This window comes from Nicotiana sylvestris, chromosome 8 (genome assembly GCF_000393655.2).
Source record: "Nicotiana sylvestris chromosome 8, ASM39365v2, whole genome shotgun sequence".
Classification (NCBI taxonomy): domain Eukaryota; kingdom Viridiplantae; phylum Streptophyta; class Magnoliopsida; order Solanales; family Solanaceae; genus Nicotiana; species Nicotiana sylvestris.
Window position 1 is genome coordinate 116,837,885 of NC_091064.1, and position 72,089 is coordinate 116,909,973.

Below are 72,089 nucleotides of genomic sequence, written 5' to 3' on the forward strand. Positions count from 1 at the left end.
GACCCCTATAAATTGTCTAAGGGGGAGAAAGGTTAACCATAGGTCAATTGTAAGCTACCAGGAATACAGAGCTATAAAAGGCGAAAGACGAGTAGGACTTCAAACGTGAAACATTGAACTATTTCCCTAAGGGGGGACGAGGTGGTGAAAAACTAAGTCGAGAGCACATTTGTTTAACAATGAAAAGATGGGAGAATTGGGACAGAAAGGAGTATAAGGAACTTTGAAATAACGCACAGGTACAAATGATCTAGAAAAGAGATAATATTGGTTTATAAATAGACGACAAGCTTATTCAAACACTTTATACATGGGAATGTTAACCTAAAGATTGTGTTAAAGTTGGACGATATGGCTCCAAAGGAAATTACTAATATTGAAAGGAGAAGGAAGAACAATCATAAGGAGTTAGAAAGGGACCCAAGTACGATAACTCTTGCAATTAAAGTTAGATAATGGTAATATCTAAATGTTGCAACCGTGAGGGATAGTCGAGATGACGGCAAGAACAAGAGAGTTAGTACAATATTTCAAGGAAAACTCATGGTAGGCTTTAATTACATATTTGAGTCTCTTATTTCACTCTAATTCACTGCACTTTACTTGTGTTTGAGCTATAATCGCTTGTGTTTTGTACTTATTACGTGTTTTATGCCTTGTAAGATTGGTTACGAGTGATGTAGATATTATGAAGCTAATTAAGCTATTTCGAGCTTTGAAATCTGAGTAGAAGTCCATGGAATTAAGTTGGGATCGTGTTCGGAGGTTGAGGACCAAGTCTGGACGTCAAAAAGCAAGATTTAATACGTACTCTAAGAAATTTGAACTGATACGATGCACTATGCGATGCGTAGTGTGATGCAGCAGTGTATATTTGGCTGTCTGATAGAAGTGGAGCTCTCTGGATTTCCCTAGTAATTCCTCGCATGGCGCGTCGCCCCATGCATCGCGCCTATGCAAATTTTACAGAACCAATGTCCTATTTCGACTAGGAGAAGGTGGTTTTGCCTAGGCCCGACCCTAATTGGTATAAATGCATGAAAAACGTTATTTTCTGATATTTTGACATATTTTAGTCCAAAGGAGACTAAGGAGGAGTTGTAAGAACACGAGCACAAGATATCATCATTCCTTCCTCACTCAAGATCCGATTTTGGATTGAATTTATGTTTTCCAATACTTTAACTATATTTGTGATGAATTTCTCCATGTATATAGAGTAGTTCCCTTTAGGGTTTGATGGAATTGGTGTATTGATGATTGTTTGTGGATTATAACTCTAGTTTTATGTATTGAAGCATTTTGGATGATTTAACCGTTGCATCTATATTCACTTGTTCATGTAATTGTGAAAGGAATAACTTGTGATATCTTCGCATTATATTGTTGGTTGAGTTCATTAATTCTTCTTAGTAATCGAAAATAGCTAGTTGAATCATTGATTAAGCCTAGTTAGGATAATAATCGTAAGAGGTTTTCCTAAATACCAATCCACTACGCATTCTTGCATATCTTTACTTGCTTAAATTGGTTCATCTCGTGAGGTTAAAACTTAACCGAGAGAGGAGTTTTAGCTAAACGTTTGAACTAATAATTGAGTGAATTCGGAAGACTCACTTGATTATAAGTGAAATATCTAGAGTTAGATCCCAAACAATTATCTTGCACCTATCCTATCAACCCCTATTTTCTCCCACTAATAACTTCCTTGTTTATCTTTATTTCGATTGTCATTAGTCAATAGCTTTAGACTCTTAGTAAATTTTAGTTAGAAAACATATAGATCTCAATTGTTGATCATCTTGAATAGAAATCAAGCTAGAAACTACGAGAATACTATCTAAATCCAATCCCTGTGGATATGATATTATATTATACTATCTTTGACTATCGAGCAGAAGTTAAGTGTGTGTTTTGTGCTCATCAAATATTGGCGCCATTGTGGGGGATTGACAATCAATACCGTTTTAAGTTCATGAATTTTTTCTTTTTATTTTATTTTCCCTTTTTACGGTTGGTGTTCTTTGGTTGTGCGCAGGTTACATATTAAGATTGGTGCATGACTCGAGCTTCTGCGAAAGAAGTGCTACAATACAAGCCAGAGATAGCAAAACAACTGCGATGCTGAGGAAGAAAAGAAATCTCACCGAGACATTAGAAAAGGTTGGTCAATCCTCAACCAAAGAAACTATGGCTGGAGTCAATGATGATAATGTAGATTTGGCTTCAAGAGAGACATCCCAAAGACGAGAACAAGTTGCATGGGATGCTTAGGAAGTAACTATTAGAGATGCAGAGATAATCTATGAAGAAGAAAATGGCTCGGAGAATTGCTCAAAGTCAACCCTTAGCTGTAGAACAGTTTGGAATATACCTTTGGGCCTGGTAGATCACTGGGAGATTATGCTAGATCGTGTACAACCAAGGGTTATCAAGTGTGAGACCACCTTCAATTGCAACTAACAATTTCGAGTTGAAGCAAAAATTACTTCAAACCCTTCAAAACTATTGTGTCTTCAGAGGGAAGATGAACGAAGATCCAAATACACATCTGATGGACTTCGAGGAGATTATGAACATTTTTCAATACAATAGGGTGTCACAAGATGCAGTGTACTTAAGGGAATTCCCCTTTACACTCAAAGATGATGCAAAGTTGTGGCTTCGAAACTTGCCCACGGGATCGATTAGAACATGGGATGAGATGACCAAAAGATTTCTTGATAAATATTTCTCATCAGCTAAGACAGGCAAGTTTAGAAAAGAAATCCATAAGTTCTTCCAAAAAGAGACTAAAACTATTTTTGAAGCATGGTAGGTTTAAGGAGATTGTTCGAAAGTGTCAACATAGCGGAATTGAACTCTAGATGCAACTCCAGGACTTTTGGGATGGATTGACACCGGCCTCACATAGAACATTGAGCCATGCAGCTTGAGGCTCGTTGATGAAGAAAACTCCAGAGGAGATAGTAACAATTCTTAGTGAGTTATCTGAAAATGCAAATCAGTGGCCCTCTGAGAGTGCTGAAAGAAGAAGATCAACTGGTTTTCATCAAGTTGATGCTAATACACTTGTATAGGTACAACTTGATTATATGGCTAAAGAAATACTAAAGCTGACCTTGGCTACTATACAAAGTGAGCCTTATGCAGTTTGTGATATATGTGGAAGAGGACACCCTACTCATGAATGTCAAGCCTCAACAGAGGAAGTGAATGCTGTGGGAAATTAAAACTTTAATACAATGGGTCAGAAGCACCCCAGTTTTTCATGGAGTTCACCTGGGGGCACCGCAAATGCATGGTAACAAAACAACCCCAGATTTCAGGTAGAAGGAGCTCCTGGTTTTATGAATCAGCCGAGGCAGCATTTTCAGCTTCAATAGCCCAATCAGCCTGGACTTGAAGATCTCATGAAAGCCTTTATCGTGAAAACTGATGAAAGATTTGAAGTACAAGGGATAGCAATTCGAAATCTAGAGAAGAAAGTGGGACATATTGCAACAATATTATCTGAGAGGACTCCAAGAACTCTCCCGGCTGATACTGAGATAAATCCCAAAGAAATAGTGAATGTTGAACCTTGAGAAGTGGGAAAGTGTTGAAAGATCCTAACCAGACCCAAAAAGATGTGATACTTGAAAAAGAAAGTGAGGAGAAACTGAAAAGTGATGATGGTAAAAAGAAGAAAGGCAAGAAGGGAGTTGAGAAAAAGAAGAAGTGAGAAACTTCGAGAAGGGAGGAACCTGAGGTGAATGAGCATATGCTTGCTTTACCTTTCCCCCAAAAGCTATAGAGAGAAATGTTGGACATGCAGTTTGAGAATTTCTGGATATGCTGAAACAGGTTCATGTAAACTTACCTTCTACATAAGTGCTCTCACAAATGCCAGCTTATGCTAAATTCTTGAAGGAGATCCTGATAAAGAAGAGTAAGATAGAAGAGACCTCAGTGGTCAAGCTCATAGAGCATTGCAGTGCGATATTGCAGAATAATCTCCCACAAAAGTGTGGAGATCCAGGGAGTTTTACTATACCTTGCTCTTTAGGCTTTATTAATTTTGATAAGTCTTTATGTGATTTTGGTGCCTCAATTAATCTAATGCCTCTATCTATTTACAACAAACTAGAGAATGACATCGCATAGATAAGGTCTGCATCAATATTGTTGTAGTTTGTAGACCAAACGACTTTAATACCCGAGGGAATAGTTGTCACAATCCGAAATCCACTATAGGTCGTGATGGCGCCTAACACCGCCCTCAGGCAAGCCAACATTGATTGATCCACTTAATTACTCATTTTTATTACTTTGAAAAAATAATTTCCATTAATTAAATAATATGAACTACAATTTATAGGGTGACACAACGATATTTACGTGAACTATCATACTAAAAATCCTGTAGGAACTCCCAAAACCCGGTGTCACAAGTTCATGAGCATCAACTAGGAAATATGATAACATACAACACCTGTCTAGAATAAAATTTAAACACGAGAATGTATATAAATCTGATGGGGACTCTGTATGTTGCAGATTCGTACATAGAATGCAGCTCACCTTAAGTCCCTGCAATAGCTGCGCCTCTGCGCCCACAAGATCACTAGACACATATGTATCTACACAAAATGTGCGAGAAGTGTAGCATGAGTACGTAAATCAACGTGTACCCAGTAAGAATCTAGTCTAACCTCGAAGAAGTAGTGACGAGGGGTCGACTTCGACACTTATTATGGGCTAATAAAAAAGTACCGAAATTATAATTAAGTATGGATTATATAAATACAGCTGAAAACTCAATAACATGAAATACATAAAAAATTCTTTCACTATTGGTAAATCCCAAATTAATTTTCGTCATTTAACAAATTAATCTCTCAAGCCAATGAAACAATATCAATTATATTTGGGCTTCGAGATTTTTTTTTACGCACGAATTATGCCGAGGTTGTACGGCCCGATTCAACATACAAATATATAAACTATGCACTGCCGAGGATCAAACGACATGAACCATAGATTCATCTATTAACCTGCTGAGGCGAACAACCCTCTCCCATAAGAGTAGTGGAATTTACCTCGCTCGCGGAATATACTTAGTGAACACAGATTTCTCAAAGTTATCGTAATATTCCTCAATTCTTTCCAAAAATAAGAAATTCAAACAAAAAACTATAGATCTTGAAATCTTCAATCTCAGCTCATTCAAGACAAATAATAAGCATAATCAAATAACGGTGTCAACAAGGCATGGTGTAAACCCAAGACTACCCGAACATAAGAATAAGTAGTAGCTACGCACGAATTCTCATCACCTCGTGCGTACGTAGCCCCCACAATTAGTAACAAAAAATAATTTAAAACACCTATGGGGTAAATTCCCTCTTACGAAGTTAGACAAGAGACTTACCTCATCTTAAAGCCCACTTTCCGATCATAATTTTTCTCTAAAGCCCCAATTTGGTGCCGTTCAATCCGAAACTAGCCAAACAATGTGCAAATTAATCAAAAATATATTCCAATGCTTGAAATTGAATAATTTATAAAAATTCCCAACTCCGTTGGAAAAGTTGAAAGTGGGGACCACGTCTCGAAACCCTACGAAACTCACAAAATCCGCAACCAATTCAATTACGAGTTCAACCATACTAATTTCATTTAAATCCGACTCCGAATCGGTATTCAAAACTCAAAAAATTGTTTTGTAAAATTATAGATATTTCTTCCGATTTCTTCTTGAAAAATCAATAATCTAACGCCGAAAATGAAGATTAATCCATGAAATATAATCACAAGTGAGTCAAGACCCCAAGTTTTGTGGTGAAATTCCTCTCTAAAATCGCTAAATCCCGAGGTTCCCAACTGAAAATACGAAATAATGGCTCAATGGTCCGAAATATAGGTTTTATAACACTGGCCCGACTTCCTTCTTCGCGTTCGCGAGCCTCCCAATGCGTTCGTGATGAACAACATTCTCAAAAACCATTTCCAAACTTTTCTCAGACAACCTCTAGCATAATAGTCATAACCTTTTGTACAAACCTCCAAATGAAAAATGGTTTAACTTTCTGAAAACTAAACACCAAGATTTACAACTTTCATGCTTTGATCATCTCAAAATACTTCATAGATTTTGAGATATAATCTGCCAAATCCATCCCCGTGCAACACAAATTTCTTCTTCGCGATTTCCAAACATCTTCCCGGACAGGCTATAGTGTACCAACCACAACGTTTTGTACACAAATCCAAATTCAAAATGGTTTTATTTTCCGAAAACTAGACACAAGAGACTACGACTTTTATTTTTAGATCATCTCCAAATTCCTTATAGATTATGAGATATAAGCTTTCAAAGACGGACGACGGACAATACGAATTCCTTCTTCGCAAACGCGAGAAGGAACAAAGTCCCAGAAGCAAAATCCTTCTTCTCAAACAGGAAAGGCTCCACGCGAACGCGAAGAACAACACCAGACATCAGAAAACCAACATCTAAAGTAGCCCAAAATAATCTGATAACACTCAAAATATACCCGAAACACACCTGAGGCCTCCATGACCCCAACAAATATACCAACGCTAAAAACACGAATTGCACCCCAATTCAAGATTAATGAAACTAAGAAATTCCACCTTCTACATTCGATGCCGAAACTTATCAAATCAAGTTCGATTGACCTCAAAATTTGCACACAAGTCATAAATGACATAACAGACCTATTCCAATTTCTAGAATCGGATTTCGACCCTGATATCAAAAAGTCATCTCCCGGTCAAACATCTAAACCTTCCATTTTCATCTCTCGCCATTTCAATCCAAAATCAACTACGGACTTCCAAATAAATATCCGAACACACTCATAAATCCAGAATCACCATACAGATCCCAGTCTTGGAATCCCAAATGGACATCAATAACATTAGAATACACTTCAACCCAAATTCATTAAATTATTTTAAAAAGCTAACTTTTCCCAATAAGCGCCGTAACGATCCCGGGTCATCCAAAACCCGATCTGAGCAAACGCCCAAGTCCAAAATCATCATACGAAACTATTGGAACCTTCAAATCCCGATTCTAAGGTTCTTTACTCAAAAGTCAAAGCTTAGTCAACTCTTCCAACTTAAAGCTTCCGAAATGAGAATTTTCCATCTAAATCAACTTCGAACTTCACGAAATTCAATTCCGACCACACGTGCAAGTCATAATACCTAAAGTGAAGCTATTCAAGGCCTCAAACAACCGAATGACGCGCTAGAGCTCAAAACAACCGGTCAGGTCGTTTCATTCTCCCCCACTTAAACATATGTTTGTCGCCGAACGTGCTAGGAACTGCTCTGGACTTATCCAAAATTATTTTTCCACACCCTATGCACCTAACCATGCCACCATAACCCATTTGGGCATATTAGCTCGAGCCGTACTAAAGGTCTTCCCATTTTCCTAGCCAATAAGCCTTAGAATCAGATTCCGACTCGGGATTTCTTTACAAGAGCTAATTCCAACGTACGAACACCGTACAATTCTTCACACACTAAATCCACACATAATCATGCACCCATGTTGACATCATACAATGCACTGTATTACTCATTTGCCCAAGGCAACCTCCTCTAAGCACAACATCTGAAATTTCACTAACACGGTGCCCAATCATACCTCATAACATATATAAGCCCGATTTTCAATCCTTCAATACTGCCATGACGGATGAGATATGTAGAAACGTATAACCACCTGCCGAATCAACAAATCCTGGAATCTCCCCTCCTGATAGGAACCATTACCTTATTCTGAACCGAATCACGATATTTGTTCTTTAACATACCCTATATAATTTTTGATCGCACTGATCTCAGGTCCAATAATCCTCATCTCCCCTAGAACAAGTTGCTCGAGCAGTAAGATATCTCAAACACTAACCAAAATCTCATATGACGCCAATAATGCGCCAATAAGCTACAAACTTGAATGTGATATATAAGGAAAAACGAACTCTGGAAAAGAACCATCTAGCCCATGTAACTAATAAAACAACCTAAAAGGTGTTCTGAACCTTCCTCAGAGAATGACAAACAAATGCACAAGGATATATATAGGGAACTATACTCAATATCTCGTTGTTGCGGCGTGCAACCCGATCCACACATAATACCGTCGCAGCGTGCAATCCGGTCCAAATAGCATACCCCTAGCGGCGTGCCACCCGATCCGCATAACATACCCGTGGCGGCATGCCACCCGATTTGCACAATATACCCGTGGCGGCGGGCCACCCGATCTGCATATAACAGTTAAGGAGACAACACACATCAAGCTATAATGCTTATACTTGTGAAATAACAAATATCAACCACAAGCACGCCAAGTGCATAATACAAATCCTGGAGGAGATGGGTAGTGCCATACCCTACGAAACTCAAGCACCACTAAGGTGCAATATATGATCTGCGTCTCGAGAGCCATCCTGCTCACATAACACCACCGCTATGCAGGACCTCAAAAAAGGTGCGAATAATCAAGCCGTCTCATAACCCACATGGAAAAATAGAGTATTACATGAAATAGTTGACGACAAAAATAACATCAAATGCCCGAATACTCCTCCATAAGAAACGCTATGCTGAATGAACACACCCGGCCTGGTGTAGAGCACACATCCGCATTTAGACCCATCAATGGACCTGAAGCCAATTCTGATCGTACCGTACTGGGCTAATAATCTTTCAAAGATCCACAAGAACCCTTTTCCCTGACACATAAGAATATTTGTCAAATCTAGAACAAACTCACACGGTCCACAGCCCAAGGAATAGAATACCTTTCAGGCATAAACTCTCGCATTTGCGATATTACCATAACCTCCATACTTGGTTTCAATCTTTAACAATCAAGTGACAAACATGTCACACTTATACAAATCTCCCCATGGGGCATGCTTCCACGACCTTCCGCTCAGGTAGCAAAGTCCGCACATCCATACCACCAACCATTCTAATTCTCTAAAGCGAATCAAAAATCCGCAAGTCAATACACAAAGCCTCTTCCACAGAACACCGTTCTTAGGTGACATTAAAGAAAAATAACAGCTTACTCTGAACATCTGAATTCACCCTGCTCATCCGAGATCGGGATATCTATCAACACCGAACCGCGACCTTGACCTTCAACTTCCATTTCCCATGCTGCTCACCGCACCTATCATGCCGCTACGCGATAATACACATATTCACCATAACCCTTGAACCACTAATAGAATAAACACTTCATTGGTTAGAAACGTTTCACTTAGCTCATTTCATAAGAGCCAATGCAACATGCAGCTGATTTCTCAAACCGCATACAAACCTAAAGTTGTGATCTAAACCGCCATAGTTCTTCCGGAATCCATTTATACAGCAAATCCATTCGAATCAAATACCTCCCAAATCAACCAAGTTGTGGTGGCCTCAAGCCCAAGTGTACAACCACAAACTATATGTATAACTTCACACACCAAAGGAACTGATCATTGCCACCATCATGCTAATTTAACCATTACCAACCGACCCGGCTTCTTTCAGTTCACTATTGACTTTCCTTAGAGATAATAGTAGCTCCATTCAAGAATCATAACAAAACTCAACAACACTCCTCTCAAGTGACCCACTTTACGAGACCCTCTTGTCTCATTACCCACAAACCATCCTATGCCTTCCTCATGCTCCCAATGGCATCTCCAACTAGTACACCAATTCTGCAAGCCATTCCATGAATCTGAAGCTATTTATTCCTTTCCTCCAATACTGCACCGCATACCCGATGATAACATAGAATACTCTAAGTCCCTTTCATAACCTACTGCAAAAATTCGATCCTTAACCACACTACGAACCCAAAATCCTTAGGCATTACGTTTAAATTCTTGAACCCACTAGGACCATTGTTGAGAAGTTACACACTCTAACCCAGTCCCGAATATAACCAACTCTGATGCTCTACTAACACATGAACACCTTCTCAAAGAAGCAACCGGCTGAATTCTTTCCTTGTACATCACATCCACAAGAAGCATAAACTCTAAGTCTTCCTAAAACCTGCACATGAATCGATAAAGCCCAAATATAACACATATTCCTCAAATCTTATGCTCGAATTACCACTGATGTTTTATGTCCTTAGTCATAATAACCTACAAATACACTGATAACCTGAAATTGCACAAGTAGACAACTAAGCGATCCAATCATAGATGGTGGGGCTCCCCAACTTAGCTTGAAGCTACAATAACATAACCCTGGGACCCACCAAGATTCCTTCTTTCACATCGACATCAATTGAAAGTCCAACAATGCATTTCAAACTCGAAGTCATGTTGCATCCAAAAAAATCCGTGGACCTAGTCACTGTCCATCATGATTCCCAAATTGCTCTAAACTTTCCTCAAGGCGTGTGGCTATCCTACCACAGAACCCATATGCTACTCTGTCACTCTCCCACTTTGGCTAAACCTTCTCCCTTAAGCAACCTCTCGAACTCTGCTTTCCATACTTGACCTACTAGCAATTCAATCAACGCGAGACACCTTCAGCCATGTCTTTCCTCATCTTTCGCTACCCAAATACTGCCTCGAAGCAAAATCCATCGTTGTAGCACCTGATTTGATAAATTTCTACCAACTCTAAACCTCCTAGAGGATCATCTTTCTCGAGCCATCAATATTAGAAAAACCTATTTAATCACAAAACCGCTACACACTTCTATCTATGACAACCGCTTCTCAACCGCCATTTCACAATGCTCTGTCCCAAAGGCGAATCGAAGAAGACCATAACACCAGCAAACTTTAATGCATTCAACAAAGATAACGACACTATATCACAATTGAGAATTCCACCACGCGCAAAAATTCCAAGTATCATCACTTCGTCAACCAAACCTGGACATCTATAGTCCGTTTGCCTTACCTCTGCTGGGATTAAATGATAAACCTTTGAATCATGTACTGAGAAGAACCTCCTTTCAAGTCTTTCACTACGTCGGCACATAAACGAGCACCCCACCATCACATCAATGCTATGAGATAACAACTAATGAACATCATATCAACCTATGCATAGCCTCAAAACCATTAGAGATACAGCTACGGAGCTAAAACGACTAAACATCCTTCTGCAAGAAGACGATAATAACTTGCTCGAATGTATAGGGAGAACCATCCTGCCCCATGTCTGTAGTACCACTGCCCTATAGTACGATGAGGAATCAAGAAGGGAAATGCTCCTAACAGACCTATAGCCTCTCATAGATAAGTACAAACGTCTCCATACTGATCTGCAAGACTCTACTAGACTTGCTCATGACCTGTGAGACCTAAGTGAATGCTCTGATACCAAGCTGTCATGACCCAAAATCCACTATAGGTCGTGATGGTGCCTAACGCCGCCGTCAGGTAAGCCAACGTTGATTGATCCACTTAATTACTCATTTTTATTACTTTGAAATAATAATTTCCATTAATTAAATAATATTAAATAGAATTTACAAGGTGAAACAATGATAATTACGTGAACTACCATACTAAACATCCAGTAGGAACCCCCAAGACTTGGTGTCATAAGTGCATGAGTATCAACTAGGAAATATGATAACTTACAACACCTATCTAGAATACAAATTAGACAGGAGAATGTAGATAACTCTGATGGGGACTCTGTATGCTACAGATTTGTACATGGAATGCAGCTCACCGTATGTCCCCGCAATAGCCGCGCCTCTACGTCCACAAGATCACTAGACATATATGTACCTGCACAACATGTGCAGAAAATGTAGCATGAGTATGTAAATCAACGCGTACCCAGTAAGTATCCAGTCTAACCTCAAAGACGTAATGACAAGGGATCGACTTTGATACTTACTATGGGCTAACAATAAAGTATCAAAATTATAATTAAGTATGGATTATATAAATACAGCTGAAAACTTAATAAACAATTCATTCACAAATGGTAAATCCCAAATTAATTTCCAGTATTTAACAAATTAATGTCTCGAGCCAATGAAACAATATCAATTATAATTGGGCTTCGAGAATTTTTTTACGCATGAATTATGCCAAGGTGATACGGCCCGATCCAACATACAAATATATAAATTGTACACTGCCAAGGGTCAAACGACACGAACCATAGATGCATCTATTAACCTGCCAAGGCGAACGGTCCACTCCCATTAGTGTACTAGAATTTACCTCGCTCGCAGAATATACTTTCGACGCGAGTGAACATAGGTTTCTTAAAGTTATCATAATATTCCTAAATTCTTTCCAAAAATAAGAAACTCAAACTGAAAACGTTTAAATCTTGTTCCTCAATCTCAACTCTATTTAATGCAAATAATAAGCTTAATCAAATAACGGTGTCAACAAGGCATGGTGTAAACCTAAGACTACCCGGACATAAGCATAATTAGTAGATACGCACGGACTCTCATCACCTTGTACGTACGTAGCTCCCACAATTAGTAGCAAACAATAATTTAAATCACATATGGGGTAAATTCCCTTTTACAAGGTTAGTCAAGAGACTTACCTCGTATTAAAGCCTACTTTCCTATCACAATTTCTCTCTAAAGCCCCAACTTGGTGTCGTTAAATCCGAAACTAGCCAAATAACGTGCAAATTAATCAAAAATATATTCCAGCGCTTGAAATTTTACAATTGATAAAAATTCTCAACTCCGCTCAAAATGTTAGCACTATGGCCCGTATCTCGGAACCCGACGAAACTCAAAGAATCGGACAAACCATTCAATTATGAGTTCAACCATACTAATTTCATTCAAATCCGATTCCGAATCGGTATTGAAAACTTGATAATTGTTTTTGTGAAATTATAGAAATTTCTTCCAATTTCTTCTTGAAAAATCAGTAATCTAATGCCGAAAATGCAGATTAATCCATGAAATATAATCACAAGTGAGTCAAGAACTCTTGCCCCAAGTTTTATGGTGAAATTTCTCTCCAAAATCGCTAAATCTCGAGATTCCCAACTAAAACTATGAAATAATGGCTCAAAGGTCCAAAATAAAGGACTTATAACACTGCCCCGACTTCCTTCTTCGCGTTTGCAAGCCTCCCATTGCGTTTTAATGAACAAAATTCTCAAAAGCCATTTCCTAACTCTTCTCAGACAACTTCTAGTGTAATGGTCATAACATTATGTACAAAATTCCAAATGACAAATGGTTTAACTTTATGAAAACTAGACACCAAGATCTACAATTTTTATGTTTTTGTGATCTCCCAATTCCTTATGGATTTCGAGATATAAGTTGCCAAAGTTAGCCCTGTGCAGCACAAATTTCTTCTTCGCAATTTCCAAACATCTTCCCGGATAGCTTGTACTGTATCAACCATAACATTTTGTACGCAACTACAAATTCCAAATGGTTTAATTTTCTGAAAACTAGACACAAAGGGCTACAAATTTTATTTTGGATCATATCCAATTCCTTATAGATTGCGAGATATAAGTTTCCAAAGTCGAACGACGGACAACAGGAATTCTTTCCTCGCGAATGCGTGAATCTCTTTGCGATTGAAAAGAACAAAGTCCCAGCAGAAAAATCTTTCTTTGCGAACATGAAAGGCTCCTCGCGAATGCGAAGAACAACACCAAACATCAAAAAACCATCATCTAAAGTAACCCAAAATGATCGATAACACCTGAAACCTACCCGAGGCCCCCGGGACCCCAACCAAATAAGCTAACAAGTCCTAAAACATCATACAAACTTAGTCGAGGCCTCAAATCATATCAAACTATGCTAAAACACTAATTACACCCCAATTCAGGTCTAATGAAACTAAGAAATTCCAACTACTACATTCGATGTCGAAACCTATCAAATCTAGTCTGATTGACCTCAAAATTTCCACACGAGTCATAAATGACATAATGGATCTATTCCAATTTTCAGAATTAGATTTCAACCTCGATACCAAAAAGTCATCTCCCGGTCAAACATACAAACCTTCCATTTCCAACTTTCGCCATTTTAAGCCAAAATCAACTACGGACTTCCAAATAAATATCCGGACACACTCATAAGTCCAAAATTGCCATATGGAACTAATCCAAGGCTTGGAATACCAAACGGAAATCGATAACATTAAAATACACTTCAACCCAAATTCATGAAATTCTTCAAAAACCCAACTTTTCACAATAAGCGCTGTAACACTCTCGGGTGATCCAAAACCTGATCCAGGCATACGCCCAAGTCCACAATCATCAGACGAACCTATTGGAACCTTCAAATTCCGATTACGAGGTCGTTTACTCAAAAGTCAAATCTTCCAACTTAAAGCTTCCGACAAGAGAATTTTCCATCTAAATCACCTCTAAACTTCCTGAAATTCAATTCCGACCACAAGTGCAAGTCATTATACTTGAAGTGAAACTACTCAAGGCCTCAAACCACCGAATGATGCACCAGAGCTCAAAACGACTGGTCGGGTCTTTACAATAGTGGAAGATGTCTTAGTTCGAGTGGATAAGTTCGTATTTCCTGTAGATTTTATAGTGGTGAAGATGGAGGAGAATAAAGTGGCCCCCTTCAAACTAGGAAGACCATTCTTAGCAACGGGTAGAGATATATAAGATATACAAGAAAGAAAACTCATGCTTAGAGTGGGTGAGGCGACCGTGACTTTCATGATTGGTTCACAAAAGGAAAAATCAGCTGCTAATGTTGAGTGTAAAGTGAAGGGCGTGAAAGAGAAGGATGCAGTGAGTGAGAAAGATAAGTGTGGGGTGTACGCCAAAAAGGCTGAGAAGAAGATGTCTAAATGGATGTGTGCATTAGTTTGGGCGTGAGGAATGGCCCGACTTCTACTCAGACCCCGACTAGATATTCACTGAAGTTTCCTTTACCTTATACTTTTTAATTGTGCGTCATGGGAACATGCTACGACTTGAAGTGTGGAGTGGGGGATATATTTGTATGTATGTATGTATGTATATTAGTTTTAGTTTCGCTTTTTTGTAGTTACATTCAAAAAAAAAAAAATTAAAATTTTCTATTTTTCCCGACGATGGATATCATCGACAGGTTTCTTGAGGGATTAAAATCGAAAGAAAAAAAGACAAAAAGATTTTCTTATGAAGCTAGTGTAACAATTCCCCCTTGTTTTTTCTTTGTGTCGCGGTTCTTTTCCAAGGGTTTTGTTTGAACCGGGTGTAGTTAGTTTTTGTTTTTGTTAGTAGTAGGAAACCTTGTGCTATTATTTGAGTTGAAGGCACTATCTCTTGACTGTGTTATGCCTTGAGAATAGTTAAGTGCTTTGATTGTGATGCTTAGGCTCGGTTTTTTGACTGTTGTACAAGTACCTTAAATTTTATGAGCCCAATCTGAAGTGAGTTATGTTCCACGTGTGTGTGGGTTATGTGTTATTCTTCTCACGACCAAAAATCCACTAGTGGTCATAATGGCGCCTAACATCGCCGTCAGACAAGCCCACAGTGAATGTTTAACTTAATTACTCATTTTAGTACTTTTGAAATCATAACTTTCATCAATTAAATAGTAAGATATATAATTTATAGGGTTACTGAATTTTTTTATAAAATTACAATAAAGGACAACCCATAAGCACCCCCAAAACCCGGTGTCACAAGTGCATGTGCATTAACTAGGAAATAAAATAAAATACAACATCTGTCTGAGATACAAATTAGATAGGAGAATACAAATAACTCTGATGGAAACTCTGCAGGCTGCTGATCGTAAAATGAAATGCAGCTCACGGCAAGTCTCCGCAATAGTCACGCCTTTGCACCCAAAATATCACTAGACATATAAGTACCTACACAAAAAAATGTGAAGCAGGTGTAGCATGAGTACATAAATCAACGCGTACCCAGTAAGTATCTAGCCTAACCTTAGAGAAGTAGTGACGAGGGGTCGACATCGACACTTACTACTGGTCCAATAAGACAGATGCAGTAAGAAGTAAACAGATATGGGGCAGAGTAAATAAGTGAATTAAACAAGTGTAAATACATGATACGATCCTACTCACTACAATAGACTCAAGCTCTCAATTAGAAATTACCTCCTCAACCGAAGCGCATATATATATATATATATATATATATATATATATATATATATATATATATATATAATGGACCTCACCAGGTAGGTTGTCTTAATTCAAATCAGGAAAACTTATAGATAGACTGGCTTCTTGTCAGATATTATGCATGATTTATATGAGAGTATTTTATAGAAATGTCGAGGCGTACGGCTCGATCCCATCATAATTTGTGCACTCCAAGGGTCGAACGACACAAACCATAGATACATCTATTATACTGCTGAGGCGAAAGGCTGCTCCCATGAGAGTGTGGTACATAATCCTACCGAAACAAACGGCCTGATCCCATCATACTCTGTGCACTGCGAGGGTCGAACGATATGAACCACAGATATATCTATACTGCCAAGGCGAATGGCCCGTTCCTATTAGAATAAGAAGCTTTGACAGGTCCTTGACCCCGCGCACGAAGGAACATGTGAGTTATAACGAGCTTTGAGGAAACCTTTCGATGAGAACGCATAACGGGGGAGAAATTCATATGAGGAATACAATTATTCCGCGGCTAACCATGAAACTCGTCAAATCTCTACAATAGCAAGTCTATCACTCGACGTCCGTCTAGTCTCAAGTATTAATGCGAAGTAAAAGAATTTAATAAGCAAGAGATAACCCAAATAGTACAATTATAGCATGGCGTGAACATAAGTCTACCCAGACAATAACATGAATGTAGCTACGTACGGACTCTCGTCACCTCGTGCGTGAGTAGCCCCTGCAACAAGTAACACATATCAATTACAACACCTAGGGTGTAGTTTCCCCCTCACAGAGTTAGACAGGAGACTTACCTCGCTCCGAAGTTCCATAACCGGCTCTAACACTTCAAATTAGTGCATGTCGCTTCCAAACTAGTCAAGTAATGTGAAAACAATAAAAATATACTCTAATACTCATAATAAATCAATTTATAACAATTCCCAACTTCGCTCGAAAAGTCAATAAAGTCAACCCTCGGGCCCACTTACCCGGATTCCAAAACTTATTAAAAATAAATATTATCCAAAACTCATATGGTCTATATCCAGAAAATCATCCAATTTCATCCTTGAATCGATCCTCAAATCAATGATTTACCATTTTTCAACTTCAGGGCTCAAAATCTCAATTTCTATAATCCAAACACGGATAAAATTAATAACCAACGTGTTATACCCCATATTTTTGTACGTAAAAGTACGCCATAAATAAACTGATGAAAACTCAAAAATGAGATGTTACATCCCTCATTTTTGTGCGTTAAAGTTTCATCGCAAGTTAATCGACGTAAGCCCAGGGATGAGATTATTTTGTAATTATAAGTATTATACTATTTCAAACAAAGAATAAGTAAATTCGTGAAGGTGAGAGCTGCAAGCAAATCGAAGAAAATGAGTTTAGTTGAAGTTTGTCAATTTGGGATAAAATATGGTCCGAGCTATAATATTCGGTATTTAGGGACTAGTGCCATACAAGGTACCTCATGATCATGATAGTGAGGTGTACAAGGTGTGCTAAAAATAAGCAATATTTTATGTAATTTGAGATAATTCTTATTTATATGGATAATTGGATAATTATTGATTTTTAGAGGAAGATTAACTAAGTGATTAAACTAATTAAGTAATTTGGATATGCTTTACAAGCCAAAAACGCGGCAGCCAAGAACCTTGGATAAAATACGACTCTTAAGTCATAAAGAAATGCGGAAACTTTAGAGAATTAAGTGTCTTAGTCATCTTATTATGTGGGGCCACCTAAAAATTTAAGGATAACTTTTATAATGTCATAAGAAAGCATTTCAACCAAGCTTTCCATACATTAGTAACGTTGTTTCAAAGAACTTCAGCCAAGCTTCCTTACATGGTAATGTTAAATCATTTTCGAAAATTTCCTTGCATAGCAACGTTATTGCTAAGTTCTTAAGGAAAAGTTTTGGCCAAGATTTTCTTTGCATAGCAAGGTGATTGCTTCGACCTTTTCATACAACTTGTTTTGTATTTTTTCGCAATTAACGTGTGTTAGAGGATTGTAATGAGAATCGGTTCAGGTATGTTAAGGCTATCCCTTCTTTCTTTTTGGCATGATTTATACGACACGAACGAAACGAGAAAATGCACAACTTTCATAAATGACTCTATTCATAGAAATGCTAGAGATGCCTATGTTCTTGATTCTCCATACGTCCTATTATTTAATCATCTGTTCATGGGGCCCAGAAAAAATGTAAGTCAAGAAAAGTTTACTTCATGATATTAATTAGAGGCATAATGGTCTTATGACGTTCCGAGAGGTTTTATTAACGTACTTCTCATGCATTGCTTTCATTTACATGTACATTAACCCATGATCAGATGATGTTATATACGTATGTATTTGTATGTATATATATAAATATGGGATATGGAAAAAGGGTATGGCATTATATATGCACCACCACCCGATCAGCTAGTATACATTGATGATTTTGCACAAAGTGGCCGAGATGATGTGATGGGATGCCCTCAAAGGCTTGATCATATTATGAACATATGTACCTATGCACGATATGACATTTATACGCATATGCATGCCACTATAAGTATTTTATGATTTACAGAGTTATCCAAACTTACAGGTTGAGTCATTTACTCTATATTTATTCCATATTTTTTATGTACTTATTTATGTGCCTTACTACTCGGTACATTATTCATACTAATGTCCCTTTTGCCCGGGGATGCCGCGTTTCATGCCTGCACGTCCCGATAAACAGGTAGAGAGCCCTCCAAGTAGGCTATCAGCTCAGCGGAAGATGTTAGTGTTCTCTATTTGCTCCGGAGTTTCTTGTATGGTCAATATGATTTAGACGCGTATTGTTTGGTATGGGGGGCCTGCCCCAACCTTTATATTAGGTGTGTACTCTTAGAGGCTTGTAGACAGATGTCATGTATATGAATGCTTGTATAGCCTTGCCGGACTATGTTTTGAGTTTACAAATGATCATGTTGTCTTTATAGGCCCGTATATCACATGTATAAGTTTTTATATCAGGTTCGATCGTCCTATATTGAGTATTCCCCTATGTTTATTCTGCTTATCCCATGACGGTCCATTTGACCCATTTGCCATTGAAAGTACAATAAGAAAGATATGTTGTATTGGTACTCGGTTAAGTAAGGTATCGAGTGCTTGTTGCGGCCCATAGGCTTGGGTCGTGACAAAAGTGGTATCAGAGCAGTTCTGTCCTAGGGAGTCTACAAGTCGTGTCTAGTAAAATCTTGTTTATGGGTGTGTCATGCACCATACTTATAAGCAGGAGGCTACAGGACATTTAGGACTGTCACTCTTTATTCTTACTCTAGAATCGTGTGGTAATGCTCAATTGTAAGAACTCTATTTCCTAAACTCTATCTTATTTATAATATGACGATGCCTATATCTAGAAAGACGGTCGGTAAGAGATATAGTTGTGGAAGAGTTGAGTTAGAAGAACTCGATTTTTGCATCATGCTTATCATGAATAAATACGAGATGTTCAGCAGATCATATGTGTACTAAGATGTGTAAGTTTCTTGATAAGGATCCCTAAGGCAGGAATGTCTATCCACTTGTATGGTAAAAAAAGAATAAAAGATTCAGAATTTAAATAAAAGTTTCAAGAAGCAAGATGAAGAAGGGTGCGAGGCACCCAGTTAATGAAAGTTAATTGTATTTACAACTCAGGCATATGAATATAAGCCTTTTGAGTTACCTTCAACACTAATAGAGGTATGTATAATTGGTCACACCAATCTCAGTTATGCCCCATAGAGCTAATATATATGGTTTAAGAAAAGGACGGGATATCAGAATCTGGTTAGGATTAGAGTAACCCAAAATGGTGGATGGATTGGTTGTATTAGTTGACGTTTCTGAAGGATATTGCAAAGTACTAATAAATCTCCTTGTGAGACATCTAGATGGTGCACTCTAAAATAGTACAAATAGATATGAGTACTACAAAGATAGGCACTGGAAGACTTGAAAGGATAAATATTACCTAAGTGTGGCTCCCGTCCTAGTAGAGAAAGAATGTTAGGCAATTCGAAGAGCCAATGGATGGAGCAAGGGGAGCTAAAAGCAAAAGAATGTCTTGTTGGAGTTTCTAGAATAAAGTGATAGACAAAAATGTTAGTAGGGAAATAAGGAGAGAGTTAATAAAGCATTATGAGAAACATGTGATACATGGATGACAACGGTAGAAAAAAAGAGAGAGAAAGAAACAATATTATAGAGTCTATAGTTAAGGGAATGGAAAAGCGAGAAGTGACTGGCCTTGAGACAACAAAAGAATATAGGCCATAAAATCATATCCTCGTTTTAAAAAAATAAGCTCGCGACTCCAACGCGACTACGAGAAGGGAGAGTTAAACAATTAGCTTAATCACTTAGTTAATCTCCCACTAAACATCCATAATTACCGAATTATCCACATAATTAAGAATTATCTCAAATTACTTAAAATATTGCTCATTTTTAGCATACCTTGTACACCTCACTATCATGGTCATGAGGTACCTTGTATGACACTAGTCCATAAATATCGGGTATTATAGCTCGGACCGTATTTTATCCCAAATTGACAAACTTCGACGAAACTCATTTTCTTCGATTTGCTTGCCCTCTCACTTTCACGAATTTATTTATCCTTTGCTTGAAATAGCATAACACTTATAATTCCAAAATAATCTCACCCCGGAGCTTACGTCGATTAACTTACGACGAAACTTTAATGTACTAAAATGCGGGATGTAACATCTCATTTTCGAGTTTTCATCAGTTTATTTATGGCGTACTTTCACGTACGAAAATATGGGGTGTAATATTATTCCCCCTTTTTGGAACATTCGTCCTCGAATGTTGACTGATGCACTTATCGTTTTCATCACGTATGTCCTCCGAATATTTAGTACTCTCCTTGCTATCTAGGCAACCGTTATGTGAATAAATCCAAAGGCCAAGGATAATTGAAATCGGTATGGGCTGGTGAACAAGACAAATTAAACATGAATTAAAGATTGAGTGATTTGATAATAGTCATCATCATGAGAATTTCAGATTGTGTTCCGGCGATAATAGAATGGACAACAAAAGAAGATTCATGAGATATTTAGAGAATGGTCATTCAGGAAGACGCTTTCCTAAAGCAAGCAATGTGAGCAAAGTTAAGGTTAAGGAAATGTATGTGCCAGTTACACTAAGTGTCACCATCGCAAGTAAGGAATTTTTTTATCCTTGGTACAGAAGGATTACCGCAAGGTAAGTAAGGGTCATCACTGATATGAAAGGATGCCAAAGGTGAAGACGTAAAACATCTATAGGTAGGTCGTCGTAGATCCAACGCGCAGTACTCCCCTAAAGGGGGGAATATGGAGTGATGTGGCATTAAGTTAGAATTAGTATTCAGAGAATGGTCATTCAGAGAATGGTTATTCAGGAATGGTCATTCAGCAATATTCAGAGAATGGTCATTCAGGAAGACGCTTTCCTAAAGCAAGCAATGTGAGCAAAGTTAAGGTTAAGAAAATGTATGTGCCAGTTACACTAAGTGTCACCATCGCAAGTAAGGAATTTTGTTATCCCTGGTACAGAAAGATTACCGCAAGGTAAGTAAGGGTCATCGCTGATATGAAAGGATGCCAAAGGTGAAGACGTAAAACATCTATAGGTAGGTTGTCGTAGCTCCAACGCGCAGTACTCCCCAAAAGGGGGGAATATGAAGTGATGTGGCATTAAGTTAGAATTAAGTAATTTTAGTAATTATGGAATGGTAAAGAAAGAATGCAATAAAAATGAGATTCCACTTAGCCAAATCCTACAGATATGTTACGATTCCAGAATATTATGCAAACACGACGTCAAGGAAAGGAAGTAAGGGTTCCTACCCAGAATGTTATGGATAAATAAGGAGCCAGTGCAAGACGTAAGTTAAGACAAAGGAAATTACCCAAGAAAGATTACGTAGAATATTGATATGAGAATGGGCCAATGAGTAGTTAGGAGTTTATTCAGGAAGATCCTAGTTATGGCTAGACATGAGGTTACAGATTAATCAACAGATCGTGCAAGATAAACATAGTAAACCCCAATATAGTGAATTCAACCTCACAGTAATGTCATTGTAATATTTGAATATATTTAGATAGGAGTCGGGGTAGTTAGAGGTACCATATGAATGTTACGGGAATAAAAGAGAGTGCCACTGAAAGGCAGTCAAAATATCAGTTCAAAAGCAACCCTACAAGAATAAGGGCATAGATGTAAGAAACTATGCATAATTATAGGCAAGGAAAGACATCAAAAGGTCCGTAATAAGCTCACAGCTTTACAAGAGTCAGAGGGTCCTCCCTAAATACTACAATGAAAGACTAGCTGAGGAAATAAGGAAGAAGGCTTCAACCTAAGCACATTGACCTAAAGAGGAAATGGTCGTGTAACAACAGTCTCACTACAAAATTGTATGCACTCCAAAAGAAAGTGGCACCTACCATGGCTAATGAGCGGGGAGTAAAAACAAAAGTAATATTCGAGACCATATGAGTTGCACAAAAATTTTGGTAGATGTGAGAACTCAGATAAGCTAAGTATACACGCAACAAGGGGCAAAAACACCAGGAAAAGCAATTGCTTACTTTTGAAGAAAACTAAGATGGAACAAAAAGAATTATTCGATTAATGATCAGCCATAGAAGATTCCGGTATAAGTTAAAAGAAGGAATTTAGTCCAGATCATAGATAAAGGATTGAATCATTAGAAGATTGTATCATGGTTTTACATAGAGTCCATGAAAGGATAAAGTAATAACTAATACTAGGAGCCATAGATCGGGAAAGATATTAAGCCTACATAAAGGCTTATCAGAAGGAAGAGGAAACTAAAGAGTTTCATCAACCAAGTAAATCAAGAGTCTGATTATTGGACCTAGATAATTTATAGAAATTGTGATGGAGAACATTGTAGGATCACTCTTAATATCAGAGGTACATGAAAGATAGTACAATAGCCATATCCTATAATGGCTCTACGATAAAACCAGTTAGAAGAGTACCAGCCTCATAAGAAGTTAGTATGAAGCTCCCACTGAATTGTGTATGCACCAGAGGTGCACGTATTATAATAAAGCTTCAAGTTATGGACGTGAATTATACCTATGTGGAAGGGAGGTCATGAAAGAGATAGAAGACACTATGAAAATATTAAGGCAAGTAAGGTAAATTTGGACAACATACGAGATACTCAGGTGCAGAAGATTGTGAATAATCCATACTTCAGATTGAGGGCTAGAAGCATTGGGATTCAGTATCCATGGAGGATAGTGGTGTCATTAGTGGCATATATTCCAGCGTATGGTTTCTAGGTATCGAGAGATCTAGCTAAGAGAGTAAAGAAGAGTTATAGATGATGTGATGTCTCACTTGATATTCTAGAATGACATAAGGGAATCTATGGTGCAAGCAAGTTTAAAGAGGGTTGTGAATGGTATAAATAGATACGTAGAGGTCACAAGCTAAAGTATAGTAAAGCGACGAGGTTTTATGACAGGAGTAAGGACAAGAAAGGGTGAGTAAGATGGTGACAAGCTAAAGTATAGTAAGATGGTAACAAGAATGGATAAGTTCTCGAGATTAAGCCCATGAAAACAAGAGATCTAATGGTTTCTCTATGTTATATAAAGTTCAGTATAACATGAATGAACTCAAAGGAATCTAAGACTAATATCATCTAAAGTGGAATGAGGGTGTGATTGTGATAGATAAAGTATGACGTTTGGGCCTTTGATTGAGTAATGACTCAAAGAGGATTTCATGAATTGTACAGGATAAAAATACCCATGTAAGGTGAGTCATATTGGGATGCTGTAAAATACGGTTATAGAAGTATACTATTGCCCCTATGTGGATCAATCTAATTACTCCAGATATCCTCGATGAGATGTGAGCCCTAGCGGCACTGTTACATAAGAGATCAAGTTATCAGTGGTAGATGATATATCAACATTAAGGTGAATCAACAGTGGATGGACAAAAGTCACAAAGTATGAGGTGAGATTAGGCCGTCATTCTTAAGATGAACAAGTAATGCCGAAGCATTAAAGGACTTAGATTATATATATGGGATAAGCAACGAAAGTAACCTGGAGTTTGGTAGGAGACCTCAGTAACGATAAATCGAAGTAAGAGTTATGGTATAGTATGACCTACAGATTCAGTAAAGTCTAACAAATGGATAAGCAGAACTATGAAATAAGGTATAACAATATTTGTAAGTTCGACAAAGTACTAAGCGAAGAGCTTCAGTATAACTATAGATGCCCAGAGGGACATTTTATCAAGCTCTATATATGTTTACAAAGTAAGGCCTAGAGATTGTCTAAAAGCTGGAGGAAAAAGGAGAGAAGATTCGCACAAGCGCACTTACAAAGTCAAAGTCATACAAGCTGCATGATAAAAGGTAGCGACAGTTACAAGATTGGAAGAATTCCCACCACTAGCCATGATGTGAGAAATAAGCCTAAAGGGGGAATGTCCTAGCCTTTGGATTTATTCACAGAACAGTTACCTAGATAGCAAGGAGAGTACTAAAGTATTCGGAGGACATAAGTGATGAAAACGATAAGTGCATCAGTCAACATTCGAGGATGAATGTTCCAAAAGGGGGGAATGATGTTACACCCTATATTTTCATACATGAAAGTACACAATAAATAAACTAATGAAAACTCAGAAATGAGATGTTACATCATGCATTTTTGTACGTTAAAGTCTCATCGTAAGTTAATCAACGTAAGCTCGGGGATGAGATTATTTTGGAATTATAAGTATTATTCTATTTCAAACAAAGAATAAGTAAATTCGTGAAGGTAAGAGGGCAAGCAAATCGAAGAAAATGAGTTTCATCGAAGTTTGTCAATTTGGGATAAAATACGGTCCGACCTATAATACCCGGTATTTATGGACTAGTGCCATACAAGGTACCTTATGACCATGATAGTGAGGTGTATAAGGTGTGCTAAAAATGAGCAATTTTTTAAGTAATTTAAGATAATTCTTAATTATATGAATAATTGGGTAATTATAAATTTTTAGTGGGAGATTAACTAAGTGATTAAGCTAATTAACTAATTTAGATATGCTTGACAAACCAAAAAGGTGGCAGCCAAGAACCTTGGATAAAATATGACTCTTAAGTCATAAACAAATGTGGCAACTTTAGAGAATTATGTGTCTTAGTCATCTTATTATGTGGGGCCACCTAAAAAGTTAAGGATAACTTTTATAATCTCATAAGAAAGCATTTGTACCAAGCTTTCCATATATTAGTAACGTTATTATTAAGAACTTCAGCCAAGTTTCCTTACATGGTAATGTTAAATGATTTTCCAAAATTTCCTTGCATAGCAACGTTATTGCTAAGTGCTTAAGGAAAGGTTTCGGCCTAGATTTTCTTTGCATAACAACGTGATTGCTTTGAGATTTTTATACAACTTATTCCGTATTTTATCGCAATTAATGTATGTTAGAGGATTGTCAAGAGAATCATTTTAGGTATGTTAAGGCTATCCCTTCTTTCTTTTTGTCATGATCTATATGACACGAACGAAACGAGAAAATGCACAACTTCCATAAATGACTCTATTCATAGAAATGCTAGAGATGCCAATGTTCTTTATTCTCCATGTGTCCTATTATTTTATCATCTGTTCATGGGTCTAAGAAAAATACGTAACTTTTCACGACCCAAAACCAACCCGGTCGAGATGGCGCCTAACGTGGTACTAGGCAAGCCGATACATTCCCAAAAGCAATCAATAATTTCATTCTTAAGATAAAATTCATAGCTATTTAACAATAAACCTTCATAAAGTGTATAAATTAACATAACAATGCCGAAAGAAAACCTGATATCGAGGTGTCACTATTCATGAGAATAAATCAAGGATTGTCCGATAATACTAAGACATATACAGTCTGGAAGACAACTAATAACAATCTATAGGAAGATAGGAGGGAGAAGAGTAGGGCAGTGATTGCTATGCAGCTACCTTGCTAACTCCAACAAATCCGCAATGGGTGAAATCAATAATCACTAACACGTCCAACAACTCCTGGATCTGCACACAAGGAGCACGGAGTAATGTGAGTATGTCAACTCATTAAGTAATAAAGGTAAATAGAGACTGAGCAGTAGAAAACAAATAAGATCCACATCATGATAAACTCAGTAAGCACAACATGCTTTCAAATCAGAATATTAGTCAAATCATCTCATTTAAAATCCAGTTTTTGGTAAAAATCATTTGAAGATGCTTTCCAACAGTTTCAATAGAGGTACAATGCAGTTTACAGTAAAAGTGATGAAGATCATAATCTGCCCCTCGGGCAAAACATAATTCGTGTATAGACCCTCGGGCAAATATGAATCATAAATAGCCCCTCGGGCAAATCTCTCGATCACTCATATGCATCTCATAACATAAAAATCTCAGTGGAAATAACAAAGCCAAATCAGTAACTAAATTTCGAACATCTCGTAAAAACTTCAGTTTCAATGAAAGTTGTTTAAAACATTTGTTCAACATTTTCAATAGAGACTCAGTATATAGAGTGAAAACAATAATTTCATAAACCAATCCCCCTCAGGCAAAGCATCACTCGTATATAGATAGCCCCTAGGCAAGCATCTTAGTCACTCATGACTCCACTCTCATCAATCATCACTAACACTCAGCACTAACGCTCAATAGGTACCTTATAATAACTGCTGCGGTGTGCAGCCCGATCCATAAATATATATAGTCGACTGCGCTCATTAGGGGTGTGTAGACTCCGGAGGGGCTCCTACAGCCCAAGAGTTATATCGCTGTGGCGTGCAGCCTGATCCATATTTGTTGCAACGTGCAGCCTGATCCATATACATACATATATATATATATATATATATATACATACATATATACATACATACATATATACATGTATACATACATATATATATATATCTAATATATGTATAGATATATATAGCTGCGGCGTGTAGCCCGATCCATAAATATGTAATCCTCACAATCTGGCCCTCGGCCTCTCTCAGTCATCAATCTCACAAGCCACTCGGGCATCTCAGGGAAACTCAGCCCAAACAACTTTCATATACTTATAAATAGAGTAATGAAATTGAATCAAACAATAAATAGGTAAAGTCATGACTGAAGATATGCTTTCAAATCAAAAGGATAGTAACAAAATACCCCTGATGGTCCAAACAGTACAGGCACAAGGCCCCAATCATGACATTCAGCCCATGTTATAAGAATTCATTCTAAAACATATAGATACTATATGGCTTAAATCAAAATATGCAATGCTATAGTCGTTGCGGGATGGACCAAGTCACAATATCTAATGGTGCACGCCCACACGCCCGTCACCTAGAGTGTGCGTCACCTCACAATAGTGAAATGATGTGAAATTCGGGGCTTCATATCCTCAGGACAAGATTTACAACCATTACTTACCTCAACCCGGTTAAATCTCTACTCCACAATGCCCTTGCCTCTTGAACCGACCTCCAAATGCCTCGAATCTAGCCACAAACAATTCGAAAAGCGGGCCCCAAACCCACGTCTCGAAATTCGACCAAAGTCACAAAATCTGAGAACCCACTCGACTAGGAGACTAACCATACTAGTTTCACTCAATTCTGACTTTGAATCGGCTTTCAAATTCCAAAAGTTCATTTTATGAAGTTTTGCAAATTTTCCCCAAAGTTTCACCCCAAATCACTAATCAAATGATAAAATCAATGATAGATTCATGTATTTTAGCCAAATCCGAGTTAGAATCACTAACCCCGATGAATTTCTTGAAAAATCTTCAAAAAATCGCCAAGATCCGAGCTCTCTAGGCCAAAATATGAAATAAAACTCTAAATCTCATATTTATAGTGCACCTCTCGGATTCCCATTTCCGCTGACCACCAAAAATCACCGCCCCAGCGTTCACTCCTCCGCCGTGCGAAAACGCAGTGCAGTCCGTACTTCTGGTGGCTGTACAGACAAGCCATAGTATTTTAGCCATAACTTTCTCTACAAATGTCCAAATGACGATTTCTTTACCTTTCTAGAAACTACACACGAAGGGCTAAAATTTTCATTTTTGAATGATCTCAAATTTTCATGAGATCAGAAGATATACGCTTCCGAAGTCAGACTAGCAAATCTACATATCTGCCTTGGAGCTCGTCCGCGACTAAATTTATGCTGCCACGCCCCCTATTCCGCCCTCAGCGAAAATTCATTCGCCCTCAGCGTAAATTAAGCACCAGAATCATGCTTGAGTTCCGGTAATGCCCGGACTCGCTCAAAACTAATCCGAAACACACCCGAGGCCTCCGGAACCTCAACAAATGTTCCATTAATTTCTAAAATACCATACCAACTCAATCGAGCGCTCGAATCACCTCAAACAATAACAAAAACATGAATCACACACCTATTCAAGCTTAATGGACTTGAAACCTCAAACTTTCACAACCGATGCCGAAACCTATCAAACCTCGTTTGAATGACCTCAAATTTTGTACACATGTCACAAATGACATTATGAGCCTACTCCACCCTCGGAATTCTATTGTGACTCCGATATCAAATTTTCCACTGCCGATCGGAAATCACCAAATTTCCAATTTTGCCAGTTCAAGCCTAATTCTACCACGGAACTTCAAAACACAAACTGGACACACTCCTACGTCCAAAATCACCTAACGGAGCTAACAAAGTCGTCAAAATTCAAATGCAAGGTCAAATACTAAAAAGCCAAAACTTGGTCAAACCTTTCAAATTTAAAGCCTCAAGCTTAGAATCATTCTTCCATATCTATTCTGATTAACCTGAAAACCAAAAACGACGATTTACATGAGTCACAATACATCATACAGGGCTAGTCATGCCCGAGAACTGGCAAGCGAAGTGCAAGTGCTTAGAACGACCGGTCGGGTCATTACATCATCCCCTACTTAAACATACGTTCGACCTTGAACGTGTCCAGAGTTGTTCCAAAAGCCATCAAATTGCCATGTACCATTACTATGCACATGCCCGGGGGTGATCCAACGTCACCCTATCCGATATCGGTCCCATAGTATAACATAATTGAAATTTTGCAATCCATCCTAGCCCATAAACCTTAGAACCAAATTTCCACATTCAATATCATCTATAAGATCAGAATCTCACATCTATACACTATATAAGTTCGAACAAGCTGTATCAAACCATATCCGCAACCCAAGATGTAATCACATGATATACCACATAACTCAAACACTCGTAGCGATAACTTCTAATCACAGCAGCTGCTCAAACAACCCCAATTCTGGTAATAAACCTCTTATCAAACCAAAGCCTTATTCCAACACTTTTGTATACTGCCAACGATGAAAGAAACATGCAGAAATCATAATCATTCCTCATTTCAACCAGTCATGGAGTTCCCTCTCCTTTCGCAAGAACTATAGTAAATTGCTAAGCCGAACTTCAATATTATCCTTGCAACATACTGAAATCAAATTCGATAGTATTTATTCTAGTCACAATGACCTCATCTCATCCAATACGACTACTATGATGACATGACACATCGATACAATCTAAAGCCACAACCCGTGCAATCTGCGCACCAATAAGCAACAATCCGAACGTACTCAAATCATGAAAAATGACATAAATGAGAGAGTTGTACCGCAAGCTCACCAGTACCACCACAACACGATGCTAAGAACCCATCACACATCGTCGAACCAAAACACACGAATCTAACCCGAAGGATCATACCTCCATATAACTTCATTGTAATGCGCGATCCTATCCAAACACTAGTTCACACGAAACACCTCAAGTTAACATGCCCAAAATCAACAACCATGCACAATTTGATATCTAGCACCAAGAGTGAATCACCATAACCACGGAGAAGAAAATGACGCAATGTCGCACCGGCCCGAAAGAACATAACCAATGCGCAATCAATCGTGCAATACCTAGATACCCATCTCACTCAAATTTCGCCATAAAGCACAAATAGAACCATATCATTTGTGCATTTAATTGATGAATCAAAATCCTGTGTAGCATATAAGTGTAACTCACAAATAAATCTCGGTATGGTAGAATGGCGGTATGAATATCTAACAAGAAAAAGATACAGAAGGGCAATGTTTAACAGCTAGAATGGAAAGGGACTCCTCGGTATGGACGCAGCAGATGTACCTCGAAGTCTCTATAGAGGATGCCTCCCTCAAGGATGGTAGGCCTGAGTAGAAGTACCTGGATCTGCACATGAAAAACATGCGCAGAAAGGGCATGAGTACACTACAACAGTACTTAGTAAGTGGCAAGCCTAACCTCAGTCGGGTAGTGACGAGGAAGGTAAGAGCCCTACTGAGATTAAGTAAATAAAAAGATGACAGGATAAGATAAACAATACTATTGAGAATCTACAGTAAGATTCTATACAGGATAATAAGAGTACAATAACGAAAATAGAGATAAAGGCAAACCATAGGGAAATACCACTCACTACAAGGATAATAATTGGGGATCTTTTAGTATCCCGAGGATCTCTTGGTATCCTCAATATATATTAGGAATATCTTGGTATCCCGAGGATCTCTTGGTATCCTCAATATATGCCAGGGATCTCTTGATATCCCGAGGATCTCTCGGTATCCTTAATATACGTACCAGGGATCTCTAGGTATCCCGTACCTCAATCCAGATCATAAATACGTACAGGGGATCTCCAGGGATGCCGTCCCGTAGTCCCAAATTAAAATACATAGTAGCAACACAAGAATAGTAAATTAATTGCTAATTTTGTACTGACTAACAGTTAATTATAGCCTAACATGCTTCACGTAATGCAATTAAGGTAGTTTAAGCAAATAAGTGTTGATACCCAATTTTTCCTGTATATTTTTATATGCAAAATACTTTCAAAATAGTAGGTATATGCATATATAAGTATGTCCCAAGGTTTTACTATTTTTCTCTTAATTGTTATAGATTTTTAAATCTATTTATTGCCCTATTTTATCAAAGAAAACCCAATAATTATCCCCAAAATTATCATTTTGGTTGATTCACTTATTGGATTCTCATATTTATATTAAAATATATCTGGTATAATGTTTAAATATTTTTACAAATTTTTTTAGTATTTTTAAAGTTAAATTGCATATAATTGCAATTTTAGCCTATTTTAAGATTTAATTATTTTCATAATTATAAAATTGACTCCAGTATTTTTAGTTTTATAATTACGTATTATTAATCATTTTAGTACCTTTAATTTATTTCCAGAAATTATTTTACTATTTTGTATAAAATAAATAAAGGAAAAGTGGCTATTTAAATACTAGCCCTATTTCATTTCAATTGTAGCCCAAATCAATTCCCCAATTGAACCCAATTGCAATTTAAAATTACCCAGCCCTATTTCTAAATTAACCGACCCCTGACCCATCTAATTCAACCCGCCCGACTCCCCTTTTGATCCAGGTCGTTGATCATTTTGATCAACGGCCACAAATCCTCCTTTCCTTTTTTAATCTAACAACACCCCTTAACCCTAAATCAGTTGACCTAACCAGCCGCCTCTGAACTCTCAAACTCTCTCGAACATTCCCAAACCCTAACCGCCTCTTACCACCACCTCCGCTTTGAAACCCACCGGAATCCATGGCTTCTCAGGCTATGAGAGTCTTATACTCACCTTCTCTTGCTCCCACGCGCTTGATACCTTAAGATTCGAAGCCTGACCTCGAAGGTTTATACCCATACCTATGTCGATTCAAGGTTCCATGGCCATCTCTGGCTTTACTCCAGCGTACCATGGTGGTTTGAGCCTGATTCCGACCTCTCCGACTCAGACCAGTGACCTTTCAAAGCCTATCTCACTTCTAGGGTTTTTTTCAAACCCTAACCCTTCGAGGTTTTCTCCGATTTCCTAAGATCCGTTGTGTACCTGTGCTCTCCTTGAGTTTTCAAACGATTTCCCTAACTTTTCTTTCAAAAATTACTTTCAAAACTGCTTCGTTTCCGATCTAGGGTTTTCTAAAAATGCTTAAGTGTTTCTCTAACTTTCTTTTCCTTTTCTTTTGTGTGTATTTGCCTCTACTTTGTTCTATGTTTTCCTTCTACCTTGTATGTTCTTCTACTAAGTTTTTACACCCCGTTCCTGTATGTTCTTTTACTGAGTTTTATATATTCCATGCTTGTATGTTCTTCTACCATGTTTTCCATACTATGCTCTCATATGCTTTTCTACTGTGTTCTTATATTTTTTGTCTTCTACTATGTTCCCGCATGTTTCTCCTACTGTATTTTCCTGCTAAGTTCTTAAGTTTCCTTATTTTCCTTCTATTAAGCCCTGTTTAAGTTTCTTCTGAAAAATCTCTTAAGCATGTTTCTTTCACTGTTCCTATCAGTGTTTTTCTTTTGAGTGCTTCTACTATGTTCCGCATGTTACTTTGCTATCATGTTTTTCTCATGAGTTTCTGTTGATGAAAGAAGCATGCAAGAGGTTTCAACTCTGAAACCTCTGAGCCTGTTTCAACTACTTGCCTCATCTCTGTACTTGATTCAAGGAGGAAACCCTAGAATTTGGGGTTCTGCCGAGGTTTGATTGAACTAGGGTTTTATTTTAGAATCCGTAACTCTTTCAGACTGACTTTGAGTCTCTGAACTGAGTTTGGACATCTTTGTTTTCATACAATGCTGAACTTTTTGCTAAACTCTTCTACACTGGATTTTTTCTATTGATTTACATGACAGTCTTCTTTCATGCTCGCATGCTCCTTATATACGATGAATTTTCCTCTAAATGGTTTTTAAATTTGCAATTAGTGCAAACTTCTTTTTGAATATAGCTTGATTGATTTCTTTCCATCGTTTACTAATTTCCTTTGTTACTCGACTTAAGTAAAACCCTTCTCCATCTTTCTGACTTGGTTCATTCATACCAAATCTCAGACATTGTGATTTACTGGTTGTTAATTGATCCTCTTACCTTATTCGCACAAACCGTGTACTGTCAAAATCCTGTCCTTAAATAACCTTTATGTATTTTCCCTCAATTGCATGCTTTACACAAAGTGTTTATTCAATTCCTTTCCTTAAATGGTTTTACTCGTTTTGAATCTGAATCCCTTAATTAAGGGAAGCCTTGTGTAATTGATTGAGAATCAGTTTTCAAACTATTTTCTTACCTTATTTTTGCTTGCTTTCTACACTATAAAAGGCAAGACCTTTTTTCACTACACGAGAGACTTCACAACATCAAAATCTCTTCTGAATTCTCACTCTCAATTAGGTTTTTACCAGACTACTGCATTTTTTTCTACTTGTTTCTTTGAAACTGGTATGTCCTAATTTCAAATTTCACCATCCCCATAATGTGTTGCATCTATGTCTACTTTACTACTTTTGCAGAGTTAAAATACTTAAACTAGCATGTTGATTCCCTTTTTCTTGTTTCTGCTATTAATCCCTATTTCCTATTTCCCTTTATGTGCTTTGAATTACTGTTTAAAACATGGAAATATACAAGTTATTGTCTATGGATTGAACTTGATCTCTTAGGGTATCCTAACCTTTAACCAATGTGTTCCAGTAGGCTTATGGGTGTGCCAGCATCTCCCATTGTTGGGTTATGCCCACTAGCCTGCTTTTTACCTCTTGCAACTCCCCATTCCCTATATCCATATGTATGTTGTTTCCCTTTCCCTTTCCCCCTTTTAGAATTCTGCACTTGTACTCTCTCTTAGTTCCTAAGTTCTGCCCCCCCTCTTGTGAGCCTTGCCTTGGGACCTTGAGTTCCCTCTGAACTTGGACACCTGACGGCTGACCCTTCCACACTGCACTTTGGCTTAATATGGTGATACATTTGGGTGTAAGCACTGCCCAGAGTTCTTATGAAACTCTTAGGGAACTCTGACACACCCAAGTAGGAGAAAGGCTTTGAAGCATGATCTTTGGAGTTTGTTTACTTCATACTTCAGACATGAAGTCTGAATCAGGCTCTCCTTGGTTGTAATTTTCAATTTCTGATGTATTTTTCTTTATTTTATTTGGACTGCAATAACTTGTAATAACTTTTGGGGATGGTTAGTAAAAAGGAAAGGGTAACCATGTATGTAAAAGGGGTATATATCTTGCTCATAGGGAATTTCTGATTCCTGCATTTTTCATATAGTTACCATGCCTATAAGATTTCTGCATTTTTTCATATAGCTACCATGCCTATAAGATTTCTGCATTTTTCATATAGCTACCATGCCTATAAGATTTCTGCATTCTCATTTAGTCGCCATGCCTATAAGATTTTCTACATTCTCAGTTAGGAACTTCAGCATTCTCATTTAGATACCATGACTATATGGACCCTACACTTTCATGTAGATATCGTGACTTCTTCATATGCATATAGAGAACATGTCTATAGGTTCTGAAAATCAACTACAATTAGATTCCATGCCTATAGGGTTTCTGCATTTTTATTATGTCCAATATTTTTTTAAAAAAAAATCAGCAACGCATAGAAATCATGCCTATAGGAACTATCAACCAAGTCTGAAACGTTTCACTCACTTATAAGTCTAAAACCAGTCACAACAATGTCTAATGTCTGCAGAATTTGTGATCTTTTGTCAAAACTCGTCTTTCCTGAATAAATGACAACCTTTTCTAAAATCAATATACTTCACCTTTTCTGAAATCAGATTTTATTAACTACAACCAGTAGGCAGGCCTAATTCGGGCTTCTTATCTGAAATATGCAATAAATCAGTCTGCCCCAACTTTTAAGTGTAATCTGACCCTAATCAGTACGTGTAAGACATGCTAAACTATATGGTTTTCTTTGATTTAAGGAGGTATGTTTGAGCCCTTTTATTTATTTATATGCTTCCCCAAACTTGTTATATGTGTATTGTTTGTCGCCTTAGTATTTTACCTTTTAAAACCACAAATAAGCCCAATACCTCATCCCTCTAGGATTAGTAGTCCCAAGTGCCTCCGGGGCTGATAGGATTGGGGCGGGTAATAGCATGTAATAAGTAAGCGAGACCATTTCGCGCTTTAATACCTTAATGGGGCAGGAAAGGGTAGACATGAATATGATGACCACGCGATAACATCATGTGTAGCCCCTCCCTGAGGAGTGATTACCGTATGTTTTGTGGGGTGATCCATATTATTAATAAATCTAGGACCCCCAATCTCTGCATGCTATTGAGGGATAACAAGTTTGCTTGGCCGGGAACCACACTAGTGGATCTTGAGGGGTACCTAACACCTTCCTCTTGAGATAATTTGAAGCCCTTACCCAATCTCTGGTTACTCAAAACAAACCCCTCCTAGTGTCCTAATGCACTTAAATCATTAGGTGGCGACTCTTCAATTCAAACCCAATTCCCGAAAGGGAATGAGTTGTCCTCCCAAATATCACAAACCCGATTTCGCGAGAAAAAGGGGGCCCGACAGCGTGGCGACTTTGCTGGGGATATCTTTTAGGCTTATACCATTTCAAGCTATTATTGTGATTTTACATTTCTTATGTGCCTTATTTGTTTAATACCTTTAAGCATTTAATTCCCTCTTCTACTGCAAAAACTAACTTGTCTCCTATTTATTTCCCTTGTTTCTTTCACTGTTTTCCTTTACTGCACTCCTTATTACTGTTTTAAATTATTGTAATTATTACTTTAAGAACGTGCAAATATGTGACAACTTGTTTTAATTATTGCACAAGCATGTTTCAACATCATGTTCCACTCGTGCCAAACAAATACCATAGCAACGCCTTTAATGAGTGGTTGCGCTCTTCCGTTATTATCACCCTTTAAATCCGACAAAGGCGTATTTGTGGTAAAACCAGTCGATCAACGGTGTAGTCAATGGTTCCGTGCCTATCCCTATTGAGTTGTCCGCTCAAGGGTACAAGTCTAAAACCCCCATAGAAACCTTACTCTATTCAATTGTGAATGCATCATGGTCAAACCTAGCCGAGTCAGTTATGTTGTCCGCATAATAACTCTATAAGATAGCCTTATCCAAAGTCCACTAGGTTTCCCAAAAATCCAAATGGACACTATCACGTTTTGTGCATTTATTTGGAGAACTAAATGCTTTTATGCCAATTATTGGTATTTAATAGTCGAGTCTAGTGGGGGTAAGGGCCTAACCCTTTTGTCTTGCAGAAACATGAGGCACGAAGTCCCCAGATTCGTCATGGTCACAAACATCCACCCAAGGTTGCTAAGCTGATAGGAGGATCTTCATTCCAGTGATCAGACTCTTGTCTGGAAATACCTAGGAAATCTACCTTCCCTACTGGAGGTCCAACCCAAAAACAAAATCATAGAAGCTGCTACTCTATTCTGGGATTGTGATAGGTCTGTGTTTCACTTCGGAGAGATTGAGATGACACCCCTCCTAGAGGAAATATGAGGATTGGCTGGTGTACCATGGGAAACCCCGGGTTTGTTAATGCCGAAAAATCACAAGGGTAGAGGTTTTCTTAAAATGATGGGCCTAAAGAAGAATCCAGACTTGACATGTTTGAAGGAGTCCTACATTCCCTTTGATTATTTGTACGAGAGATACGGTCACAACAAATCCTACCGTACATATCCAGAAGAGTTCGCTCTTACATTGTTGGGGAATATTCACTGAAGGATCTTTGTCTTCACGTTCTGCTTCTTGGGGATGATAGTGTTTCCAATGAAGAAAGAAAGGATCCACACCAGGCTAGCCATGGTCACCAAAACATTGATGGAGGGAATTGGTGGACAACCATTTAGCATGGTGCCAATGATCATCACAGACATATCCTGAGCCTTGGAAAAGCGTCAACAAGGAGCCCCACACTTCGAGGGCTGCAACTTTCTACTCCAGCTCTTGCTCATGGAGCAACTTTAAAGGGGTGCATATCGGCAAGAGGTTCAGCATAGAGACTGGGACGATCATATAGCCTTCCATCAGCCAAGGCGAATGAACTACATGCCCAACATGTTTGCTCAGCCAGAAGATGCCAAGGGGTGGGTTGAGCTGTTTGAAAATCTAACTAAGGATCAAATACAATTGATGTTCGAGTGGTTCCCTACGGAAGAGTTGCCCGATCCAGGGATACACCATTTCTTATACTGATCGGTTTGAGAGGAACCTATCCTTATATCCCTCTCCGAGTTTTGAGACAGGCTTGTAGGAAGCAGGTTATACCAAGGGTCGACAAGATGAGTCACTTCCGGGCTAACTTTCAAGATGATGACAGTCCTTATAAGTTCCAAGCTCAGCATACGTGGCATTGCAAGATCATCATGGGAAGAGATACTATCGAACCAGACAGATACTATGCTGGCTGCACCCCATACTATTCAGGCTGGCTGGAGGATAATCACAATGGTCTGGGCTAACCCGGGTTTGTTCGAGGTCACAGAATCATCGATGAAAGAGCTGAAGCACAGGTCAAATACAACCAACTATGCAAGAGGATTCGGGAATGTGAAAGAGAGCACCGTGAGTTTCAAGAAGCCCACCAAAAACTGATTGAAGAGTGGAAAGACATGGTTGTAAGTGCCAACAAGCGATTAGGATACTTGGAATGAGGTTTAGTGGAGCTGGAAAGGAAGTTTCTCAAGAGGATCGAGGACTGCCAGGATGCTGAAGGAAACGAGGGTGGACACCTGGCAAGAGCCTACCTGCTGCTGGGACTTCGCGAGCTGGTTAAGCTGTTCGATGGAGTCAAAGATGCCGAGTCTGGGGAAGGTCCTTCTGGGACCAAATAGCTAGGAGTTTTCTTTTACTTTATGAAATGTAATAAGACCAATGGCCACTAGTGATATTTATTCCATGTTATTTAGTGTCGTTTTGGGATTCATCTACGTTTATCAATAAAATGAAGCATTTATCATTCTAAGTTCTCCAAATCAATTTGTCGCTAGGCCTACCTCGGGCACAACGAGGCTCCCAAATTAGGACACGATTTACATTCTTGCACTATGTGTTTAAATATCGCAACACTTTCTTATAATCCTCACTGACTTGTTACCTTTTTGTTCTTACTTTTTGTTTATTTACTCCCCTCCCCAAAGGTTAGTTCGTGCACTATGGCATCGTCATCATATTCCACAAGATCAAAGGGCCCTCCACCCACTCCTTCTCCTAGTCCTATTAGAAGCAAGAAAAAAGGAAAGATGGAAGATTTAAACAACACACGAAAGGAAAACTCAACTGAACGGGTAGAGGTCACCCATGGTGCTCAGGTCTCTAAAGAAAGTGCGTCCCAACTCGAGCAGAAACTGCTTAAGTTTTAGGAGGAACTTGATCAGGTTCGAAATCTGGCAAACTTGTCATTTTCCCTCACCACTCCAGATATCAATTTTCCAACCACTCAGAACCCCACGCCTCCACAAAACATCCCAAGACCACAAAACCATCCCGCTCCTCACCACTACTGCAATACTTGCCACACTCCACTACTTATCCTAGAACCTCTGAATTCCACAAATGACCATTTCCACGCCCACCATAACACCACTATTTATGTGGAAACCATGTCACCCTCCACCCAACCTGTCTCAAGCACACCCAAGTCTGATGATAAAGACTCACTCATTAGGAACCTGGCTGCGGAACTCAAGAGATTGACTAGTCGAATTCAGGCTGTCGAAGGAAGTAAGGGGATCGAAGGGTTGAACTACGAAGATCTTTGCATACAACCGGATGTCGAACTGCCCGAGGGGTACAAACCTCCTAAGTTAGAGATGTTTGATGGTGTAGGGGATCTAAGAGCCCACTTGAAAACATACTACGACAAGCTGGTCGGAGTAGGGAAAGACGAAAGGATTCTCATGAAGCTTTTCATGAGGAGTCTGAAGGGAGATGCTCTGTCTTGGTACATTAGCCAAGACTGGAAGAAATGATCGAACTGGGTGAGTATGGCATCCGACTTTATGGAAAGGTTCAGGTTCAACATAGAAAATGCACCAGATGTGTTCTACATCCAGAACTTAAAGAAGAAGCCCACGAAAACATTCCACGAGTATGCCACTCGCTGGAGATCAGAAGCTGCTAAGGTCAGACCTGCTTTAGAAGAAGAACAAATGAACAAGTTTTTAATCCGGGATCAAGACCCACAGTACTATGAAGGGCTGATGTTGATTGAGAGCCAGAAATTTTTAGACATCATCAAGCTAGGGGAAAGGATCAAGGAAGGCATCAAAAGTGGTATGGTTACGAACTTTGAAGCTTTGCAAGCTACCAATAAGGCTTTACAGTCTGGTGGTATGTCCAAAAAAGGGACATAAGTGTTGTAATGGTTGCACAAAGAGCCAAATCCCCTATCAAATACCAAACCTATCCGATACCTCCACTCACATATCAGCCTACCCAGAATTACCAAGCACCCTCACACTCTTACCAAGCTCCATCACCTACTTACCAATCACCCCCACCTCCTACATATCAACCTACTTCACCCAGATATTCCCAACCCGCACATGTCTACCAAGCTTACAATGCTCATCCCCACTATGAATCACCTCCCACAAGTCAAAACTTTCCTAGACCTTGACCAAATTTCGACCACAGACCCCCCAAACAGTATATCGTCATTGATGAACCGATTGACCAGCTGTACGAAAGGCTCGCTACTAGTTATGTCACCCCTATCCCTGCTATAACCCCTGAAAACCCTTCTTAGTGGGTCAATCCAAATAAATCCTATGCATACCATTCCGACATAAAGGGACATACCATTGATGAATGCCGTTCTCTAAAGGATAAGATCCAGACTCTGATTGATAACAAGATCATTGTAGCAAAGGAGCCTACTCCGAATGTCCACAACAACCCTCTACCAGACCATAAGGGTGGAGGTGTTCACATGAATGAAATAGAGGATGATTGGGATCCCAAAGTATCGATCGGTTTAATCGCAGAAGGTGACAAACCAAAGAAACCGATAGTCACCCTCAATCTGATCGTAGTCCAGACTCAGCCTTCTGGGAATGCCGAGGTAGACATGTCTGTACCACTTGAATTTGAAGCATCACCCCCTACAAAGATGCCAACACCAGTTGAAGTCAATTTTGGGTCTCTAGCAAACGCACATGCACCGTTTGAAGTTGCGGTTTTAGCCTCCAAAATACATGCTCCGTTCGGAGTAAAGGTGCCCATCCCAGTAACAATGTTAGCCGTAACACCATTCCATACAAATGCCATACCTTGGGATTACACAGCCGAGGCGAGAAGGAAAGGGAAAGCTAAATTTGGGGAAACAATTGCGGCACAGGGTACGACAAGAACCGACAGGGTTTATACTCCGGAGTATTTAGCTGAGTCGAGTAAGTAGGCCTCTGGTCGGCCGACCATCGCTGAAACAGGGCCCGATGATCTCTGGAGAAAGATACAGGCCAAGGAATACTCAGTCATTGATCAGCTGAACAAAGCACCGGCACAGATTTCTATCCTAGCTTTGCTGCAAAGTTCCGACGTACATAAAAATGCCTTGTTGAAAGTGCTGAGTGAGGCATATGTACCAAGCAACATCACCGAAGGAGAAATGGCAAACATGGTAGGGCAGATATTGGAAAGTCACAAGATCACTTTTCATGAAGATGAGCGGCCACCAGTAGGGTGGAGTCATAACAAGGCGTTGCACATCACCGTGCAATGCGAAGATTATTTTATCACTAGGGTCCTGATTGATGGAGGGTCCACCCTCAATATTTGTCCGTTGGTAACACTCAGAACATTGGGAAAGGGTCTGCATGAGATCAAGGACAGGGCCATCAATGTCAAAGCTTTCGACGGTTCCCAAAGATCCACCATTGGGTAAATCAGCCTGTGTTTGCAAATGGGGCCTACTTGGTTCGACGTTGATTTTCATGTTATAGACGTGTCGGCATATTACGACTTGCTATTGGGACAGTCGTGGATTCATGCCGCTGGGGCCGTAGCATCAACACTGCATCAGGCGGTGAAATTTGAGTGGAACCACCAAGAGGTGATCATTCACGGCGACGGTAGCAATCCCATATACAGTCGCCAAACCATGCCAGCGATTGGAGAAAGGAGAAGGATAGGCGGGGAAACCTATCACCACATCAAGTGAGTCAACGCCATTGACAAAAACAAATGGTGGGACAACAAAATTGAAAGCATATTGAATTGGAGTGGATATGAGCCTGACAAGGGTCTTGGCAAGAACCTTCAAGGAATCGCCAAACCGATCAAACTGAAGAAATATGGCACCATCTTTGATCTGGGATATGAGTACACCTGGGAGGAATTCAACCACTGGTTACCACCGTGGCGCGGTCCATACTACCTGCTGAAGCAGCCATTACCATATCTGGAGCAGACTTTTCAGCCGGCCGATGTTATCTATGGGTCGGAAGAAGAGGAAGCACTGACAGTAGTGAGGAATTTGTTCCTAGAAGAAGATGACATGGATTGTTGTGTCATTTTCGAGGAGGAGGGGTTGGAAGGCCCTTACATACAGACCGTAAGCCGAGGAGCATGCCTAAAAAATTGGACCATCAGAACCACCAGAGCTCGGAAAGCCTCGGGGTAGCAAGGCTGAACAAAGCATCATGCACTATCTTTTATTTTTACTAGTTAATTTTCCTTTCGCATTTTTAATTTTCTCAATAAGATCTTCCAATGTTCAAAACAATTATGAAATTTATCAAAGAATTTTGGTTTCGTTACAAATCTTACTCTTATTATTTTCTCTCATTACTTTACTTATATAGCATTACTATTACCTATCTTGATGAACCAATGGCTATGACATGCAACGAGACAACGCAACAAACAGACATAGATTTAGAGGAAGACGATATACCGGTAGAGATTGTTAAAGAGGTTGAAAATTTTGAAAACACACCTAAGTCCAACCTGGACGAGACCGAGATTGTTAACCTGGGAGATGTAGAAAATATCAAAGAAACTCGGATCAGCATTCATTTGTCACCGTTAGAAAAGGTAGAATACACAGAATTCTTGAAGGAATATGAGGACATATTCGCATGGTCATATGATGACATGACTGGTTTGAGCACATCTATTGTGGCCCACAAACTGCCAACTGATTCGACATGTCCGCCGGTAAAACAGAAGTCAGAAAGTTTAAACCCGACATAAGTCTGAAAATCAAGGAAGAAGTCACTAAGCAGGTCAAAGCTACGGTTCTCAAGGTAGTAAAATATCCGACATCGTTAGCCAATATTGTGCCGGTGCCGAAGAAGGATAGGAAGGTCAGAGTCTGTGTTGACTACCGGGATCTCAATCAGTCCAGTCCAAAGGACGACTTCCCTTGCCGAACGTACACATCCTGATTGACAATTGCGCCAAGCACCAGTTGCAATCATTTGTAGATTGTTTCGCTGGTTATCATTATATCTGGATAGACGAAGAAGATGCTGAGAAAACGGCTTTCATTACGCCGTGGGGAATGTACTACTACAAAATGATGCCGTTTGGGTTAAAAAAATGCAAGGGCCACATACATGAGGGCCATGACCGCCATTTTCCATGATACGATACACAAGGAGATCGAAGTATATGTAGACGATATTATCATCAAGTCTAAGAAAGCCACTAATCACATGGAAGATTTTAGGAAGTTCTTCAATAGACTAAGAAGGTACAACCTAAAACTGAATCCCGCAAAGTGCGCATTTGGGGTTCCTACCGGAAAACTACTTGGGTTCATTATAAGTCGTTAAGGAATAGAACTGGATCCATCAAAGGTCAAAGCTATTCAAGAATTGCCACAACCAAAGAACAAGAAAGACGTAATGAGTTTCTTGGGGAGACTTAACTATATCAGCCGGTTCATAGCACAATCTATAGTTATCTATGAGCCAATCTTTAAGATGTTGAAGAAAGATGCCGCTATCAAATGGATCGATGACTGCCAAAAGGCCTTCGACCGAATCAAGAAGTACCTGTCAAGACCATCGATTTCGGTCACACTCGAGCCGGGTGGACCTCTATTACTCTACCTTGCAGTATTAGATGGAGCGTTCGGTTGTTTTCTGGGGCAGCATGATGAAATGAGGAGGAAGGAGCAAGCCATCTATTACCTCAGTAAGAAGTTCACCCCGTATGAGGCTCGTAATTCTCTGTTAGAGTGCACCTGTTGTGCTTTGACTTGGGTATCTTAGAAGTTGAGGCACTACTTCTGTGCCTATACTATATATCTCATATAAAAAATGGATCCCTTGAAATACATTTTTCAGAAGCCCATGCCCACTGGCAAACTTGACAAGTGGCAAATCCTGTTGAGTGAATTTGACATTGTCTACGTGACTCAGAAAGCAATCAAAGGACAGGCACTAGCAGATCACCTTGCTGAAAATCCCGTGGACAGAGAGTACGAACCCCTGAAAACATATTTTCCTGATGAAGAGGTATCGTTCATATGAGAAGATATTGCAGAATCCTATGACGGTTGAAGAATGTTTTTCGATGGAGCAGCAAATTTCAAAGGAGTTGGCATAGGAGCGGTGCTAATATCAGAAACCGGTCATCATTATCCAGTGTCTGCCAAACTCAGGTTCAGCCTACACCAACAATATGGCCGAGTATAAAGCCTGCATCCTAGAGCTCAAGATGGCCATTGATATGAGCATTCAAGAGTTGCTAGTAATTGGAGATTCGAACTTGCTTATAGATGAGGTCAGAGAATAATGGGAGACCAAGAACTCCATGATACTCTCTTATCTGCATCATGTACAGGAGTTGAGAAAGAGGTTCACAAAGACATAATTCCAGCATGTTCCTAGGGTCCAAAATGAATTCACCGATGCACTGGCTACCCTATCATCTATGATGCAACATCCAGACAAGAATTTCATTGATCTCATTCCGGTAAAGATCTATGATCAGTCCGCTTACTATGCTCATTTCGAAGAAGAAGAAGACGGAAAGCCTTGGTTTCATGATATCAAGGAATACTTGGCAAAAAGAGAATACCTAGAGCTCACAAACGCTATTCAGAAGCGCACACTTTGGAGGTTATCCAACAATTTCTTCCACAGCGGAGGAATCCTATACGGGAGGACTCCTAAATTGGGATTATTAAGGCGTGTCGACACAAAGGAAACATCAAGGCTATTAGAGGAAATTCATGCAGGGACCTGCGGTTCATGTATGAATGGCTTTGTTTTAGTAAAGAAAATACTCTGAGCTGGTTACTTTTGGATGACTATGGAAACAGACTGCATCCAGTATGTCCGAAAGTGCCACCGCTGCCAGATACATGCAGACATGATAAATATGCCTCCAAGTGAGCTTAATGCAACAAGCTCACTGTAGCCGTTCGCCGCCTGGGGAATGGATGTTATCGGACCAATCGAACCCGCCGCATCAAACGGGCATAGGTTTATCCTAGTAGCAATTGATCATTTCACCAAATGGATTGAAGCAGCATCTTATAGGGCAGTGACTAAGAAAGTCGTGCCGGATTTCGTCCACGACCGTATCATGTGTCGGTTCGGAATTCTAGAGTCAATCATTACTGATAATCGCTCCAACCTCAACAGCGATTTGATGAAATCATGTGTGAAACCTTCAAGATCAAACACAAGAATTATACAGCTTACAGACCTCAGATGAACGGAGCCATAAAGGCCGCCAACAAGAATACCAAGAAGATACTAAGGAAACTGATAGAGAAGCATAAGCAGTGGCACGAGAAGCTATCGTTTGCTTTATTGGGATACCGCACCACAGTCCGCACATCGATAGGAGCAACCCTCTATATGCTGGTCTACGGTACAGAGGCAGTTGTTCCCGCCGAGGTGTAAATTCCCTCATTAAGAATCATATATGAAGCAAAGCTAGATGATGTAGAATGGGTGAATAATCATTACGAGCAACTAGCTCTTATATATGGAACGAGAATGAATGCAGTTTGCCATGGTCAACTTTATTAAAACAGGATGTCCAAAGCCTTCAACAAAAGAGTCAAGCCGAGACAGTTCACACCGGGGCAGCTGGTATTGAAGAAAACCTTTGCACATCAAGATGAAGCCAAAGGGAAATTCTCTCCCAACTGGCAGGGTCCGTACATGGTTCACCTGGTTCTAACAGGAGGACCCCTCATACTTGCAGAAATGGATGGAGAAGTCTTGCCAAAGCCGATCAATTCAGACGCAGTCAAGCGATACTATGTGTAACCTTTATGCTTTCTTTGATGATGTAATTTGGACTACGCCTAACCTGATTCCCGTTTAAGAGGGGATACGTAGGTTGCCATATGGGTTCGGTCACAATTCAATAAAATTTCCATTTACCCCGCTATTGGAAATTGGGGCAGAATTTTGAGGAAGACCCTCAAAATTCCGAAGTCGATTCCAGCCATTTATCATTAACAACAATCAGAAATATCAACCCATTAATCTGTGGCAGAATTTTGAGGAGGACCCTTAAAATTCTGTAGCAAGAGAAGTTGCAATGTCTTGAACCACGTCGCAGTCGTCGGTTCATCTAAAGAGAACTATTATTAATTATGCACTTATGTTATGCTTTTGCTAAATCATGCATATTTGTGGTATCATCGGATCAAAGCCGAGCAGGTCAAGTAAAGCCAGCGGGGATACGAACTAACCTTTCCCCCTGTACAAACTCACAATTTTTTTGGATGCAGGCACTTGAGTTGCAAAATCATCAAATATACTATACGCTCACTCACAAAGTTCAGGAATAAAACTCTCCGAACCGTTGCACTTGCTCGCAACTGCTATCCGCACAACAATGTCTCAGCAGGCACAATATCCCAACAATAACAATACCGTAATTCGCTATTAGCTAAGAAAATGCTATTGCCATTTGCCATTTTTACTTCCTGCATAAGGCTATCATTCTGCCTTCTGAGGTTAAGCTCTACCTCCATCTGCATTCTCTGCATTGCATAAGGCTACCATTCTGCCTTCCGAGGTTAAGCTCTACCTCCATCTGCATTCTCTACATTGCATAAGGCTACCATTCTGCCTTCCGAGGTTAAGCTCTACCTCCATCTGCATTTCTCTGCATTGCATAAGGCTACCATTCTGCCCTCCGAGACTAGGCTCTGTCTCCATCTGCATTCTCTGCATTGCATAAGGCTACCATTTTGCATTCCGAGGTTAAGCTCTACCTCCATCTGCATTTCTCTGCATTGCATAAGGCTACCATTCTGCTTTCCGAGACTAAGCTCTGTCTCCATCTGCATTCTCTGCATTGCATAAGGCTACCATTCTGCCTTTCGAGGTTAAGCTCTACCTCCATCTGCATTTCTCTGCATTGTATAAGGCTGCTATTCTGCCTTATGAGGTTAAGCTATGTCTCCATCTACATTCTCTGCATTGCATAAGGCTACCATTTTGCCTTCTGAGGTTAAGCTCTACCTCCATCTGCATTTCTCTGCATTGCATAAGGCTACCATTCTGCCTTCCAAGGTTAAGCTCTACCTCCATCTGCATTTCTTTGCATTGCATAAGGCTACCATTATGCCTTCCAAGGTTAAGCTCTACCTCCATCTGCATTCTCTGCATTGCATAAGGCTACCATTCTGCCTTCTGAGGTTAAGCTCTACCTCCATCTTGCATGGCTGAAAGATCGCCACTTCATTTACATCTTGCATCGGCTGAAAGGTCGCAACTTCATTTACCTCTTGCATCAGCTGAAAGATCGCCACTTCATTTACCTCTTACATCGGCTGAAAGATCGCCACTTTATTTTCATCTTACATTACATTAAAGATCGCCACCTACTTATCTCATAGGCTGAAAAATCGCCAAATCATCCGAAGGCGTCATTGTTCGGAGGCACCATTTTCATAGCCCGAGAACGCCATGCCATGGCCTGAGGACCCCTTTTATCTTTTGCATATCATTATTCAAAGGCGTCATAGTTTGGAGGCATCATTCTCATAGCCCGAGAGCACCATTTCATGGCCTGCAAATCCTTATTATAAGCTTCATGGCCCAGGACATCATGGTCTGAGGACGTCATCCTAACCGTCCAAAGACAACATTTCATGGTCCGACGGCAACTTGCATCATGTTTAAATTTCCGCACAACTTATGGTTCATTTGTAGGTAAACCGGCGAGCAACGACCGTCTCAGCAGGAGCAATCCCGCTCAAGTTCCCGCAGCCCCATTAGACTTTAACCATCCATCCTAAGCCAAATATTGCGTCCGTTCTTGGAAAACCTCCATCGGCATACTCCGCCGAAGCATCCTGAACTACATATGGCATGATTCCTGTAAGACCAGGGATATGTAGGCAGCTCAAGAACCACGGCACAGTCAACCTTTTCAAACCATTTCGTTTGGTCAAAATTGGCTATCATATCTTTACCCGATAACTCTTTCATCCTTCCCGGGTAAAGAGGGGCAGCTGTTGATACCCAATTTTTCCCTGTATATTTTTATATGCAAAATACTTTCAAAATATCAGGTATATGCATATATAAGTATGTACCAAGGTTTAACTATTTTTCTCTTAATGTTTATAGATTTTTAAGTCTATTTATTGCCCTATTTTATCAAGAAAAATCCAATAATTATCCCCAAAATTATCATTTTGGGTGATTCACTTATCTGATTCTTATATTTATATTACAATATATCTGGCATAATTTTTGCATATTTTTACAAATTTTTTTAGTATTTTTAAAGTTAAATTGCATATAATTGCAATTTTAGCCTATTTTAAAATTTAATTGTTTCATAATTATAAAATTGAATCCAGTATTTTTAGTTTGATAATTACATATTATTAATCATTTTAGTACCTTTAATTTATTACCAAAAATTATTTTACTATTTTTTATAAAATAAATAAAGGAAAAGTGGCTATTTAAATACTAGCCCTATTTCATGTCAATTGTAGCCCAAATAAACTCCCCAATTGAACCCAATTGCAATTTCAAATTACCCGGCCCTATTTCTAAATTACCCAACCCCTGACATGTTTAATTCAACCTGCCCGACTCCCCTTTTGATCCAGGTCGTTGATCATTTTGATCAACGACCACAAACCCTCCTTTCCTTTTATAATCTACCAACACCCCTTAACCCTAAATCAGTTTACCTAACCAGCCGCCTCTGAACTCTCAAACTCTCTCGAACATTCCCAAACTCTAACCGCCTCTTACCACCACCTCTGCCTTGAAACCCACCGTAATCCATGGCTTCTCAGGATATGAGAGTCTTATACTCACCTTGTCTTGCTCCCATGTGCCTGATACCTAAAAATTCAAGGCCTTACCTCGAAGGTTTGCACCCAGACCTCTATCGATTCAAGGTTCCACGTCCATCTCCGGCTTTACTCCGGCGTACCATGGTGGTTTGAGCATGATTCCGACCTCTCCGACTCAGATCAGTGACCTTTCAAATCCTATCTCGCTTCTAGGGTTCTTTTAAAACCCTAACCCTTCAAAGTGTTCTCCGATTTCCTTAGATCCGTTGTGTACATGTGCTCTCCTTGAGTTTTCAAACGATTCCCCTAACTTTTCATTCAAAAAATACTTTCAAAACTGCTTCGTTTCCGATCTAGGATTTTCTTAAAATGCTTAAGTGTTTCTCTGACTTTCTTTTCCTTTTCTTTTGTGTGTATTTACCTCTACTTTGTCCTATGTTTTCCTTCTACCTTGTATGTTCTTCTACTGAGTTTTTACACCCCGTTCCTGTATGTTCTTTTACTGAGTTTTATATACTCCATGCTTGTATGTTCTTCTACCATATTTTCCATACTATGCTCTCATATGCTTTTCTAATGTGTTCTTATATTTTTTGTCTTCTACTATGTTCCAGCATGTTTCTCCTACTGTATTTTCCTGCTAAGTTCTTAAGTTTCCTTATTTTCCTTCTATTAAGCCATGTTTAAGTTTCTTCTGAAAAATCTCTTAAGCATGTTTCTTTTACTGTTCCTATTAGTGTTTTTCTTTTGAGTGCTTCTACTGTGTTCCGCATGTTATTTTGCTATCATGTTTTTTTCTTGAGTTTCTGTTGATGGAAGAAGTATGCAAGAGGTTTCAACTCTGAAACCTCTGAGCCTGTTTCAACTACTTGCCTCTTCATTTTTATACTTGATTCAAGGTGGAAACCCTAGAATTTGGGGTTCTGCCGAGGTTTGATTGAACTAAAGTTTTATTTTAGAACCCTTAACTCTTTCAGACTGACTTTGAATCTCCGAACTGAGTTTGGACATCTTTGTTTTCATACAATGCTGAACTTTTTGCTAAACTCTTCTACACTGGATTTTTTCTACTAATTTACACAACAATCCTCTTTCATGCCCACATGCTCCTTATATATGATGAATTTTCATCTAAATGGTTTTCAAATTTGCTATTAGTGCAAACTTCTTTTTGAATATAGCTTGATTTTCCATCTTTTACTGATTTCCTCTGTTACTCGACTTAAGTAAAACCCTTCTTCATCTTTTCTGACTTGGTTCAATCATACCAAACCTCAGAACTTGTGATTTACTGGTTGTTAATTGATCCTCTTACCTTATTCGCACAAATCGTGTACAGTCAAAACCCTGTCCTTAAGTAACATTTATGTATTTTCCCTCAACTGCATGCTTTACACAAAGTGTTTATTCCATTCCTTTCCTTAAATGGTTTTACTCGTTTTGAATCTGAATCCTTTAATTAAGGGAAGCCTTGTGTAATTGATTGACAATCAGTTTTCAAACTATTTTCTTACCTTATTTCTGCTCGCTTTCTACACTATAAAAGGCACGACCTTTATTCACTACACGAGAGACTTCACAACATCAGAATCCCTTCTGAATTCTCACTCTCACATAATAGAACTCTCTCTTCTCGACTGCACTGAGGTTTTTACCGGACTACTGCATTTTTCTCTACTTGTTTCTTTGAAACTGGTATGTCCTAATTTCAAATTTCAGTATCCCCACAATGTGTTTACTTACAGCTTTCTGCATCTATGTCTACTTTACTACTTCTGCAGAGTTAAAATACTTAAACTAGCATGTTGATTCCCTTTTGCTTGTTTCTGCTATGAATCCCTATTCTCAATTTCTCTATATGTGCTTTGAGTTACATGTTAAAATATGGCAATATACAAGTTATTGTCTATGGATTGAACTTGATCTCTTAGGGGATCCTAACCTCTAAACAATGTGTTCCAGTAGGCTTATGGGTATGCCAGCATCTCCCATTGTTTGGTTATGCCCACTAGCTTGCTTTTTACCTCTTGCAACTCTCCAATCCCTATATCCCTATGTGTGTTGTTTCCCTTTCCCTTTCCCCCTTTTAAAATTCAGCACTTGCACTCTCTCTTAGTTCCTAAGTTCTGCCCCCACTCGTGAGCCTTGCCTTGGGACCTTGAGTTCCCTCTGAACTTGGACACCTGAGGGCTGGCCCTTCCACACTGCACTTTGGCTTAATATGGTGATACATTTGGGTGTAACCACTGCCCGGAGTTCTTATGAAACACTTAGGGAACTCTGACACACCCAAGTGGGAGAAAGGCTTTGAAGCATGATCTTTGGAGTTGGTTTACTTCATACTTCAGACAGGAAGTCTGAATCAGGCTCTCCTTGGTTGTAATTTTCAATTTCTGATGTATTTTTCTTTATTTTATTTGGACTGTAATAACTTGTAATAACTTTTGGGGATGGTTAGCGAAAAGGGAAGGGTAACGATGTATGTAAAAGGGGTAGATATCCTGCTCATAGGGAATTTCTGATTCCTGCATTTTTCATATAGCTACCATGCCTATAAGATTTCTGCATTTTTTCATATAGCTACCATTCCTATAAGATTTCTGCATTTTTCATATAGCTACCATGCCGATAAGATTTTTGCATTCTCATTTATTCGACATGTCTATAAGATTTTCTGCATTCTCATTTAGGAACTTCAGCATTCTCATTTAGATACCATGACTATAGGGACCCTGTACTTTCATGTAGATATCGTGACTTCTGCATATGCATATAGAGAACATGTCTATAGGTTCTGAAAATCAACTACAATTAGATGCCATGCCTATAAGGTTTCTGCATTCTTATTATGTCCAAAAGGATTTTTTTTTAAAATCAGCAACGCATAGAAAGTATGCCTATAGTAACTATCAACCAAGTCTGAAACGTTTCACTTGCTTATAAGTCTAAAACCAGTCACAACAATGTTTAATCTCTGCAAAATTTGTGATCTTTTGTCAAAACTCGTCTTTCCTGAATAACTGACAACCTTTTTTCTAAAATCAGTATACTTCACCTTTTCTGAAATCAGTAGATATCATGCCTGTAGGTTTTCGTCTCACACTTAGGCAAGCCATATGACAGTTTATGAACTGAATCAGATTTTATTAACTACAACTAGCAGGCAGGCCTGATTCGGGCTTCTTATCTGAAAAATGCAATAAGTCAGTCTGCCCCAACTTTTAAGATTAATCAGACACTAATCAGTACATGTAAGACATGCTAAACTATATGCTTTTCTTTGATTTAAGGAGGTCTATTTGAGCCCTTTTATTTGTTTATATGTTTCCCCAAACTTGTTATATGTGTTTTGTTTGTCGCCTTAGTATTTTACCTTTTGAAATCACAAATAAGCCCAATACCTCCTCCCTCTAGGATTAGTAGTCCCAAGTGTCTCCGGGGCTGATAGGATTGGGGCGGGTAATAGCATGCAATAAGTAAGCGAGACCATTTCGCGCTTTAATACCTTAACGGGGTGGGAAAGGGCAGACATGGATATGATGACCATGCGATAACATCACGTGTAGCCCCCTCATTGAGGAGTGATTACCGGATGTTGTGTGGGGTGATCCATATTATTAATAAACCTAGGACCCCCCTTCCCTTTGTTTTCTTTTAAATCTCTTTTTAAACTATTTTTTTTAAGAAAATCAATTCTTTTTAGTTCCTTTTTTTACTTTTGTAACCATTACGTGAAAATCCCCTCTTATTTGAAGCCTTTATTTGCCTATGTGTTATTTGCACTAAAGTCACAACAATAGCTTGGTCGGGAACCACACTAGTGGATCTTGAGGGGTGCCTAACACCTTCTCCTTGAAATAATTTCAAGCCCTTACCCAATCTCTGGTTACTCAAAACAAACCCCTCCCAGTATCCTAATGCATTTAAATCATTAGGTAGCAACTCTTCAATTCAAACCCAATTCCCGAAAGGGAACGAGTTGTCCTCCCAAATGTCACAAACCCGATTTTGTGAGAAAAAAAGGGCGCGACAATTGGCAATTAAATCAACTAAGCATGTTTTTCTAAACTAACAGCAGGCTAAGTTTGCAAGTAGAATAAAACAGGAAAGGAAGGAACTCAATCGAAATAGTTAAAGTAAAACTGAATTTTCAACAATTAGCTCAAGTACGCACTCGTCACCTCACGTATAAGGCATTGCCATTATCAAATATATCATATCCTAAGGAGAAGTTCCCCCACACAAGGTTAGACAAGCCACTTAACTCGAACCAGCTCAAAATCAACCCGACATCACGTCTTTGCCATGAATACTCGACTCCATATGGCCCAAATCTATTCAATTCAATTGCATAATGTAAATAACACTTCAAGTAACTGATTCTACAATTAAATCCTAAGCTAATATGCGAAATTATGTAAAATGACCAAAACGCCCATCGGGCCCACATCTCAGAATCAGGTGAAATTTACATTTCCAGAAATCTTGTACTCTCACGAGTCTATACATAACAAGAACACCGAAATCGGAGTCTAAATGACCCCTCGAATCCTCATTTAAAGGTCTCTTAAACTCAAGCCCTAATTACCTATTTTTCCAAAAAATAATTCATCACTAATTGATCTTTAATCACATAAAAACAAGTTATGAAGTCAAGGACATTACCTCCAAGTGATTTCCCTTTGTTTTCATTAAAAATCTCTCCCAAAAGCTTCAAACCCGAATGAAAATGGTGAAAGAATCGCTCAAATTCGTGAAGGCAACTATTAATATATTCTGCCTAGCGATTTTCGCATTTGCGGCCTTGGGACCGCATTTGCGGCCTTGGGACCGCATCTACGGTCCGGCTTCTGTGGAGACTTCGTCGTATCTGTGACTTTCACTTAAAGACCCAGTTTTCGCATCGGCGGACCATTAACCGCAGGAGCGGTTCTCCTTCTGCGAACCCTTTACCGCATCTACGGTTCCTGAGGAGATGGCCAATTCTCGCTTCTGCGGGCACTTAGCACTTCTGCGGCGTCGCACCTGCGGTCCCCAAACCTCAGGTGTGGAAATACCAAAAGCAGGAAAAATACAGCAGCTGCAACATTCCTCAAACTTCCCATTAACCATCCAAAATCACCCCGAGACCCCTGGGACCTCAACCAAAGGCACAAACATCACCTAATACCTTATTCAAACTTGTACCAATCTTTAAAACACCTAAAACAACATCGAAATCTCGAATTAACCAAGGATTTAAGCCTAAGAAATCCAAATTTCCTATAAATACGCTTTCGATCAAAAAGTCTATCACAACTCGTCCGAATGACCGGAAATTTTGCACACACGTCACATTCAACACTACAGAGCTACTCCAACTTCTAGAATTCCATTCCAACCCTCGGATCAAAATATCACTATTGGACCGGAAACTTCAAAAACTCCACTTTCGGCATTTCAAACCTAAATTAGTTACGGATCTCCAAAACACAATCCAAACATGCCCTAAGCCCAAAATGACCTAAAAGAGCTAACTGACCTATCAGATTTCCATTTTGAGGCCGTCTTCACACTGTTCCGACTACGATCAACTTTTCAACACTTAAGCTCGCATTTAGGGACTAAGTGTCCCAACACTCTCCGAAACTCAATGCCGAACGTCCCGACAAACAAAATAGCATAAATAAACACAAGGAAGCAGTTAATAGAAGATCGGGGCATAAATTCTAAAAATGATCGGCTGGGTCGTTACATCCTCCCACACTTAAACATTTGTTCGTCCTCGAACGAGCATAGAGACATACCTGAAATAGTAAAAAGATAAGGGTATCGGCTGCGCACATCCTGCTCGGTCTCCCAAGTCACCTCTTCGATCGGGTGACCCCGCCACTGAACCTTCATTGATTCATTGTTCTTTGACCTCAACTTTCTGACCTGTCTGTCCAATATCGCCACTGGCTCCTCAACATAAGATAGGTCCTTGTCCAACTGGACTGAACTGAAATCCAACACGTGCGACAGATCGCCGTGATACCTCCGGAACATCGAAACATGAAATACCGGATGAACTCCTGCCAAGCTAGGAGGTAAGGCGAGCTCATAAGCAACCTCCCCAACACGCCTTAGTATCTCAAAAGGCCCAATAAACCTCGTACTCACCTTCCCTTTCTTCCCAAATCTCATCACGCCCTTCATAGGTGAAACCCAAAGTAGAACCCACTCACCAACCATATAGGAAACATCACGAACCTTCCGGTCTACATAACTCTTCTGTCTGGACTGGGCTGTATGGAGTCTATCCTTAATCACCTTGACCTTCACCAAAGAATCCTAAACCAAGTTGGTGCCCAATAATCTAGCCTCTCCCAACTAAAACCAACCCATCGGGGATCTACACCACCTACCATATAAAGCCTTATATGGCGCCATCTGAATGCTGGACTGGTAGCTGTTGTTGTAAGAAAACTCTGCCAGTGGCAAAAACTGATCCCAAGACCCTCCAAACTCAATCATGCACGCACAGAGCATATCCTCAAGAATCTGAATAGTGCGCTCAGACTGTCCGTCCATCTGAGGGTGAAATGTTATGCTCAACTCCATCCACGTATCCAACTCCTGCTAAATAGCCTTCCAAAACCGTGATGTGAACGGAGTACCTCTGTCTGAAATGATGGAAACTAGAATACCATGTAGATGAACAATCTCCCGGATATAAATATCCGCTAACCGCTTCGAAGAATAAGTAGTACACATTGGAATGAAGTGTGCGGACTTGGTAAGCCGATCCATAATCACCCAAATGGCATCGAACTTCTTCGCAGTCCGAGAGAGTCCAACTACAAAGTCCATGGTGATCCTTTCCCACTTCCACTCTGGAATCTCTATTTGCTGAAGCAACCCACACGGTCTCTGGTGCTCGTATTCACCTGCTGACAGTTGAGGCACCGAGCTACAAAACCCACTATGTCTTTCTTCATCCTCCTCCACCAATAGTGCTTCCTCAAATCCTGATACATCTTCGCAGCACCCGGATGAATGGAATACCACGAACTATGGGCCTCCTCCAAAATCAACTCCCGGAGATCATCAACATGGGGAACACAAACCCGGCCATGCATCCTCAATACCCCATCCTCACCAATGGTCACATCCCTAGCATCACCATGCTGAACCTTGTCCTTGAGGATAAGAAAATGAGGGTCATCATACTGCCGCTCCCTGATACGATCAAATATGGAAGACCGAGAAACCATGCCAGCTGGAACCCGACTAGGCTCTGAAAGATCCAATCTCATAAACTGGCTGGCTAAGGCCTGAACATCCATCGTCATGGGCCTCTCCGATGCTGGTAAATAAGCCAAACTCCCTAAACTATCTACCCGACGACTAAAGGCATCGACTACCACATTGGCCTTTCCCGGGTTATACAAAATAGTGATATCATAATCCTTCAGCAACTCTAACCACCTCCTCTGGCGCAAATTTAGATCCTTTTGCTTGAACAAGTGCTGCAAGCTCTAATGATCTATATAAATCTCACAAGGCACACCATACAAATAATGACGCTAGATCTTCAAGGCATGAATAATAGCAGCTAACTCAAAATCATGGACATGATAATTCTTCTCATATACCTTCAACTCTCTGGACGTGTAGGCAATCACCCTACCGTCCTACATCAAAAATGCTCCAAGGCCAATCCTCGAGGCATCACAATAGACAGTATAAGAACCCGAACCTATAGGCAATATCAAAACTGGGGCTGTAGTCAAAGCTGTCTTGTGCTTCTGAAAGCTCGCCTCACACTCTTCCGTCTACTGGAACGGAGTACCCTTCTGGGTCATCTAGTCTTAGGTGTTGTAATAGATGAAAACCCCTCAATAAATCGATGATAATAACCCGCCAATCCAAGGAAACTGCGAATCTCTGTAGCTGAGGATGGTCTGGGCCAACTCTGCACTGCCTCTACTTTCTTCGGATCCACCCATATACCCTCACTCAACACCACGTGACCCAAGAAAATCACGGAATCCAACCAAAACTAGTATTTCGATAACTTTGCATAGAATTTCTTTTCCCTCAAGGTCTGAAGCACTGTCCTCAGGTGTTGCTCATGATCTTCCCGAATCCAGGAGTATACAAGAATATCATCAATAAAGAAGAATGACGAACGAATCCAGACATGGCCGGAACACACTGTGCATCAAATGCATAAAGGTTGCTGGGGCACTGGTCAGCCCAAATAACATGACAAGGAACTCGTAATGACCATACCAAGTCCTGAAGGCAGTCTTCGGGATATCAGGCTCCCAAATCCTCAACTGATGGTAACTTGAGCGCAAGTCAATCTTAGAAAATACCTGTGCACCCCGAAGCTGGTCAAACAAATCATCAATATGAGGCAAAGGATAACGGTTCTTCACTATAACCTTGTTCAACTAGAGATAATCGATACACATACGCATAGAATCATCCTTTTTTCTTCACAAACAAAACAAGAGCATCCCAAGGTGATACACTGGGATGAATAAAACCCTTATAAAGAAATTCCTGTAACTGATCCTTCAACTCCTTCAACTCAGGAGGAGCCATACGATACGGAGGAATAGAAATGGGCTTAGTGCCCGGCAACAGATCAATGCCAAAATCAATATCTCTAACAGGCGGCATGCCTGGAAGATCAGCTGGAAACACATCAGGAAAATCCCGTACTACTGGAACCGAATCAACTAAAGGGGTATCAATACTGACATCTCTCACATAGGCTAAATACACGTCACACCCCTTCTCAACCATACACTAAGCTTTAAGAAAAGAAATAACTCTATTGGGAGTGTTATCTAAGGCACCCCTCTACTCAACACATGGTACACCTGGCAAAGCCAGCGTCACGGTTTTGGCGTGACAATCAAGAATAGCATAATGGGGCGACACCCAATCCATGCCCAAGATAATATCAAAATCAACCATGCTGAGTAACAATAAATTAGCTCTGGTCTCAAAACCACTAAGAGCAACCAAACACGACTGATAAATGCAGTCTACAACAAGAGAATCTCCCATATGAGTAGAAACATAAACAGGGGAACTCAAAGAATCCTGAGGTACACCCAAATGCGGAGAAAAATAAGAAGACACATAAAAATAAGTAGAGCCTGGATTGAATAAAACCGGTGCATCTTTATGACAAACCACGACAATACTTGTGATGACAGAATCAGAGGTAACAACCTCGGTATGGGCAGGAAGAGCATAGTATCTGGCTTGGCCTCCCCCTCTAAGTGACCTCTACCTCCCTAACCTCCACCTCTAGCTGGCTGAGCAGGTGGGGTAGCAACCGGTGCTGTAATTATAGCCTAAGAACTCTGCAAGGCACGCTGTGGCTGAGAGGTCTGTGGAGGTGCACTCCTCCCAAGTATAGGTCAATCCCTCACCACATGGTGCATGTCACCACACTCAAAAAAAGCTTTGGGAGGATGTGGTAACTTTGACTGGCTCGGGCCAGGTCTGCTGGACTGACCTCTGAAATCACCCAGAGCAGGAGGCACGCTAGAAATCGGAGGTGCATAATAAGGCTCCTGGGATCTAGGAGGAGCTGGAGCACTACTGTCTGCTGGAAGAGCTGAATGAACATGACAACTCATATAGCCCTACCATGACGACCTGCAACTGGGGCACGGGCCCCAGAATAATGGCCCGACTCTCGAGACCTCTTGGCCTCCCTCTCCTCTCTCTCCCTAGCATGCATACCCTCAATCCTCCTAGCAATGCTCACCACCTGCTGATAAGAAATATCCATCTCCAACTCACGAGCCATGATGGATCTGATGTTGGGAATAAGGCCCTCAATAAACTGGCGAACCCTCTCGCGGATAGTAGAAACCAAGGCTGGCATATGCCTAGCCAAACTGGTGTAACGGACAACATACTCTGAAATAGTCATAGCGCCCTGGCGCAAATGCTCAAACCCTTCACGCCATGCGTCCCTGAGGCTCTGAGGAACATACTCCCTCAGGAACAGATCTGAAAACTGAGCCCAAGTCAGTGAAGCAGCCTCATCTGGACTGTCTAACTCATAGGTGCGCCACCAGTCGGCTCCTCGAAGCAGGAAAGTAGTGAAAGAAATCCCATTCGATCTTGAGATACCCATGGTACGGATAATGCAGTAACACTCATCTGATGTGTCACCAGTCATGTGCCACCAGAGCATCCTCCGATGCTAGAACACTGAACACATGAGGTTTGTACCTCTTGAACCTCTCAAGCCTCAACTGTTCGTGCTTGGAAGCCACTGTCTGCCCTCGGGCTGAACTGACACTATAGTTGGTATAGGAATAATCTTAGGGATCTGCTCAACATGCACTCACTGCTCAGGAGTGCGGGCGGCAGGAGTCTGTGCTCCTCCCCCGGCTTGGGATGTGGCTGCAGCAAGGGAAAACAACCCTGCCTGAGCTAAAGTGGTGTACATGCTCATGAACTATGCTATAGTCTCCTGAAGAGCTAAAGTAGTAGTAGTAGTAGTAGGCGTGTCAGGTGCTTGGACTCTAGATGGAACTGCTGGTAGTATCTCTGCGGTAGCTCACGCAGGTGCTCTGGCTGCACCACGTGTGAGTTCTCGGCCTCTACCCCGACCTTGGCCTCTATTGGCTGCAGTAGGGGGCGCGGTGCCTGATCATCTCGAGTAGCACGTGTCCTCACCATCTGGGAGAGAATAGAAGACAAAAGTTTAGAATTGTGATGTCAAAATATCGCACGACAAGGAAATCAAATAAAGTGGAAATTTTTCTTAACAGCTACATAGCCTCTCGTAGATAAGTACAGACGTCTCCGTACCAATCAGCGAAACTCTAATAAACCGTCTTGTGATCCGTGACTCCTATGAACCTAGATCTCTGATACCAACTTGTCACGACCCCAGTTCGCCCTCCGTGAACTATCGTGACGGCACCTAGTCTCTACAACTAGGTAAGCCTAACAAGTGTGAAAATAAATGGAAACTTGCAGAAATATAAATTAAAGGCCAATAATAACCAAATGAAAAACACTATATAAAATGTCGCTCGACATATACAGCACAACATTTCAGAATTCTAAAACACTATCCCAAAACCCGGAAACTCACGGGAACACAAGCCTTTGGAATATCTAACAGTCTAACTCCAGAATATCTAACAAGAAAGAAAATATAAAAGGGAAATGTTTAACAGCTAGAATGGAAAGGGACTCCTCGGTTTGCGGATGCAGCAGATGTACATCGAAGTCTCTATAGCGGATGCCTCCGTCAAGGATGGTAGGCCTGAGTAGAAGTACCTAGATTTGCACATGAAAAACATGCGCAGAAAGGGCATGAGTACACTACAACGGTACTCAGTAAGTGTCAAGCCTAACCTCGGTCGGGTAGTGACGAGGAAGGTCAGGGCCCTACTGAGATTAAGCAAATAAAAAAAATGATAGGACAAGATAAACAGTACTATTGAGAATCTACAATATGAATCTATACAGGATAATAAGAGTACAATAACGAAAGCAGAGATAAAGGCAAACCACATGGAAATACCACTCACAATAAGGATAATAACCGGGGATCTATTAGTATCCGGAGGATCTCTTGGTATCCTCAATATATACTAGGGATCTCTTGGTATCCTCAATATATGCCAGGGATCTCTTGGTATCCCTAGGATCTCTCGGTATCCTCAATATACGTGCCATAGATCTCTTGGTATCCCGCACCTCAGTCCAGATCATAAATACGTACACAGGATTTCCTGGGATGCCGTCGCGTAGTCCCAATAAAACACACAGTAGCAATACAAGAATAGTAAATTAATTGCTAAATTCGTACTAAGTAACAGTTGATTCTAGCCTAACATGCTTCACATAATGCAATTAAGGCAGTTTAAGTAAATAGACAATTCACTCAACTAAGCATGCTTTTCTAAACTAACAGTAGGCTAAGTTTGCAAGTAGAATAAAACAGGAAAGGAAGGAACTCAATTCAAATACTTAAAGTAAAACCGGATTTTCAACAATTAGCTCAAGTACGCACTCGTCACCTCACATACAAGGCATTTCAATTATCAAATATATTGTATCCTAAGGGGAAGGTCCCCATACAAGGTTAGACAAGCCACATACCTCGAACCAACTCAAAATCAACCTGACACCACTTCTTTGCCACGAGTACTCAACTCCAAATAGCCCAAATCTATTCAGTTCAATTGCATAAAATAAATAACACTTCAAATAACTGATTCTACAATTAAATCCTAAGCTAATACGCAAAATTATGTAAAATGACCAAAACGCCCGTAGGACCCACGTCTCGGAATCGGGTGAAATTTATATTTCCAGAAACCTCGTACTCTTACGAGTCTATACATAACAAGAACACTGAAATTGGAGTCCAAATGGCCCCTCAAATCCTCTTTTAAAGGTCTCTTAAACTAAAGCCCTAATTACCCATTTTTTCCCAATTTGTTTTCATCTCCAATTAGGTCTTTATTCACATAAAAACGAGTTATGAAGTCAAGGACGTTACCTCCAAGTGATTCCCCTTTGTTTTCCTGAAAAATCTCTCCCAAAAGCTTTAAACCCGGATGAAAATGATGAAAGAATAGCTCAAATTCGTGAAGGCAACTATTTATATGTTCTGCCCAGCGATTTCTGCATTTGCGGCCCTGGGACCGCATCTGCGGTCCTGCTTCTGCGGAGACTTTGTCACATCTGCGACTTTCACTTAAAGACCCAATTTTCGCATCTGCAGAACATTAACCGCAGGAGCGGTTCCGCTTCTGTGAACCCTTCACCGCATCTGCACTTCCTGAGGAGATGGCCAATTCTTGCTTCTGCAGCCACTTAGCTGCTTTTGCGACATCGCACGTGCGGTCCCCAAACCACAGATGCGGAAATACCAAAAGCAGCAAAAATACAACAGCTGCAACTTTCCTCTAACTTCCCGTTAACCATCCAAAATCACCCCGAGGCCCCCGGGACCTCAACCAAAGGCAAAAACATCACCTAATACCTTATTCAAACTTTTACCAATCCTTAAAACACCTAAAACAACATCGAAACCTCGAATTAAACAAGGATTTAAGCCTAAGAACTCCAAATTTCCTAAAAATATGCTTTCGATCAAAAGGTCTATCATAACTCGTCTGAATGACCTGAAATTTTGCACAAACATCATATTCAACACTACGAAGCTACTCGAACTTCCGGAATTCCATTCCGACCCTCGGATCAAAATCTCACTATTGGACCGGAAACTTCAAAAATTCTACTTTCGGCATTTCAAGCCTAAATTAGCTACGGACCTACAAAACACAATCCGAACATGCCCCTAAGCCTAAAATCACCTAACGGAGCTAACAAGACAATCGGATTTCCATTTCGAGGCCGTTTTCACACTGATCCGACTACGGTCAACTCTCCAACACTTAAGCTCTCATTTAGGGACTAAGTATCCCAAAACTCTCCGAAACTCAAAACCGAACGTCCCGGCAAACCAAAATAGCGAAAATAAACACGGGGAAGCCGTTAATAGGTGATCGGGGCATAAATTCTAAAAACGACCGGCCGGGTCGTTACAACATCTTACTATCATGGTCATGTGGTACCATGCAAAATAAATACATACACTATTATTTCATTAAAATATCCATATAAGAATACACATATTTTCTCAGCTTATAATTTTCCTAATCTCATAAAAAGAGTACAAATTTTCATATGCTTAATTCTTAAGATGGTAAAAAGATAACCTTCTTTTCTTGTGAAAAAAATAATTTCTATCTTTACAATTAAGAAAATATCATAACTTTTCTATATTATGTGTATAATTTACCATATCTGAAAATAGCAATAATGGTAAGTATCCAAACTTATACTAATAAAACTTTTAGTAAAATATTCTACTTAAAAGAAGATACCACACTAATATAATATCTAACAAAAACATTTCGACGAAATTATGTTCTGATATTAGTTCTCTTCCATTATTAAAAATATTTTTCAGCAAATTAGAAATAACAACTGCCTTATCACCTCTATACAATCTCAACTTTTATTTATTATACCTTTTATGCATATCAATATTGGCCAGTCTTTATGACTCGCCAGATCACTACTGTTCTACTCCCACCTACTTAAAATGCTTCTTATAAAATACTCCCGTTAATTCCTTCGAACTCATGTGTATTTAATACGGCACATCCTAATACTAAGGTACAAGATGTAAAAATTGTATTCATTTGTACATGTACATTGACCCATGACCAGATGGCATTATATGCGCATATATATGTATATATATATATATATATGTACATAGAATATGTGAAAAGGTTACGGCGTTATATATGCACCACCACCAGATTAGTTGGTATACGTTGATGATTTTGCCCACAGTGGCCGAGATGATATGATGGGATGCCCTTAGAGTCCTGATGATGTTATGAAACATGTACCTATGCACGACATAACATTCATACACATATGCATTGCACTATAATTATTTCATGAATTACAGTGTTATCCACACTTATAGGTTGAGTCATTTATGTGCCTTACATACTCGGTACATTATTCGTACTGACATCCCTTTTTCCTGTGGATGCTGTGTTTCATGTCCACATGTCCCGATAGACAGATCGAGAGCACCCAAGTAGGCAATAAGCTCAGCGGAAGATGTTGGTGCGCTCCATTTGCTTCGGAGTTGCTTGTGTTTGTTAGTATGATTTAGACGTGTATTGTTTGGTATGGTGGGACTTTTTCCCGGCCTTTATGAAAATTATGTATTCTTAGAGGCTTGTAAACCGAGATGTCATGTACGTAAAATATTGTATGACCTTGTCGGCCTATGTTCAGTATATGAGTGGTTATTTAGGTCTTATAGGCCCGTATATCTTATGTATAAGTTGGTATTACATGTTGTATTCTACCTATTTCACAGCAGCCTCTCCAGCTCAGTTATTTATAATAGTATGATATGAAAAGATATGTTATGTTAGTACTCGGTTGAGTAAGGTACTGGGTGCTCGTCGCGGCCTATCAGTTTGGGTCGTGACATTATGTTGAGGAGCCAGTAGCCATTTTGGATAGCCAGGTCAGAAAGCTCAGGTCAAAGAACATTGCTTCAGTAATGATCTAGTGGAGGGGTCAACCGGTCGAGGAGTCAGCTTGGGAGACCGAGCAGGATATGCACAGGTGTGACCCTTATCTTTTCATAGCTTCAAGTGTGTCTTTATACTCGTTCGAGGACAAACTACTATTTTTTAAGAGGGAGAGAATGTAATGACCTGGCCGGTCATTTTGAGAGTTAGAGCTCTGATCCCCTAATAACTGCTTTACCCATATTTATTTCTGCTATTGTGACTTTTCGGGGTTATTGGTTGTGAATTTCGGAGTGTTTTGGTACACTTAGTCCTTAAATGAGAGCTTAAGTCTTAGAATTTGGATCGTAGTTAGAACTGTGTGAAGACAGTTTCGGAATGGAATTCCGTCAATTTCTTCAGCTCCATTGGGTGATTTTGGGCTTAAGACCGCATCCAGAATGTGTTTTGGAGGTCTGTAGTAGATTTAGGCTTGAATTGGTGAAAGTTGGAATTTTGGCGATTTCGGCCAGTAGTGGAAATTTTGATATCGAACCTGGAATGGAATTCCAGAAGTGGCTATAGGTTAGAAGTGTCAGTTGTGACTTGTGTGTGAAATTTGAAGTCATTCGGACAAGGTTTGATATGTTTCAACGTCGTTTGTAGAATTTGGAAAATTCAAAGTTCCTTAGGCTTGAATCCGTACTTAATTCATGTTTTTGATGTTGTTCGATGTGGTTTGAAGCCCGCATGTGCATGACTTGGGAGCAGGTGCAGAGACTGTGGAAGTTAGTGATTTCCGCAGGTGCGACTGGTTGGATCGAAGGTACGGAATCCACAGGTGCGAGAAATAGCCGCATGTGTGAGTATCACTGGGCAGAAAAGGAGTTAGAATCGATGGTTAGTTCATTTCACTCCATTTTTTATTTTTGAGCTCGGGAGAAGGCGATTCTCTAAGGGATTTTGAGAGGAATCTTTTGGGTAACGATTTCTTACTGGAATTTGGTTTTATTATATTGTAGTTTTCTTCATTTAATCAAGGAAATTGAGTGAGAAATGTGGGAAAATGGGGGAATGTTCCCTTATTGAATTTCTGAGTTCTGATCGGCTTTTAGGCATCGACTTTAGATAATTTTTGTACGAGTTATGTCGTGAGTGAATGGGTGTTCTAAATTGGTAACTTTTACAAGATTCTGATTCGTGTGCTGGGAGACATTTTGGGTGTTATTCCTATTTTCATTCCTTATGCAATTGATTTGATTAGATTTGGGTCATTCGGAGTTGGATACTCGTGGAAAAAGAGCGGTTTCGGATTGATTTAAGCGGTTCGATGTAAGTGGCTTGCCTAACCTTATGTGTGGGAACTTCTCATTATTATGTTTGGTACTGTATGATGTGTGAGCGTCGTTTACGTAAGGTGAGGAGTACGTACACGGGCTATTGTTGTAAAAATCCCATTTTTCTTCTAAATCATAAACTGTTTCCCTTTGTTTGAACTACACTACTATGTTTAATTACCTAGTCTAGATTAGGAAAGCATGCCTACGTGTTTGACTGTCTATTTGAAACTTTATGCATCATGTTTAGGTAGATTCCTATTTTTCTTGGTTACGTTTAGTCTAAATTGTACATTTTGATGTTGTAACTATCATGTCATTGTTGAACTACATATTTACTTTGGGACTACGCACGTATTCCAGGAGATCCCCTAGCACTACATATTTATTTTGGGACTAGGGACGTATTCCGGGAGATCCCCCTGTCTTGCATATTTACTTTGGGACTACGGACGTATTCCGAGAGATACCCTAACAGTGCATATTTATTTTGGGACTACAGACATATTTCGGGAGATCCCCCTATACTGCATAATTTTTCGGGACAACGAAATGGTATCCCTGGAGATTTCCTTGTATTTCCTTGTTCTGAGCCGAGGGCTCCCTTGATTGTTAATTCTGTGAACTTCCTTAAATATTTTACTGTAGAATATATTTATATCTCTTACTGCTTAATTAATTTTATTTAGACCGATAGGGCCCTAACCTGGCCTCATCACAACTCGACCGAGGTTAGGATTGGCACTTACTGAGTACCATTATGGTGTACTCATGCCCTTTCCTGCACATGTTTTTGGTGTGCAGATCCAGGTACGAGCTACCAGCCTTGGATTTAGTGTGTGCTTTCTGATTTAGGAGACTTCACGGTACTTCTGCTCGCGTCCGTAGACCTCAGAGTCCCTTATTCCCCGTGTAGAGATTTTTTTTTGTTTTCTTCAGACATTTTGTTTAGAGCAATATAGACTTATAGAAACTTCTTACTAGCGACATTTCGGGTTTTGAGAGTGATGTTATTGTATATGCCGAGTGACACTATCCTTGTTATTTAAATTATACTGTTTAGCTTTTATCGTTATGGTTCTTTCAAATTTTTTGCAATAATAGGATTACCTAGTCGTAAAGACTAGGTGCCATCACGACACATTTCGGAGGGGAAAATTGGGTCGTGACAGCAGCTACAACCGGGACGCAGGTACATCTTCAATCCATCTCCCATAGAACACATCAACATCAACAACCAACATCTGCACGCAAGGTTCATAAGTGTAGTATGAGTACAACCAACCCCATATACTCAGTAAGTAACAAACCTAACCTTAGGTTGAAAGCAGTGACGAGCTAACACAAGGTCGGTTTCAATACTGATATATCACAACAGTTCATAACGGCATAATTCAAGTATAAAAGAGGTATCTCAAAAGTAAAAATGCTCAGCTCGTTCACAGTTCCAGAAAATAGTCATGCCTTTCAAGTATCTCAGTGAAAACCCAAATCTTTTATCGAAAATGGCAAAAATACGAGTAAGTTTAAAAATTTAAATTTTTTCAAATATCCTTTCCACAATAAATAAGATGTTTCATTTTCTTTCTAGATAACAAGTGTAAAATACCTCTATAGGCCCACATATTAATGTGTGTAAAAAGTCATGAATGACATGATACCGTATAGCATGAGGAAAATTGCATCTCTATGCCTGTATGTCATGTGTGCATGCAAACACCATGTATCTCAGAGATGAATTATGTACTCACACTCTTAGAGTACTCAATCTCATTGTCTCAAGCTTTTCACTCATCATGCTCAACCACTTGGTACTGTATATGGCCCATACGACCTAGGGAAAATCCATCCTGGAATATAAACATCACTGACCATTAGTCACTCAGTATCGAGGAAGGTCAATCCGGCCCCATGGTGAAGATCCATTTCCAGGTATATAAATGTTTTGGACAAGATCCATGTCCAGGGAAGATCCACCCCTCAATATAATCAACCATGCTCACTGGGGGTGTACAGATTCCGAGGGGCTCCTACAGCCCAAGCACTATAATCCGCACGGACAACTCACATGCTATAATATCAATATCTGGATCCGCACGGATAGCTCACGTGTTGTAGAGACAACTCACGTGCTATAGTATCAATATCCTCACAAACAGGCCCCTGGCCTCACTCAGTCATCAATCTCTCCAGTCTCACTCACGGGCTCACAATGTCATGAAACTAGCCTAACAACAATGATATGATGTATCAATAAATAACAAAGTGAGATTGAGATAATAATATGAATGCATGAATATGACTAAGCACAAAATATCAATGAAATTAGTGGAATGGCAACAAGAAACGACCACTATGGGTACTAACAGTATCAACATAAAGCCTAAACATGACATATAGCATGATTGATATCTCATTTACTTTAAAACATAAATATTTAACAAAATAAGACTACTATACAATGCCATGGAAACAACAGAGTCCCAATTCACATGGTGTATACCCACATGCCCGTTACCTAGCATGTGTGTCACCTTAATACCAATCACATAAGACGTAATTCATGGATTCATACCCTCACCACTATGTTTAGAAGGGTTACTTACCTCGAACAAGCCAATACCAATGCCGAGCAAGCCAAGCGATGCTCAAAAAATTCTATTACACGTGTATCGACCTCCGAATGGCTCAAAACTATCAAAAAGAAACTTTAACATATCAATTAACGCCAAAGGAAACAAACCCAATCGATAAAAATCGAATCTTTAATCAAAAACCCATAATCGACCCAAAAATCAAACCTAGGCATGCACCTCAGAACCCAACAAAACTCACAAAATTTGACAACTCATTCAATTACGAGTCTAACCATACTAATTTCATCCAATTCTGACTCTGAATCGATGTTTAATATTCAACTATTCACTTAAGATTTTTTGTTTGATAAAAACCCCTAATTGTCCAATCCAAATATGGATTAATTCAAAAATAAACTAATATGGTCATATGAAAAAAACAATTGTAGTTTTATACTGACCCTAATGAAAATATGAGAAGTACGACGCAAAAATCACCTCAATCGGACCTCTGGAATTCAAGATATGCTCAAAATACCAAAAGAACGTAGTCTGATTTATTATACAGAGGTATTTTTGCTTTTGAGACAAAACCTCCGCACCTGCGCTTTTCCAGCTGTCATTTCCGCTTTTGGTGACCATTTTTCGCACATGCGGGGTCGCATATTGTGAGCATATGATTTTTGCTCTACATGAAATACTCCTATAAAATAAAATAAAATAAAATAGATTTTTCCAATTATTCGTCATTTTACAGGATTTTTGTACGATTTTATTAATTGTTTGCATTTATGTGCACGTTTAATTTTGTTAAAAATCATAAATGTCAAAAATACCATGCATTACATTTAGATTTTTGTTTTTATATTTTTAGGATTAATTAGTTAATTAATTATTTTATTAAGAATGAAAATCACAAAAAATAGCTCATTTTTACATTTTTTCTTTTTAATTCTTAGATTAGTGATTTTTCTCTTTTAATTTAGGATCAAGTAATTGTTATAAATGTTACAATTAGGTAACTAGCTTAATTTTACAAGTTAGATTAATTTAGGAATTTAATATAGGATTTTTAATTAAAGAAAAAGAAAAAGAAAAACAAAGAAAAAAAAATAAGAAAATAATTGAGGAGAAAAAGGGATTTGGTTTGAATTTGGGCAATTTTAATACCAAATCGGCCCAAATTTTTCCCTCCAAATCAACCCAGATTCAAGCCCAAAATTAGCTATATACAGTTCCCCCCCTTTCAAAGCCAAACGACCTCGTTTTGTTTTCCCTCAATCACAACCGTTGGATCAGTGTGATCCGACGGCTCCAAACTAGCCTCCCAATTAATATATTACTGTCCGAAATACCCCCTAACCGCAAAGACCCCCCTCTCTTCGTCTCTCTCACTCTCTCTCTTACCCCTTTTGAACCACCGCCGCTGGCCGGCGATACTCCAAACCACTCCAAAAATTAGCCCTACATCCCCAGCCTCCCCTCGTCACTATCCTGCCACTAATTGCCCCAAAATCCTTGCCCATTTGTTCAAATTTTAGATCGACTGATTTGAGCCAATCTGATTTCAATGGTTTTCAAGGCTCAATTTGAGCCAAAGTTTATGCCAATCGATTGTTCTTGACAAGAACAATCAATTATCGTTAGTTTTTGTTTATTTCAAGGCCTGCCGGACTCCGACCAAGCAGCCACTAACCGGCAAAACTTTATCGTCTTTGTCTTGCCTCGTTCATCGTCACATTCAAGGCCAAAATCAGTATATTTTCCTCCTCATATCTCTTTGTTTCTATTTATTCATTTTTTTCCATTTAGGTGTTAATCTTGTTTGTTTTGTTTGTTGATTCATTTAAATTTCAGTAAAATAGGATTTTTAGTTAATTGCATTGATTAAGTGTAGTTAAATGCGCTTAGGTTAATTAAATCTGCCCTGTTCAACTTGGTAGTTTAATTAAGGGATTGCTTCTATTTCAGATTGTTTTGTTTTGGTGTATCTCTGATTTGGGTTTAATTTTTTGAGGTGGGAGGTTTGAATGCCGATTGGATTTGAAGGGTTTTGAAAGGGTAATATTGAAAACCTTAAAGGGTTAATTGGAAACCAATTCAGGGGCCTAGTTGGTTCTAGGAGGTTCTAGAAGGGGTTAATGGGTAATCAAACAATCAGAATTTAGGTCAAAATTGGTGAAAATTGCAATAATCAGTAATTGAAGGGTTAAAATTGGGTTTTACATATGGTAAATATCAGAAGGTTCCAGGTCTTTTCACAGCTGTCCCTATCCTTAGCATGAAAATGCTAATATTGTGTAGGAAAAAGGACATACAACTGTAAAAAGATGTACTATTCTGAAATTTCTGAATTTAGGGTAGGATATTCCATTTTGATTCCATTTTTGTACACTCTATAAAAGGAAGAATATTCACTCATTGTCACATACAGAATCATCATTAATTTTAGCATAAAAAGATTCTGAAAACACACACTGATTAGAGATCAGATACCTAGAAAAATACACAAAAGTTTCTGCATTACACTCACTGAAATTGGACTCGAATTGTTTTCAAATTTCTCTTCTATTATGAACTCAAAAGTTGTCTTGGGAATTTCTAGTTTTCTAAGCTGAAGTAGGGCTGGTTATTGAAAAGTTGATTAGCACTGCTGCTCTTTGTTGCTGGTTTTCTGTTGTTATTTCATCTTGGCTGATTTCAGGATTTTCCTTTCTTTATTGTTGTATCCAGGTACCTTCACGGACTATGAAATGCAAAAACAAGAAGCTATAATATGTTGGCTGGAAAGTGAAAACTCCAGATCCATTTCTTGTTTAATGTTTTCTATGCTTTTCTTTCTTTATTTGTAGTTTTTTTTCATTTGTCCAGGCTATTTTTTTCCTTTAAACTTGATGTTTACTTCTATTCAGTCAGTCATAATGTTTAGGTCGAAAGTTAGAGTTGATCTAGTGTTTCATGTGTGTTTGAATAATTTTGTCACTATTTGAGAACTCTAATATTTAAGGATTGTGTTAGACTTGTGATTGCCTGTTATTTGTATATGCTTGTGATGGATAAATACCTCCAATCAAGTCATGATAAGTGTTAATATTATCTAAGGTTAGGTTAATGTATGATAATTTCATATTAGTATTTGATAGATGTTGAATCATTTTTATGTTTGATTAAAATTAGTTTGTATATGTAAATGGCCCATACTATTACTATTAACAACAAATCATTGAAAGCTGAGTTTATAATTTGGCATCCATGTACCTAATGTTCAAAATTGTTGTATTTGGTCGTAAGTGAGTTAGAGAGTTTAAGCCTAAAGGGCCTTAATATTGAAGGCCCTCTTCGTTAGAGGCTATTGGACCTGACTTTGGCACATGTCAGGCTGGCTCATTTGGAGCTAGACTCAAAGCGTTGTTTCATGGTCTTTCTCATTTTTTTTGGGCTAGATCCCAAGCCCTTCAGGTCCAGCAGTTCCAATTTGTTGAGTTTTTCTATATGTTATACAATAGAAATAGTTTTTTATAATAATTGAAGGGTTGATAATAGAAGGCCGGGCCCAATACCTGGCTATTCGGCTATGATGGTCTCTTGCCTTGGTCTCCATTGCTGGGCTTGATGTCGAGCCCAATATTGTCTTGTTTTCCTCTTGAAACCTTTAGAGAATATTGGGCCTAGTGTTGGCCAAGATTTTTATAATTAAATACTTGGTATATTATCCAATGCATACTTGCAATGAGTAGGTTTAGATTGAACTTTAATATAGATTAAGACCCAATCATCTTTAGGCTGCTTTAGTCAAATACGCTTCTTTTAAAAATAGATTGGGGTGTGCCATCCGTAGTTGAATCACCAATGGCCCTCACATTACTTTTATAACATAGATACTAAAAATGAATGTTCGTAATTTGCTTTAGGCAATCTATTATCATGGGTGCGTACACGTTCGCGTGACATAATTGCAATCCTAAAAATAATATCGGGGTATGCGTTCGAGTAACTTCAACCAAAATTTCTTAATAATAAATCTTGATTAATTGTGGACACGTACGCGTGACATGATTTTTGACGCGCCAAATGAAATGAGTATTCGTACGCGTAACTCATCTTAAGTTAATTCTTCAAATATGGATTATCAACTGATTAATGGCGGTAAAAGGTAAAAAGAAATATAGGTCCTAAAATGAGTAATTGTACAAAATAAGCCGAGTATAAATTCCTAAGCGACCGTGCTAAAATCACGGAACCCGGGAATGCCTAACACCTTCTCCCGGGTTAACAAAATTCCTTATCTAGAATTTCTACTTCGCAAACTTTTAAATAAAGTCAAAAATTTCCTCGATTTGGAATTTAAAAATAAACCGGTGACTTGGGACACCATAAACTATCCAAAGTGGCGACTCTGAAAATTAAAATAAATAATCTCATTTCGAATAATGTCACTTAAATTGGAAAAAATCCTATATACAGGGTGGTAAAAAGGAGGTGTGACAGCTCTGGCGACTCTATTGGGGACATCGAACCCAGAATCTCTGGTTTAGGGTTCAAGAATTCGAGCATGTTAATGTGATTTTTATTGGGCTTTATTTAGGCTTGTCAAGAATCCGAGCTTGTTACCTCCACCGAGTAGCATACTTGCAAAACATTTCTATAGGTTTCTTCTTTAGATTATGAATATAGAACACGTCTGGCGCATTCTCT